This window comes from Malania oleifera, chromosome 2, assembly GCF_029873635.1.
Source record: "Malania oleifera isolate guangnan ecotype guangnan chromosome 2, ASM2987363v1, whole genome shotgun sequence".
Classification (NCBI taxonomy): domain Eukaryota; kingdom Viridiplantae; phylum Streptophyta; class Magnoliopsida; order Santalales; family Ximeniaceae; genus Malania; species Malania oleifera.
The window spans coordinates 96,795,305-96,867,393 of NC_080418.1; the positions used below are offsets into that span (position 1 = coordinate 96,795,305).

The following is a 72,089-nucleotide window of genomic DNA, read 5'->3' on the forward strand; positions in this document are numbered from 1 at the left end:
GGTGCCATTCTATACGGCGCCTTCGAAATCGGCACTGTCCTCAGAACCAGATCAATAACAAACTCTGCCTCACGATCAGGAGGTAGTCCCAGCAAATCCTCTGGAAATATATGAGGAAAATCTCTCACCACTGGGATATCCTCCACCCTCAGTTCCCCTTCTGATACAGCCTTCACATAGGCTAAATATCCCTGACAACCTTCTGATAGCAATCTACACACCTGAATAGCAGATAATAACTGAGGTGGGATGCGCACACGTGATCCCACGAATCTGTACTCCTGTCCCTCTGGAGGTCTAAACACTACCACTCTCTGATGGCAATCAATGCTAGCATAGTGGGCAGCTAGCCAATCCATGCCCAAGATTACCTCAAACCCATGCATATCTAAAACCACCAGATTAGCTAACAAAGACCTCCCTTGAATATCCACTGGACAGTCCCTGAGTACCTTTCCACATACCCCTACGGTCCTAGTCGGCGTAACAACAGACAAACTAATTTCTAACTGCTGAGGCTCAAACCCACATAATTTAACATAATCCCGGGCAATAAATGAATGTGTCGCCCCAGAATCAAACAAAACAGTAGCTTTAAATGACAGTATTGAAACAGTACCTGTCACCACATCTCCTGCTGCCTCAGCATCTCGTGGCGTCAAAGTGAAAACTCTAGCTGGGGCCGTATTCCTCTGCTGGCCTCCTTGTGGTGCCTAGTAACCTCCTCGTGCAGGTCTAGGAGCAGTACTAGTCTGTGTCGGACACTCCCTCATCATATGTCCTGGCTCCCCGCACCTGTAGCAGACACCTCGCCCAGCACGACACTCTCCCAGGTGTCTCTTCCCGCAAGATGGGCAAGCGGGAGATGGCTGCATACCCTGGAAACCATGATTCCCGGTCTTTTGTATCTGGTTCCTATAATAGCCACCTCTCTTCCACTTCCACGCGGCACGGCCAACTCCCTGCTGGAAACCAGAAGGTGTAGACCTCTTCTTCTGCCTCTGCTCCTCAGCCTCCAACCGATCACTAATTTCTGCTATAGTGGCTCAGTCAACCAGCTCGGTGAAGTCTTGCAACTTCAAAATCGATACTTGCTTATAAATTTCTCTCCTTAAGCCTCTTTCAAACTGTCGTACCTTCTTCATCTCATCTGGAATAATGTACGGGACGAAGCGAGATAGCTCGATGAACCTCGCCGCGTACTGCTGTACTGACAGCTGTCCCTGCTTCAGATTCAGGAATTCCGTAATCTTAGCCTCCTTGGAAGAGGCTGGAAAATACCTGTCAAAGAATATCTCTCTAAATCGCTCCCAAGTCATCTCTACAGGTATAGTCCTCTGCTGTTCTAACAATCTCACTGCTGACCACCATCTCTCGGCCTCTCCAGTCAGTCTATAGGTGGCAAACAATACCTTCTGCTCCTCTGAACACTGCAGTACTGCAAATATCTTCTCCATCTCCTGCACCCAATTCAGCGACTACAGGATCTGTCCCACCTGAGAAAACTGGAGGACTCATCTTTATGAACTTCTCTATCGAGCTACTGTGGCCTCCAGATGGACCAACCTATTCCTTCGAACTTCTAGAAATCTCTGCCATCACTTGCTGTGCTACGCTGCGTAAAACGGCATCTGAATCACTACCCGCAATGCCTGAGGGTCCAGCACCCTCACTCCCACTGGCGTGGGCACTATTGCCACCAGGGTCCATCTTGAAAAACATGCAATTTAACTCAAAACCTCATTCTCTATACATATCACTCAAGTCATATGGTATATTTTCCTAATTAACTCGTCACTCTTGATCTTAATTCAAGGTTCAATCCTGCAACCTAGATACCCAACCCGACGATAGTTTACAGTGAATTCCTGAAATCGTCACCCTAGGAAAATCATACAAACCACCACGGAAGTCCTGCATCTAGACTACAAAACTAGACCTCAAATCCTCTTATCCTATACTTTGGTATTATTACTGCTGCACTCTAGAGTCTACAGAACCTTGTAACCTAGGCTCTGATACCAAATGTAATGTCCCTCAATTTCTTAACATAAAATATCACATAATAAATAAAATGGTCAACCCAAACCCATGGGTAGCGGGGACACCTGGTAAACACAACGAAAAACCTAGCAGCAGTAAATATTAAATCTCAAACATCCAATCATAAAACATAATACCAGAGCATTCTATAACATTATAAAATTGTACTTCTATACATCCTCATATACATCAAAATATCTCTAGGGTCAAACACAAAATAATTCTGACCCTATTACAAAATCTTACCCTTCTCACAAGGTAACCTCACTAGCTCAACGGCGGCCCTGACCCGCCGGTCTCTCAAGGACTCCTGAACAATTAATTAAGCTTGGGGGTGAGACACTTCTCAGTAAGGGAAAATAAACTAAATACAGCTGTGTGGCAACATGAATATTTAATGCATTTATACGTATATAGTACATTTCATACTTCTATAAACATCATCATATCGTACTGAGTAAACATATATTTTCACATCTGTTAATAAATCATAACATACATAAAATTATTTGTTATAACTGTAGTACTGAAAACAAACCCAGGATGAATAGCTAGTTGGTGTCATGTATTACCCCCCATGATGGGTTGTGCAGCCCGAAGGCGGGACCCGACAATGGCTGGCCGACCACTGCCGAATCAAATATGTCTGTAAGTACGATGAGCCCGCCATACCCTGGTCCGGACTGCCAGGTGGACGTCCACACTCTACTGAAAGCCACATCAAATATTCATTTCCCATCCCCTCATGGGATGGTTAGCACTAATCTGACGTAGATATCTGATCTACACATATAGCTAAGGTACCGAGCCCCTGAACTGAACTAAACTAACATCCTGGTGGTGATAACATATAATACATGATCATATATATAACATCATTACGGCCTCGTGCCAAAAATATAGTAATTACGGCCTCGTACCGAAAACATAAATATATGGCCTCGCGCCAATAACATAAATACGGCCTCGTGCCGATAACATAAATACATGGCCTCGCGCCAATAACATAAATACAGCCTCGTGCCGATAACATAAATATATGGCCTCGCGCCAAAAACATAAATACGGCCTCGTGCCGATAACATAAATATATGGCCTCGCGCTAAAATTGTTTTAGGTATAAATATTCTGAAAATACATCATTTATCACATAATCATCAAAACCATCACAACATAACTCATATTTTCATAATACCTGAAATCATGCTTTGTTCGTAAAATATTTCACATCATAATACATTTCACATAAAATAATATTCATGCCACACATATGCTGTTAAAAGTCATACTTCATATTCTAAAATCGTGAATTCCTTACATCTCATACATACATATACATTTTAATCATCATAGCAGTATTTTCCCAATCGTACATTTCATTCGTAATACACAATATAACATATGCTTTTCTGAAAATAAATTTACTCATAATCAATAATAATTTGCATGGAAAATTACTATTTTAGTTTATTCCCTTACCTGACTATTGGGAAATTCCTTAGGACCCAAAATTTCATGCCCTTGGCGCTCGAAATTTAATTCCTGCAATTTACATTTTTCCCCAGATTAATTAAGCTATTTCTCCAAAATAATACTCATCTAGCCTTCCTTAGGCTCCATATACCTCAAATTAATATTTAAACTATTATTTAACATCCTTATTTAATTTTTTTCAAATTTTGCCTGCGGGTCCCAAAATTACACCCGTGGCACTCACCCGGGCCATAAATTTTAGAAATCCTACTTCAGTCCCAGATGCTTAACATTTTAACATTTCTAAATTAATGCTAATTAATTAAAAATAAGCCCTTTAATAATCGTCGCACCCCAAATTTGGGATTTTGGCCCGACACCCCCACGAGAATTCCATCCCACTAGACTTGTAGAGAATCATCCCTAGATTCTCGTGGTGGTATCCGTTCGTCAATTGGGCTTATATTTTGCAAGAAATTAAAGAAAAATGAAAAAATGACTTACCCCAGGTAATACGCTTACGCCGCTCCTACCACCGATCCGCTTCGGTAGAAATGACAGCAGCGGCGAATGGAGTCCAGTGGTATTTTTGGATTTTTGATCGGGCGAAAATCCATCACGAAATCGAGGAGAGAGGGAGAGAGAACGTGAGGAGAAAGAGAGATTGCAGAGAAAAGAAAAGAAAAGAAAAGAAAAGAAGAAAGGTGGGGGGGGTGGCTGCAGAGAAGAAACAAATTTTTTATTAAAAAAAAATTTCATCCTGAAGCTCCTTAGATTTATAATAATAATAATAATAATAATAATAATAAATATATATTTAATTAATATTAATAATAATATATTTTATTAATAAAATAAAAATAAATTTTAATTAATTTTTTTTCTTTTTCTTTTAAATCTGATTAATTAATTAATTAATTTTTTTTTTTTTTGGAAATCAATCCACTAATCTTTTATATCTCTTTTTGGGGTTTTTACAATAGCTTTATGGTACTTGTGATCTTGGACTTTCATTTCTTTGAACCTTTTGAACTTTGTCATACTAGATTTCCTGAAATATTATCACTTAAACAAAAACTTGTTAAATTAACCTTTATTTGTTATCATCAAAACAAGACTCGAAAGCCATGTTAGGCCAACACTACCCTGTTGCGTGCTGAACATGATATCATAATTACAAGTACCCCGTAAGTATTTGAACATTTAACGGCTTCCTAATGTTGTCTACCCGAATTCGAAAGAAACTTACTAATCACACTTACTACATGTGCCAGGTCTGGTCTTATATATACCATGACATATATTAAACACCCTACAACACTAGCATAGGGGACCTTTGACATGTCCCGGATATCATCTTTCGTACTTGGGCATTCAATAGTAAACAATTTAAAATGATTCACTAAAGGTGTACATACCGGTTTTGCATAAGCCATGGTAAACCTTTCCAACGCCTTTTCTACATAACCCGCCCTGAGATAACCACAATCTCCTTACAGTTCGAGAATCTCCATCCCAAGTATCTTCTTGGTTACACCTAGATCCTTCATGTCAAACTCTTTATGCAATAGAGTCTTCAACTGATTTACCTCATTTATGTCTTTTGTAGCAATTAGTATGTCATCAACATACATCAATAAGAAAAAAAGAGAATCATCATCAAGATCTTTCACATACATGTAGCAATCATACTCACACCTCCTATAACTTATCCGGATCATATATGAATCAAATCATTTGTATCATCACCTCAGAAACTATTTTACCCTATAAAGAGACTTCTTTAGTTTGCAAACTAAATGCTCCTTCCCGGATTGACTAAATCCCTTTAGTTGTACCATATAGATCTACTCCTCCAAGTCACCATGGATAAATGTTGTCTTCACGTCCATTTGCTTCAAATCTAAGTCGCAATGAGCCACTAATCCCAACACTACTCTGATGGAAGTGTGTCTGATCACCATAGGTGAGAAGATTTCATCATAATCTACTCCCTTCTTTTGTGAGTACCCCTTTTCCACTAATCACGTCTTAAATTTCTCTCCTTCCTTTTCTGAAATTGCCTCCTTCTTCCTATATGTCCATTTGCAATCTATCACTCTCTTCCCATCTGGAAGATCCACCAAATTCCAAGTCTGATTCTTATGCAATGACTCCATTTCCTCCATCATAGCACACATCCACTTACTTTTCTCCTAGCCGTGCACTATCTTTTGAAAAGTAGTTGGATCCTTGCAACTAGTAATGAAAGCATTAGATAGCAGATCATCAAATCCATACCTGGGCGGTGGTCTGATAGTGTGTCTAGGTCTCCGTATAAGAACACTATCAACTTGCTGATTTCCCGAGCTAGAACTCCATGAAATTAGGGGACCAAGATCATTGCTTTGAGTTTCTAACTCCACTGGTATAACATGCTCATCTCTGCTCTAGTTTTCTGGCACACGTTTCTCTTCATCATCTTCTTGAGTACGATTTTCCATAACTTTCTCATCGAAAACTACATCTCTACTGATCACCTCCTTGTTTGCCATTGGATCCCATATCTTGAACCCCTTCACACCTTTCTGATACCCTAGAAAAATGCACCGTCTAGATTTTGCGTCAAACTTTTATCTCTCCTCACTATATATGTGCATATAGGAGGGACAACCGAATACCCTCAAACCGGAGTAGTCTACTGCATTTTCTATCCATACCTACTCTATGACTTTCCCCTTTAGTGATGCCCTTGGTTATCAATTTACTAAGAAACAAGTCATATTAACTACCTCGACCCATAAGTTCTTAACTAGTTTTGCATTTAACTTGAGACACCGAGCTCTCTTAACCACAGTTCGGTTCATTCTTTCAGCCACACTATTTTGTTGTGGCGTTTGACGAACAGTGAAATGTATCCTTATACCCTTTTGCTCACAAAACTCCATGAATCTCAAATCAGCATACTCATACCCATTATTTGACCCAAGGTATTTAATTCTCCTCCTGGTCTAATTTTCCACCTCAGCTTTCCATAACTTAAACCTAGAAAACGTATCTGACTCTTGCCGCATGAAGTATACTCAGACATTACAAGAGTAATCATTAATGAAACTCATAAAATACACATGTCCTCCCTGTGATGCTACTCTTATTGGCCCCCAAACATCAAAATGAATGTAATCAAGAATAACTTCCGTTTTGTGTATATCTATTTTGAGCTACACCATGTTTTGCTTCCTAAGAACACAAAACTTGTAGATGTTTAGCTTGCATGTTTTAATACCCTTCAAGAGTTTCCTCTTATGAAGTTCCTTCATCCCGTGCTCCCTCATATGCTCTAACCGCATATGCATAAGACGATGTCATCAAATTCATAATGTACGGCTGCAACTCCACCTACAACTGTAGTGCCCGGTAGTGCATAGATGTTTCCTTCTAACTTTTGTCCTTTCTTCACCATTAAAGCGCCTTTACATAACTTCATAATTCCATTTTCGGACTTGTAACTGAATCCATTACAATCCAAAGTGCCTAATGAAATTAACTCTTTCATAGGTTCGATATGTGTCTTAGATCACCTAAGGTTCTTACAGCACTATCAAACATTTTAATTCTTACATTTTCTATTCCAATGATTTTACATGAAATATCATTACTCATAAGTACTGAACCTGAATTAACCAACTTCTAATGATGAACCACTCCTTATTTGGAGTCATGTGGTAAGAACACGTCGAGTTTAGGATCCAAGAGTCCATAAGGCGATCCGACCCTTACGAAACTAAAAGTATATCACAATCATTGCATTCTGAATTTCCTTCTTAAACTACATTTGCTAATTTTGAAGTGTCTTCTTGCTTTTCACCATTCTCTTTCTTCTATTCTAGACACTCCGATTTTATGTACCCCATTTTACCGCACTCAAAACACCAGATATCTTTTTTCTTCTTGGATTGAGATCAGGACTTATTTTGATTCGATCCATTTCTGAATTTTCCTCTCCCATGTTTATGATTACCCTTCACCACAAGCCCTTCACCGTGTGAAATTTCATCGCTGACTTTCTTTCTTTGATGAAAGCCTAGCAACGTGCTTGTTACCTCTTCCAAATTCATGGTTTCTTTACCCAATGTAAGAGTCGTAACCAAGTTTTCATACGTGTGAGACGCTGGCAGGGAATTCAGTAGTATTAGCGTCTTGTCATCTTCCTCGAATTTCACATCAACCCAGATTAAATCACTTACAATTTGATTGAATGCGTTGATGTGTTGGTTCAAATCCGAACCTTCCACCATCTTAAGCCAATATAACTTTTTCATAAGAAAAAGTTTAATTGTAAGAGACTTAGACATGAATCGGCTTTCAAGCTTTTGCCAAACAGCTATAGGAGAATCTTCTTCCATAACATGATACAAAATGTCATCAACCAAACACAATCTGATAGTAGTCACAGCCTTTGCCTCCAATTCCTTCCAATTTGCCTCATCCATGCCTTCCAGTTGAAATCCATATAAGACCTTCACCATCCCTTGCTACATGAGCAAATCTTTCACCCTTCTCTGCCATAAATTGAAATTCCCGGTTCCATCAAACTTGACTACGTCAAATTTCACAGACGAAGTACGTGAAGCCATTACAACAATGCTTTGATACCAATTCATTGTATAAATTGTATTGCACAACGAAATATTGAATCAACGCAATGCAGCAATCAATGATAAAATTATAGAACAACACAACCATGTAGTATGTGTGAAAGTAATAACAAGAGACACAAAAGATTACATGGTTCGACAATGCCTATAGTCATGGGAGCAATCAACAAACTTTCTTATTATTTGGTGTCAAAGACACTAACATTGTTTACAAATACATCACCAATGACATATAAATAGAGTTTCCGAAGGCTTTCCCTCCAAACCCTAACCAACTTAACGTCTATCTTTTAATATTAAAAAATCTGCGCTCAGTTCCCGAGCCAAATCGTCGACGGTTTATAACATACCATCGATAGTTTCAGATTTAATGTAAATTGTTTAAAATTAGGTGCCAAACCATCGACGGTTATGGTGAATACGTCGACGGTTTCCTTTGCTGCTCCCAACACTTTGATTTTCCATCATGTTCTCTCTTTATACATGCATCGTATTCAGTATATGAGCCCAATATCGTAACAATATTACTTTTAGATAAATACTTTTTCAAATGAGTACATTTTCAAAAAGTGCTTTTCTGCAAGTGGTTCTAAATAATCCCCAAGTACATGAAAATTCTTAATCAGATTAGCATTTACATAGATTCAATTCCATGTTTATGCATAAAAAACATTCTCATTATTTTCAGAATTGTGATATATAATTTACAAAAAAGTTGTAATGTATGGCTGTTTGGTGGTATAAAAGAATTATTTAAGGGCATTTTTGTCCAAAAAGTAGCACTTTTATTTTATCATTTTGACCTCCATCAAGAAAACTAATAGTATTATAACTGTTTATAGTTTTGGAAACAACAAAGGGATAGTAAATTAAACCATTGGGAGGATTTATGTAATTTTTTTCAAAATATTAATTATAATCATCCTTAGGCTTGTAATAAGAGAATTCGATTGAGAAAAATACAAATATCCTGAGATGATTTTAGTTTATTTTTATTTAACGATTTTTACTATAGGGATCCTTTGTAACTAAATAGTTACTTTTACTATAACTAAATAGATAAGTCAAGTTTTGGTCTCACTTCTAAAAATTATGGGATAATTATAGCATTACATATGGCCAATGGAGTGAATATATTTTTTCCATTCTTTTAATACTATTTTCTTATTGTCAAATAATCGTCAAGTTAAATTTCCTACTAAATATGTCAATAATCAAAACTTGAGAGTTGAGACTATGAAATGTTTCCCGACCCACCATGAGCTCCCAATTGACGCTAGAAAAAAAATAAAAAAAAATAAAAATGAAAAAAGAAATGACATGCAAAAAAGGTTGCTGTGAATAATTTCAAAGAAGGTGGAGTGTGTGATTTCATCTGGCCCTGCAATCAACGGGCAAGAGAATTCACCGGAATCAGTAAGCTACTGCCTAAAAACCACAAAATCCAACGGCCACATATGAAGCAACGGAAAGGTGGTGGTTGAGTTCGTTTGTCGTTAACCCTGACCGTGTATGGTCCAAACTCCAGACGTTAGAAGCGAGGACACGCTATTGCCACCGGTGCACGACACTCTTTACCCTTCCACTCTCAATGTCTTCCCACCTTCAATCTCTTTCGCAAAAAATCAATGATTTTCTCAATAATTTCCTTGCCAGTTGAAAACCCCTTTAAATCTCCACCTGACCTCGCTGCTTTCTGCCTGCAGATTCAATATTACTGTGCAGTCATCCTGCAGACACTGAATGACCCAATTGTATTCGATTCTGAATCTTAAAACCCAAGTATCCTTCACTCCCTCCACCCCATCATTTCGAGCTAATTGTTTTGCTGCATTGAATTTCTGTGTACCCATTAATTAGTTTAATTTTTCACAGATTTCTCAGTTTTCCTTTTGTGATTTTGTTTATGCAAACACACACACACACACACACACACCCACATATACATCTTTCATTCGTGTCTCCTTCCAAGGGTGGTCTATATTGGATCTGTATAAATATCAATAATTTCCTAATTGATGGTCTGTTTAGTTATGCCAAAAGAACTAGAAATAGAAAAAAGAGAGGGAATAATAATTAAAAAGTTTTCACTATTTCCATCATGTTCCCTATTATGTTGCTTTTTGTTGGAGATTGGAAAGAAATAGTATCAGAACTGTTTTGGTTGCCGCAGCAGTTTTTTTCTTCTCTTTCTGTTGTTCAAGCTTCATATGTTTTATTTCTTGTTTGGAATTGTTCGTCTTGCTATTGATATTCACAGACAATTATACAGGTATCTTTACTATAAATGGCAGCAACACTAGCTCACTGCAGCAGTTACTGCCACAAGGTAGATTTGATGAATCAAGGAAGGGCAGTTGAGAATCTGAGCTTTTCAAGCTCAATTTGTTCCCAAAAATTTCTTAAGCCCAAGAGGCAGGTGTTTTATCTGCACATTACCAATAAAATTCTCAGGCTTCGAGTGGAAGTCCAACAGACTAGATCATCTCCAAGATTAGGTACTAATGGACGAGCTAGGAAAATGGTACCTGCAGGTGAAGTGGTGAAAAAGAAAAACCCATCAGTTAGCAAAGTGGAGATAATAAATGGCTCAAAGAGGGTTGTTAATGGAGCTACCCTGACTACGATGACTACTGCTCCTGCCTTGATTAAGACCTCAGGGATAAAAGACACTAAAGAGCTTTCTCTGATGGAGGAGCTTAAAGTTCTGCCTTCAGATGAAGGTTTCAGTTGGGCCAATGACAATTATAGTTCTTTGCAGAGGACTATAGATGTTTGGTCTTTTATTATTTCTCTACGTGTCCGTGTGCTGTTGGATAATGCAAAATGGGCATATTTGGGTCAATTCACTGAAGAAAAGCAGGTGAATTATTGCCATTATCTAATGCTCCCAGGATAACTCAGGCTACATGCTTTGTATGTAGGAATGGAATGGGGAATCAAGTTTTTCACTTATTTTCTACATGTTCCTCATTCATCTTTTTATTACGTTTCATTGCCATCCCATTCCATTCTGTGGTCCAAACATGGCATGTATTTCAATTATGAAATAGAAACTTATAATTCATTGCTATCTATGCCATGTTGAGCAAGCCTTTGTTAGTTCGACAGTGTCTTTTATTTTGCTTCTATAAATCCTTTCTCAGAAGAAAAGAAGGAAAATAACTGCATCGTGGTTACGGGAACGTGTACTGCAACTTGGTCCAACTTTCATTAAACTTGGGCAGTTATCTTCAACAAGGTCAGATCTGTTTCCACGCGAGTTTGTGGATGAGCTAGTTAAGTTGCAGGTACTTCTTGATATCCTTGTGTTGACAGCCTTTATGCTCACCTTCTTATGCTTTGGAATATGGATCTCCAAGCATTTGTGTGTCTTCTCTAAATCATAAATGAATTGTCTGAACTCTCTGATATTTTCTTCTACAAATTACGACACAGGATAGGGTACCTGCCTTCTCACCAAAGAAAGCTAGAGAATTCATCAAGAGTGAACTGGGAGCATCTGTAGACATATTGTTTAAGGAATTCGAAGACCAGCCTATTGCTGCAGCTAGTCTTGGTCAGGTGTTTGCTCCATGTTAATCTATTATTCTCTTTTTTGTCCTGATTGATTTTTTTTTTTTTTTAAATTGATGTTAGGGTGCTTTAATATCCACTTCAAACAACTTGGTAGCATACAGGTCCCTTCAAAAAAACAAAAGGATGAATGGACTGATAAATTAAAATTTCTTCATCAGTTTACGAGACAATTGCTTATCTTTACATAACCTTGACATCTCAAGGATTCAATGTTTAGACAACTATTATCCCTTTTTTCAAAATTTAATAAACATGAATCCTTTAAATTTGTATAGATGGAATCCTTTAATCAAATAGAGGCAGCACCAACCAAAAGAGGACAGGATGGGTGAAGAGGACAGGATGGGTGAAGTTGTCTAGGTTTGTTAGGCCATGTAAATACAAACTAAATATTGCATTGGTAAGAATGATCAACTTGGTTCAAGTTGAAGGTTGTACAAAAACAAGTTGAGGGATTAAAAAGGAGCATTGAAGGGCAAGGAATTGACAGATATTGTTTTGATGGAAGACTTGATAGTGGATAGATTTGGAAGTTAAAAATGGATCTCCACTTCAATTCCAAGTGGTTGGAATATAAGATTTTGTGAATCTGATATTTGCATTCTGTAGAAGGGGGGGGGGGGGGGGGGGTTGCAGTGTTCTTGAATGGGGAGGAGAGCTTCATTTTACACTAGTAATGGCCATTCAGGATAGGGCTCAAAAAAGGAGAACTAAGTAGCCTTAAGAAGCTCAAGGGTGAGGGTTGGCAGGTGAAGGGATTTGATGGCTGGAGAGATTCCAATACTAGGGGAATTTCTGGGATGGTGAGAAAGAAAGAAAGAGCTCAATGGCCTTAAGTACCAAAAGATCCCAACAATATCATGATTGAGGATATTTAAGAGAGAGAGGCAAACATGTGATGATGTCATCCTCTAATGAGAGAATGCCACGTTAGCTCACAAGCAATGAAAAAAAGAGATAGATTTTTGGTCCAATGGAGTGGCAACACATGGTCAAGGTGAGAGAGAAGAAAAGGGTACACATGGTCATAACTCATAAATGACCCATGACCAAGCTAGAGCAGCCTATGAAAAGGATAAGGAGTTTGAACTCCCTGTAAGGAACTTCAATTCAATCTTCCCATCCCAAGAATCTCTGGAAAATCTCAAGATTGGAATTGGTAGGGAGATCCTGCCATGTGTCTCCATGGCCTATCTTGGGCACAAGTATTGCCAGTCTGACCTCTTGCAAATATGAAACATTAGATAATTAACAATTAGTTCATAATTGTGTTCATGCTAGTTCAATGTGAAACAATCTCGTAGTCTGGGGCAAAACAGTTGTTTTATGCATTCTGCATTCTAAAATTACCAAGTAGTAGTATAGAGATAGATCAGCATCAGATTTTGTTTCTACTGCTTGAATATTTTGGATATATTTTTAATGGTCCTACCCCCATGCTAGTATAAGTGATGAATGATGAAGTTAATGCATCAATGGCTAAAACAGGTTGATGTTTATCATTAGTTATTTATTTATTTCTTTCGGATTGATCCTTTCTCTGATTTAAATTCTGCGGAGCACTGTTTTTAGGTACATCGGGCTGTCCTGCATAATGGAGAAAAGGTAGTTGTGAAAGTTCAGCGGCCTGGTCTCAAGAAACTTTTTGACATTGATTTACGTAAGCAATGCACATTCATTTGACATCCTTTCCATTGTTCTTTTGCGCTTTTCTGGCTTTGTAGCTTGAACATCACTTGTTTAGTATGTTGTTCCAGTATATGGCACCCAAGAAGAGGGAAGGGGGGGGGGGGTGAATTAGGTGTTTAAATTTTTACCAAATTTTAACAGTCAAATTAATGTTGCAATAGAATAAAATAAAACAAACACAATATAGAGAGACAAACAATTTATAGTGGTTTGGTCAACCTTGACCTACATCCATTCCCCAAACAACTTGCTTGAGATTTCAGTATCAGTCAATATATCAATTACAATGTGCTAACAAGCACTTTGGACTACCTTTCCTCACTAAGGGTAATCCCACTTGGCTAGAAAGCCAACAACTTCGTGCTAAAAAGCACTTGAAGGCAACCTGTCATTACTCTGGTAAACTACCCAGAATCAGTTACATGAAAATGTAAAGATAATAACAAAATATCAATGACTCACACACACTCAGGCTCTTCTCGTGTTCGCCCAAAAATAAATATATTAGAGACTTGATGAACTAAGAGAAATTTTAAAACTTTCAACCTATTTGAGAGAAGCATAAAAAATTTACCAGTTACAACACAAGTCAGCAGAGCACAATGTAGAATTGTAGAATGCAAGAGCCTTTTGAATAACAAGCTTCAAAATTTGAAACATCTTGAGTTGCTTAAGCAATTATCACACAATAGAACTTTGGGTTCTAGCTTACAATGACTCTTTCTAGCTGAGGATGTTCTTAAGCTTTCTCACAATCAGTATTCAGTGTCCTCTCCTTGAAGTGAGCAGTGAGTTTGATTTATAGAAGAGCTTCAAGCACTAGCTGTTTTAACCTCCAACTAACTGCATTAAATTTCCTTAAAGACAAATTTGAATATTAGCATAAGGAAGATCAAAAGACAGCATAGAGCACAGATACTTTGCCTAATTTTTGTTCTAACAAGATATATTTCGTTCCCAAGATAATTTTAAGCTTATAGTCAACATAAATAAATAAAATTTTAGATAAGCGTTCAGCAGAGTGTGTGCAGCAAACCATTTGAAGTTGATTACAAAATTATTCGATTGATAATCAAGAATATTATCTCAAAATATCTTAGCCAAATTAATCACCATTCTATGCTTCAAGCTTAATTAAATTGCATTAGAAATTATGATTTATAAAATATGCATTAACAGAAGAAATTAATCATCAACTAATTCAAGTTTATTTTCTAGCCTAGAGATCTACTAATTTGATTTTCTGATTTTGTGGCCTTCCTAATTTGGTGGTCTTCCTTTACTATTTATCTTGTAATTGTGTCTCTTGAAATTCCATACGAATGGTTATTCTTCTTCTAAAAAATCCTTCATGGTATCAGAGCCTCGTGCTCTTTTTCTATTTTGTTCTTTCTTCTGATGATGTCGTATAAGTCGGTGATGACTGGCGCCCAAAGAAGTCCTACTGGCTCTTCCGGTACTTCCGAAATCATTCCGCCTAATCCCACTATTCCTCACAAGTTTGTATCTGCTGATTACTATTCCCAAAATTCAGCCCTTTATCTCACGGTTACAAAACTCAATGGGTGTAAGAAACCATGGTTCGAGCATAGCAAAAAACCGTGGCATACGAAGGAGACATGTTGGAAGATTCATGGTAAACCAGCAAATTGGAAGCCAAAATCCAAACGTGACAGTCACGCCTACCAAGCCATTGCTGAAGAGACTCAGGAGCCTTCTACCAACTCGGATGCAGCCCCTTTTACCAAGGAACAATTAGAGCACCTGTACAAATTGTTTCAATCTCCAAAACTGTCCTTAACTCCATCTTGTTCTTTGGTACAGAAGGGTAACTCTCTTGCTACTGCATTTTTAGGTGTTATTCCTAATTCTGTTCATTCTTGGATAATTGATTCTGGCGCAACTGATCATATGACTGGTTGCTCCAAATTGTTCTCATCCTATAGTCTGTGTGCAGGCAATAAAAAGTTTAAATTTCAGATGGTTCACTTTTGGTAATTGCTGGGATAGGAACTATCAAACTCACTTCGTTGTTAACTCTCCATGATGTGCTCTACGTTCCAAATTTTTCTTGCAATTCGTTATCCATCAGTAAAATTACCTCTGGTCATCAATGTCAAGCTAATTTCTACTCTTCTTATTGTGAGTTTCAGGAATTGACCACGGGGAGGATGATTGGCAGTGCTAAGGAAAAAAAAGGACTATTATTTTGATGATGGACCTAACTCTAGTAGACAATGTCAAAGTACTTGCTTAAATCCTGTTTTTGTTTTCAAAGATAATGATATCATGTTGTGGCATTATAGGTTAGGCCATCCTAGTATTCAATATTTAAAATACTTGTTTCCCAATTTATTTTGGAATAAAAGTCCATCTTCTTTTCAATGTGAAGTTTTTCAGTTTTCTAAACATCATCGTGCATCCTTTTCCACCCAACCCTACAAACCAACTACACCATTTACTGTGATTCATAGTGATATTTGGGGCCCATGTAGAACATCTACGTATTCTGGAAAAAAATGGTTTGTGACCTTTATTGATGATCACATGAGATTAAGTTGGGTTTATTTGATAAAGGAAAAATTTAAAGTGGAAACAATTTTCAAAAGTTTTTACACCATGGTACAAACACAATTACAAAAATATATTCAAATATTGCGGGGTGATAATGGTCGAAAATATTTCAAAAACATTTTGGGCCAATTTTTTTAATGAAAAAGGAATTGTTCATCAAAGCTCTTGTGTCAACACTCCGCAACAAAAATGGTTTGGCTGAAAGAAAAAACAAACACTTATTGGAAGTAGCTCGGGCATTGCTTTTTACCAATTAGGTACCTAAATATCTTTGGGGTGAAGCCTTTCTTACTGCTACATATCTCATAAATAGAATGCCTAATAAGGTTTCTTTTGATGGTTTTCATAAGTTTTATCCAAAAAATCGGCTGTCTTCTTCTTTACCACTCAAGATATTTGGTTGTACCGCTTTTGTTCATATTCATAGTCATAATCAAGGAAAACTTGAACCCCGAGCCACAAAATGTGTGTTTGTTGGTTATGCTCCCGCTCAAAAAGGGTATAAATGTTTTGAACCCATTTCCAAAAAAATGTTTGTTACCCTGGATGTTACATTCTTTGAATTACATCCCTATTTTACGCCTCATCTTCAGGGGGGAAACCAAAACAAATATTCGGCCGTGTTTCATGATTTTTTCCAAACTGAAGACTTGCAAAATGGTCCTTCCCCAACTTAGATTATTCAACCTGAAAACCCAAGCTTTATTATTCAACTTGAAAACCCAAGTTTTATTATACCAGGAGAAAGTGAGTCAAGTTTTTTAGACACTGAAAAGGCATGTCTTCTGGCAGTGCCATCTCATGATGTTCATGATCCTATAATGACTAACAAAGGAGAAACAAAAAAAAAAAAAAAAAAACACCATAGCATTGGTACCATTTGACATTGTCTACTTGCAACAAAGGACAACTTGAAAGAAAGGGTCTTCCAATCCTTTACACTATCCATAATCCGTAGACCCTCTAGGTAATGTCCTCATCGAGCCTTTACCTCATGTTCAGTCCATTTCATCTTTGAGTTCTGAGTCCTTTAGTTTTGAACCCGAGTCTGGGTCCAATCCTAAGTTTGATGATTCTGAACTTCCCATTGCTGTCCGGAAGAGTGTGAGGTCTTGCACCCAACATCCATTGTCCAATTATGTGTCATGTGAAAATCTCTTACATGTTTTTCGTGCTTTTGCCTCACAATTGTCTTGTATGGAGATTCCTAATACTGTGCAGGATGCTCTAAAAGTTCTTGAGCGGAAGGAGGTTGTTTTCGAGGAGATGAAAGCTCTTGAAAAAAATGGCACGTGAGAGTTAGTTGATCTACCAAGAGGAAAGACAACTGTAGGGTGCAAATGGGTGTTTATAGTCAAGTATAAATCTGATGGTTCTCTAAAACGGTATAAAGCTCGATTGGTCGCCAAGGGATTCACTCAGACCTATGGCATTGATTACTTGGATACATTTGCCCCAGTTGCAAAGCTAAACTCTGTAAGAGTTCTTTTGTCACTTGTAGCTAATCTTAACTGGCCTCTATAACAGTTGGATGTAAAAGATGCATTTCTTAATAGAGACCTGAAGGAAGAAGTGTACATGGATGCACCTCTAGGATTTGGTGAAAAGTATGGCACAAAGGTGTGTAAACCGAAGAAGTCCTTATATGGGTTAAAATAGTCACCAAGAGCCTAGTTTGAGAAATTCACTCAGTTTGTTAAAAGTCAGGGGTATACTCAAGGGCAAGGCGATCATACGATGTTTATAAGACATTCACAGGATGGGAAGATAGCGATATTGATTGTGTATGTAGACAATATAATTCTCACTAAAGATGACGTACTTGAGATGAATCGATTGAAGACTTCCCTCTTATTAACATTTGAGATCAAGGACTTAGGATCTCTGAGGTATTTCCTTGGAATGGAGGTTGCTCTGTCGAAGAAAGGGATTGTTGTCTCCCAACGGAAGTATGTCCTTGACCTCCTTAAGGAGATTGGAATGAGCGGTTGTAGGCCAGCTGACACTCCAATAGATCCCAATCAGAAACTTGGAGATGATAAGGAAGGTGATCTAGTGAATACAACTTGGTATCAAAAGTTGGTGGGAAAGTTAATTTACTTATCACATACACAACCTGATATTGCTTTTGCTGTGAGTTTGGTAAGTCAATTTATGCATTCACCCCACGAGAAACCTCTTGAAGCAGTTTATTGGATTCTCAGATACTTGAAAAGTACACCAGGCAAGGGTTTACTCTTCCAGAAGGCCACACAGCAAAACATAGAGGTATACACTGATGCAGATTGGGTAGGCTCAATTATTGACAGGAGATCCACGTCAAGATACTGTACTTATGTTTGGGGAAATATGGTCACATGGCGAAGCAAGAAACAGAATGTGGTTGCAAGGAGCAGTGCCGAGGCAGAATATAAGGCTATGTCTAACGGAGTTTGTGAGATGCTATGGTTGAAGAGAATTCTTGAAGAGCTGCGGATGCCGGTGAACATGGCGATGAAGTTGTATTGTGACAACAAAGCTGCTATAAGTATTGCTCAAAATCCAGTACAACATGATCGCATGATGCATGTAGAGATTAACAGACACTTCATAAAAGAGAAGATTGATAGTGGAGCTGTTTGCATGCCTTTTGTTCCTACTACTCAACAAATAGCCGATATCTTCACCAAAGGACTTTTCAAACCCAATTCTGAGCTCTTGTAAGCAAGTTGGTCATGATAGATATCTACGCTCCAACTTGAGGCAGGGTGTCGGATTTCTAGGGAATAAATTAGGAAATTCTATTTTTTGAATAAAATTTGAAATTACTATTTCAAATTCTAGTAGTTTCAGTTTCCTATTTTCTAGCCTAGAGATTTGCTGATTTGATTTGCTAATTTTGTGGTGATTTGATTTGCTGATTTTGTGGCCTTCCTAATTTCATGGTCTTCCTTTACTATTTATCTTGTAATCGTGTCTCTTGAAATTCAATAAGAATGGTTATTCTTCTTCTAAACATTCCTCCAGTTGTGTATTGTCAATAGTATTTTTTTTTAATCCAATTTGAAGGATTTTTGAGAAGAAGAGTAACCATTCTTATTAAATTTCAAGAGACACGATTACAAGATAAATAGTAGAGGAAGGCCACCAAATTAGGAAGGCCACAAAATCAGCAAATCAAATCACCACAAAATCAGCAAATCAAATCAGCAAATCTCTAGGCTAGAAAACAAGAAACTGAAACTACTAGAAGAAAGCACTTTGCCTAACCCTACCGAAGGAGATGAGGAATCAGAACCATCATAGAAGCTTTTGAGAATATTGGAGCATGAGGATAAACAAATTAAGCCATATGCAAAGGGGGTGAAGATTGTGAATTTCGGAAGGGAAGATGCTTCATAAGAGGTGAAAATTGGTACTTTGATGAATTCAAAAGTGAGACAAGAAGTGGAGTTATAAGGATATATTTTTCGGGTCCTATTAGGATATGCCTAGGTTGTATAAACTATAAAGACATCGTGGCTCATCCGATATTAGTATTGCCTAACTGCAAAACTATGAAATAGAAACTCAGAAAAATGTACTAGATTGGCAAGTGAAAATAAAGGAAGAGGCCAAGGAAAAAATTGATGCAGGATTCTTAGAAGTGCGTAACTGTCTGCAAGAGGCAGTTAACATTGTTCTAATTCCCAAGAAGGTGGACAAAGTAAGAACATGTGTTGATTATTGTAATCTAAACAAGGCTAGCTCAAACGATGAATTTTCATTAACCCACATTGACATGTTGGTGGAAAATATAGGAGGGCATAAACTATTTCATTCATGGATGGTTTCTTTGGGTATAATCAAATAAAGATGGCAGGATAGGATAAAGCGAACCACATTCATTACTCAATAGGGCACGTTTTGCTACAAAGGGATGCCTTTTGGGTTAAAAAATGTTGGTGCAACTTATCAAAGAGCAATGGTGACATTATTCCATAACATGATGCATAAAGGATTGAAGTATATGTGGATGACATGATTGCCAAATCCAAGAATAAAGAAGAACATCCCCAAGTTTTGAAAAAAGTTGTTTGAAACACTAAGAAAGTACAAGTTAAGGTTGAATCTAGCTAAATGTACCTTCGGGACAACATCTAGAAAATTGTTGGTATTTGTTGTTACCCAAAGAGGAATTGAGGTAAATCCCACTAAAATTTCAGCCATAGAGAAGCTGAAACCTCCTTCCACTCAAAAACAAGTATGAGGATTCTTGGGAAGACTAAATTACATTGCTCGGTTTTTATCTCAATTAACTGCTAGATGTGAGTTTATTTTCATATTGTTGAAGAAAGATAATCCTTGTATTTTGAATGATGAATGCCAATAAGCCTTTGATAAGATTAAATTATATCTGAAGAATACACCGGTGTTGACGGCTCTAATTCTTGGAAAGCTTTTGATTCTATACTTAACAGTATTAAAGGAATCTATGGGGTGCATGTTGTGCTAGAACTTGAAGAATTGTCATTTGCTTCCTCTGCTTCTACATCTCACCAATGTCGGCGGTTATAGGTTGCACAAAGTTTAGCTTCTCATAAATATGTTTCATCTCTCCAAAGCAATTTGCAATACTTTTGTCTCCTTGTTGTATTTGAAAGTACTCCTGGGATAAATCATACGTACGTGTAATGTTGCTAGAGTATAGAAGCTTCATATGATCCTAAATATTTTTGCACATATCTAGATGTATGCACGTCCATGCAATATGGGGCTCCATTGAATTCCACAAGAAAGAAAAAATTGAGGCATCTTGCTGAATCCACACTTCTTTTCTCCCCTCATCAGATGGATCAGATTGGAGCAAGTGGTTAGATTTTTCTAATCCGGCTAAATAAACCCGAATAACCTTTGATCATCGAACATAATTCTTTCAATCCAACTTTTGAGTTGTTATCTGTGGCAACGATGAAGGAAACATGTTTTTGGGATTCAGACTCCATTCCAACATTGACAAACCCATAGCCATGCCAATATCAAATGAGGACAATAATCAAAACTGATTGGGACAACCACAAATAATCTGAAGCACAAAAACAACGACGAATGAGGTGAACCACTTACCAACTGATATACAATGTGACAGCCTCACAACTCAACTTACGAACACTACCATTGCTCCAAGAACTCACAAAAGAGCCTTTACCAAGACCGAACATATGGATTACCATGAGAGCATGGTTGAAACAGATTGGATATTTGAGCAAAAAACATGCCCAATAGCTTGATAATATGGTCTAGGGAAGGAATCAGATCATGGTGGGGGGAAAACAATAGACAAGGTGGCCGGAATCTCTCACACACACTAGTGTGTGAGGTCGGGACTGCCAGTAGTTGCAGACGTGTGGGGGCGCGTGAGGTACTTTCCGACGATGGGGTTTTGTAGGGTTAGGCTTCGGAGGGTTTTGCTTTTAGCTATATTGTTGGTTTTATGAAATAATGAAGGGTGGAGGTGGATTTGAGAAGGGTAGTGATGGGAAGTTGTTTTCCAGCGATGGCCGAGTGTTATAGGGTTTAGGTTGGATCACTTTCTGATATCATTTTGACATTTTTTTAAATGAATGACCTAACTTGAGGATAGGTCTCTCCCTCTATTTATAATACAAATCAAATACATTCTAATGACCATAATACCCTTACTAACTCCCACTAATTAACATACTAACACACTTAATAATAATACTAAAAGACTTAAATAACCTTTAAAAATTTTAATCAAAATATAGATTTTTCAACCAAGATTTCAAGTGTTTTCAAAATCACCAAATTGTTTTTCAATTAAAAATGTCTTGAGTGAACTAAATATGGTTTGATTCCTCTTTTAAGGATATGTAGGCAGTGTACTTTGTAGATTCAGCCATAACAACTAAAAAAACCAAAAATCCTTTCGTTTTCTATTCTTTTTCTTTTAATGTTTTGTGTATTGTTTGACAATTTGCAAGGGCATAATAGTAAGGTCTCTATGAGGTTAAGTCCTTTACATAGGCCTTATGAAAGCCTTTTCGAAGGGGCTCTGGGTGAATAACATTTTCTAGAATGAAAATTAGGGGAGGTAATTGTCTTTTGCCTATAGTCGACCAGCCTGGTTCGAGAGCAACACAAATTGATTGGCCTCTCGGGGGTGGTCGATTGGTCCTTGCTTCCTCCATTTTTTCATGATTTCTACTATGTTTTATTTTGTAAAAATCACACATACACAAAGTAAGAATGGTAACCATTCATGAAATGGGTTTTTTAGTGTGCTAATGACTTAAGTCCACTTGAAAGGAATTAAGAAATTACCTTTCCTATACACAATTGTGCTTCTGAACCTACAACTCTTAAAAAAAGGATTTTCTTTATTTTGTCTTTTCAAAAACTAATGTAAAGTGGCTACTCCATTTTCTAAAATAAAAGGGTGGGTTAGATAACCAATGGTTTGCTTATCTATACTTATTTTCAAAATGGTCACCAAGCTTGTTGGCAACCAAACGGGCCACCCAAGTCTAGTCTAGGCACTACTAAAAGTATTTACGTGCAGTATTTTATGTACTATCCTAGTCTGTTCTGCATATATAGACTTCATTGCACCTTTTTCCAGTGGTTGTATCTATTGGGTAGATTTAATTCCGTACCATCGGATTTGGCAGTTTATTTTTAACATTCCTGATTATACCGATGTGTATGTGTGAAGTGTGAAATCTGCCATCAAACACCATGTTGTGCAGCATGTACTCGTGTGACGTGTGCATGTGAATAGTCATTGTGGAATTGCACCTAATGAGGCCCTCCTTTATCTAATGAAAAATATTTGTAAATGCTTGTGTATGGAGGCATTGAAGTGCAACTTAAAATTTTCTTCTTGCCTTCTTCTTCATTCTTTCTTTGAAAACCAAAGCCTTCAAAAATTGCCAACCATTTTTCAAAGTAAATTGTTAGGTCCAAGGGAGTCTTTATGGGCGGGCTTGATATACATGGATTAGCACCAACTTTTCCCAAAATTTTAAGACTATGGATTTTGGGCCCAACCATGTATATAAGCACCCATCCTTCACTCTATTTTTTCAATGCAGGACAAATTCACAAGTGAAATTCACAAGTGGAATTCTTTACAATATCCCCCTCACTAGTGAATTTCAACCACTCTCCCTTGAATGGAAGCCATTTTTGATCACCCAATGTCATGCAATCGACTGGGAGTCATTAGTCAACATGGGAAAAGGCACAAAACGATGAGAGTCCACTCATTGGCACTCCTCTTTTGAGTCTCTACATTGGTAGGAACACATACATGAAAACTTGAGCCCAATTTGAACTTCCCCCTTTAGCGGAAACCATCTCCCTCCTAGGACCAAAGCCCATATGCTTCAACAGTTGCTCAAATGGGCCTTACCTCTGCACCTTATGTGCCTTGAATTGCATTTCATATGCCTCCAAACCAATCCTACCTCTCATGTCTTTGCCCTATTCGTATCCATCTACCAAGCCTAGATGATCCTTATTGGTCTCGGTCACATAGTTGATCCTTTAATTATTAGCACGTTAGGAGAATTGCTTCACATCTCTACTTTACAATGTCAGTTGCCTAAAGTTGTGAACCATCAGCTCTATCACCATTTGTTAGTACTGAGGGAGTCTTCATGAGCAGGCTTGATATACATGGGTAAGTACATACTTGACCCAAAAGCTTAAGCTTATTTGGGTCTTGGGCTAAATCATGCATATAAACACCCATCATTCACTCTATTTTTCCAACATGAGACAAACTCACAAGTGGAATTCTCAACATAAATAAAAAACAATTTAATGTTGAAAATTATATTCTAAAAGAGACATTAGAGCAATATTGCAAGCACTTTGTATGCCTGAAGGAATGTCATGAGTTGAACCTTCAATTAGCAGGAACACATTAAGCTTTGTTAAAATTGCATAATAGACAAATCTTTGAATTGGAAAGTTTTGACTAATTGGATTTGTCCAAAACAGAGCCCTTTATCTATTTATTCTACTAACTAGATATGTCCAACACAAAGTCCTTCCACTACATGACACCATTAATATCCTTTAATGAATGTTTATAGTTAAAGCCCTTTTTAAACTCTTGAAAATAGACCATTTCCATGGTCACATTGGTAGACTTATCAAAGTACTCTTGTAAGTAAGATCCTAGACATAAAGAAGTCTTCGTTGGAGAGATATTAAGACCATCCTCAGGGTCTCACCTAATAAGTTTAAGCTTTTAGGTGAACTAGTGCCTTCGGTGATTTCACTATATTGAGCCTCTATGACCAAAAGTTCTAGAGTTCAAACCTCAGCCCCATTCTTCTAATTAAATTAAAAAACTATAGACAAGGTGTGATGGGCCTGTGCTTTATCCACTCTTGAAGCTCAATGGTCTTTGTAGTGTGTGGGCGTGTTAGAGAGATATTAAAACCATTTTTGTGACCTCACCTAACAAGCTTAAGCTAGGTGAATTGATTCCTTGACAGCTTTAGGCCTATTAAAAGCATATAGCTCACCTTAATTTTTCATTATGGTTACAAAATACCTCACATCAGGATGGCATTCATTATGATGTGTGCATCCAATCACGTGATATCAGATATACTACCACTTATTGAACTCAAAGAATGAAGTTTTCATGCATTAAATTGAAGTTCTATTGGATATCGATTATAGTCCCATCCTTATAGTGGGATTAAGGCTATTTTTCTTGATATTTCTTTTCTTAGTAGATCATCCAAATTTTTTCCCATTGAATAAATAAACTCTTGTAACATATTTGTTTTTCCTTAAAGAGTACAGTTGAAAAATGGCTTGACATAGAAACATAAAAGAATATATTACACACCTTTCTTATATCTTGGTCTACTCATGAAACATTGAAATTTACGGTTTCCAATTATGTTATTTTGTTGGTTTACTGAAATTTTCTGCATCTATCCAGGAAATTTAAAGTTAATTGCAGAGTATTTTCAAAATAGTGAAACTCTTGGAGGTCCAACAAAGGATTGGGTTGGCATATATGAAGAATGTGCTACGTAAGCATTGTATAATTTGAATTTGTTCTGTTCATTCAGTTTCTATTTCAAATTTCATAGAATTATAAATATATTAAATCTAATATCTGTTTGAGGGCTCACCAACTTTCGCTTCTGGATCTTTATTTTACAATTTTTTTCTTTCTTCCAAAATTCATAACAAAATCGAGTGGCAGCCTGAAATGATTAAATCTAAAAATTCATAACAAAATCAAGGTTGATTTGTTTCTTTCTTCCAAGTACATCCTCTTCATGTAATCTATGAAGGGAGATTGAGCTAACAGATGTTATGTTAAAGCAGATAAACCTAGAAAATGGCTTTTTGAGATAATTTTTTTTTTATTTGATTGAATTGACAGTTACGTAAGTATTTGAGAATTCCCTCATATTGTCCGAAAAATTTGCATTTTTTCACTGAGAGAATTACCCAACTAGCTGTCCTCTTGTTTATCACTCTTCTTCTCTAATGCAAAGGACAAATGATCTATTGAAAAACTAATAGTAGCCAAGACTCCCATCCAAAACTGTATTTGGACTATCCTATTCAAAAAGTGGAAGTTGTTTGGTAGGTAGCATGTTTTTGGAAGCATCTGATCTCATTTAATTTTTCTTTCTCTTCACTTGCCCTCTACAGCTCAAACAATTTGAAAATGGGGCAACAATGCATATGGAAGCAAACCACCCCAACCCCATTCCCATCCAAAGTGCAACCTTGAAAAATAAGTTCTATTGTGTGAGGAGTTGTGAAAGGAGAGTCAACTAACATGTTTTTGTTTATTTAATACTACTACCTATGTAACTGTTAGTGAGGGTTTACGGTCATTGCGAGATAACTGACATACGTTATAAATAAAGAGGGAGACTTATAGCTATGGTTATGCTTTCCAATTGATCCAACACTTTTAACCTGATAGTGTGAGAGCATGGTCCTAAGACGGCAAGACCTAAACCCTAACACTTCGTTTGGATTGAGTGATTTGGGGAGAAAAGAAAAGAAGCCTCTCTAAATCACTTGTTTGATTTGCATTTTATAAAAATAAATGAAGGGAAAGGGAGAGAATTGGAAGGAGACTAAAATCCCCTCATAACCTTCTTTTTGAATGTCTTCGATAGTGGAGAGATTTGGAGAGAAGGATACTTATTATACTTTTTCAGAATATCAAAATACCTCAAGAGAAACGAAAAAAATTACCGTCGTAGTTAAGAAAAAAATGTTTAATTTAGTAAAATATTAAATCTTTTCTTTTGTTTTAAAATATTCAAACTACATAGGAGAGCTGCTAGCATCTGCTGGCTTGAAAACCAACCCAGCAGCGGCTAGAAGAAGTAACTGTCACCGGAAATTTCATGGACAATTCCACACATTCAGGAAACAAAAAACATCTTGAGATCTTGCAAAACCATATCCATTGCCACCCATAGACACTGTCAATCTACGAAGCCCTGAAATTCCATTGCCTGATCCTCCCTCATGCACCCTCATGTGCTGGTTGAAGGCTGGCAGCATCAACTCCACGTGCTGGCATGTGAGGCTTCATACAGTTTTTGTTTTTTCTCTGAAGTCTGAACTAATCCCATATAGTTTGAATCCCTCTATAAATCATATTATCAATTTCTTGGTGATGGATTTTCATCCAAAGATCCAATAATTTAGTTCATGCGTGGAACCCTGGCAATGATCATATTGTACTGTTGGAGGCTGTTTGTTAGTCGCAGGACTCACAGCTGAGTTTATTGGGGCCTAAAACAGTGTTATTTTTTTCTCTGTTCGTGATTTATTCAAGTTGTTTATCTTGTTCATCTGTGGTCTCAGTTGTGTGTGTTGAGATGGAATCCATGAATCCCAATATTATATGTTTCCTTCTTTGTTGCCACATGCTACAATTGATAAGTTGAATGGAAGTAACTACATATGGTGGTCTAAGGCTGTCAAGATCTACAAGCTTTAGTAAGTCCAAACATTTGTTTCGGACTAGTTTGGACCCAATGATGACAAACACAGAAGTACGAGTGCATCCTGTGCAGGAAGACACATTGCTTCTCTACTTATTGGAAATCAATGGAACCCGGGTTGCATGGAGTATGCATCCGGGCATATGCATGAAAACTTGGGACAATGTTAAACTCCTATACTCCTGTAACATAACCTGATGTACAATCTCTCTTGTGAGTACTTTCAACTTGGGCTATGGGAGTGTTAGTGTGTCACTGAGTACTTTGCAAAGATATTGCAACCTAAAACATTATAATCGAAGTGAGCTGATGGCATTCCTTTTGAGTTATAGCAGATTTGAAACCAAAATTCAAACTGGTCCATTCCCAGATTCTTGGTTGTGTAGAGTTGCCATGCATTGCTCACATCTCTAAAGTGCCAACAATTCAACAAGGGGGGAATTTCAAACATTGACACTTCTCCAACATGGGCTTGATGCGCATTGAACACTTCTCAGGCATTTTGGGACTATTTTTATTTCAAGACACGAGTGGATGAAAAAGCTGAAGTGCCCAACACAGACCTGAGAGGACGTATTAGTACAAGGAAAAAAATTAAAATTGTAGGGACCATGTTGCAATATAATCAATTTTTTTGTTACATTATTTATTTATTTATATTTTAGTATATTTGTCTAAATTAGGCGAAGTTGTAACTTGCATTGGTCACATGACCAAAACAAAGAACTTGCATCAATTGAAGAGTCCGAAAGTTAGAGGGGTGACATTTATCATGCAAAATCAATGATGCTTGAATACTTTCTAAATATACTAAAAAAAAGTGTTATTATGACAATCATTTATGAATATATATGTTTGTTTCTCTTATCTTAGTCTCCTTGATGTATTATTTCTTGAACTTTTAAGATTTGACATGTCAGTCATGTATTGTGTTAGACACCCATTTCCATGTCCGTGCTTTATAGGCTGGTGTTTATTCTCACATACTTCGTGCTGCTTCTGATACTCATTCCTCAATTCTTGGTGTTTCAAGAAGAATGCATTTGTCATGCAACACAATTTTCATCAAATGGGTAATAGTAGAAGTCCTCAAGGTGGCTTGAGTAGTTGTGGAGCAGGAAACGGATGTGGTAGAGGGCTCCTACACAAGTTTACTGATTGTGGATTAGGGGGTCATACTATTGAGTGGTGTTGGGATCTTTATGGGAAGCCACCATGCACTGCCGATACAGCCACCCACGTCCACTTTAACTGGATTAGCTATTGGGAGGAACAATACTATGCTTGTTTTCACAAATACTTGAAGTACCTACAGTATTAGACGGCTGACCAAGCATCTTTTCCCATTGCATATCTTGCTCAGATAGGTTATCCTGTAGATTGCTTAATGTCTAGTATCTCGCCCACTTGTTCTTGGGTTATAGGTTCAGCTGCTAATGACCATATGATGTGCATAACCAACTTTTCTGCCCTCCAATATTCTCATAACTTACCTTATAATCTTATATTACCTTTGCTAATAGGTCTACTACTACAATAAAAGGAAGAGGGACAGTAAATCTGCTCTCTATATCACCCTCTATTCTGTTGTACTTATTCTTAAATTTCCATTTAACTTCAAGTCAGTTAGCAAGATTACTGTTAGATTACCACTTTACCTAAAAGCTTAGGTTATTAGCTTGTGGGCCAACATGTATATCAAGCTTTAACACTCCCTGCACGTGCAGCCCGACAGCACATGGAGAGATAAATAGTTGATAAATAACACATGTTATAGGAAATACAATAGTTTTTAAATACCATGCAATAAACACGGGCAAGAAGACTGTAACCCGGAACCTCCTTGCAACCAGCTCTGATACCATATTAGATTACCACTTTATCTAAAAGCTTAAGCTCATAGGTTGTGGGCGAACAACGTATATCAAGCTTAGCTATTACCGAATCCATGAATTATTCCATAACATTTTGTTGTTATTTTCTTATAGATTTGAAGATAAAAGTCAATTGGTGAAGGAATTGAGGTGGGTGGACTTTATTGCTTTTGAGTCACTATCTCCCTCTAATTCCTACACTATTAATTCTACACCACTTCAAATCTACTCTTGCCTTGGTCATTCTAGATGTTTCCTACTTTGAGTCGTAATCTCCCTCTATTGCCTACACTGTTGTCGCTACACCACCTCAAATCTATTCTTGCCTTGGTCATTCTAGATATGTCCTACTTCGAGTTCTATGTCCAGACTTGAGTGTGAGTCTTGTCATTTGGGAAAGCAACATCGTATTCCATTTGCTTCTCGAGCTAACTAATGGGCAGTCAACCTTTGAATGCTACTTTTTTTTTTAGTGTTTAGGGTCCTACTTGTGTTGTCTCAAGTTGGTGCAAGATATTTGTCAATGTCATTGGTGAATACTCAATGATTTGGCTTTATTTAATAAAAGATTGCTTTGAGTTATAATCACATTTTTTATGTTTTTTTTTTAACAAAATAAAAACTTAATTTCATTCACTTGTCCGAAACTCCGGATATTTATTGCTGTGGAGTTCTTTAGTACCCAATTCACTTCCTATGAAACTTACTTTTATGTGATTCATCAGTCATCTTGTGCACATGCTTTGCAATAAAATGGAATCACAGTGAGGAAAGATGGGCAAATCCTTGAAGTCACTAGTACCTTGTTGTATCGTATGAATGTCCCAAAAGTATTTTGGAGTCATGTTGTGCTCATTGCTTCCTCTCTTATTAGTAGAATGCTGTCCTCCGCCCTTGGTGATATAATGCCTTATTTTGGTCTATTTTCAAATGATCCTTTGTTCTCACTACCTCCTTGTATATTTGGGCGTGTGTTCTTTGTCCATCCTTTTATTTCCAGAAGTGGATAAGTTGGATCCTTGTGCTATCATATGTATTTTTATAGGCTACTCTTGTAGTCAAAAGGGATATCATTGTCTCTGTTGATGTTACTTTCTTTGATTTTTTGCCTTTCCTAAGCCTTGCTGATCTTAATAGGTCCTTTCCTTTATGCAGACTTTTGGACTCTGGATAATTGATATCTGTGAATGAAACGTTCCTTCATTTCTTTCCTTTTCAATGAATTGGAGTTTCAATAAATCACTTTAAAGTGCAATGAGTATTTTGTTCTTTTTGTATTTGGTTCTATGGAAAACAAAAATGAAGGTTTTTTAAATACTTAATCTGAAACCTTTTTATTTGTATAGTGTCTGTAGAAATCTCGAGTATCTTGGAGTGATTTAGGGAATATTTATGTAGAGGATTGTATATTATTGAGAGAGATTATTTTAGGAGTTTGTTTCCATATTTAGAATACCCGATTGTATCATAAGTATTGTGTATTGGCTTGTACAAAATTTATTCAAGAAATACAGAAAACCTATTCTGATTTCATGGTATCAGAGCTAGGGTTTCTATAATCCTAGTTAACGATGGCAGAAGGAGCCGTCAACGGAAGAGGGTTGAACATCTCTGAAGCTCTTGATGGTGAGACTGAAGCCACCTCCACCTTTAGTTCGATGGGCTAGACAGCTCATCCTTTCCACTCTCGGTGGAGAGACTGAACAAAAAAAATTTCTGTGAATGGGCTCAGTCAATCAAACTTGTGATTGAGAGGTAAAGGAAAGTTAGGCTACCTTACTGGCGAGAGGAAGAAGTCTGCCTTAACCGATGCTGCAGCTCTGTAGAAGTGGAAGTTCGAGAGCTCCATGGTGACTGCGTGGCTGGTGAACTCCATGAAACCTTCAATCGGCAAGACCTATTTGTTCCTACCAACATTGAAGGATGTTTGGGATGTTGTCCGAGAGACATACTCAAATGTTGAAAGCTACTCCCAAATTTCGAGATTAAGACTCGGCTGTGGCAGATGCGGCAAGGAGAGAGAGACGTCACCAACTACTATATGGAGATGATGAATCTCTGGCAAGAACTCGACCTGTGCATTGAAGAAGAATGGGAATGCCTTGGAGACAGTACCCGATACAAGAGAAGACTCGAGAATGAACGAGTCTTTGAATTTTTGGCCGGACTCAACCGAGACTTGGACGAGGTTTGTGGGAGGATTCTCGGCCGACGTCCACTGCCTTCAACTTGGGAAGTCTTCGCGGAGGTGAGGCTAGAGGAGAATCATCGCAAGGTAATGTTGAAGGAGCCAATAAGAAATAATGGGCCTAAGATGTCTGCTCTAATTTCCAGAACTACTGCAAGTACAAGTCAAAAGGCGCAGAAAGGGAGACCCTGGCGTGAGCACTGCTACAAGCTGGGCCACTCAAAAGATAATTGCTGGGAAATACAAGGGAAACCCGTAGATTGGAAGCCGAGACAAAATAAAAAAAAAAAAATCGTGGCTACCAAGCTGCTATTGATAACCTAGCTGAGAAATCACAAGGTGAGAAAAATAACAATTCCACTTGAAGTGGCATATTCAATCCAGAACAGTTGGAGCAACTCTATAAAATGTTCTCTAACATTCAAGCATCGGGTCAGTCTTCCACAAGTATTCGTTCTGGTTCTTTAGCCCACTGAGGTAATTTTTTGACCGCCTTAAATACCATCTCTCATTACAAATCACCATGGATAATTGATTTTGGTGCCTCTGATCATATGATTGATTCTTATCATCTGTTCTCATCCTATTCACCTTGTGTTGGAAATTTGAAAGTTAAAATTGTAGATGGATCACTCTCATTTGTTGCAGGCAAAGGGTGCCAAAAACAAAGAATAGGGAGAATCTCATACCTAAGGCACCAAGAGAGTTGGAACCGGTGATAGCTCTGAGCAACCATGAGTCCACACCTAATCCCGATTAGGTAATAGATGGCAATGAGGTTCCTTCTGATAAGTCTGCACTTGATAACATCAATTTACCTATTGCAGATAGAAAACAAACTAGGTCATGTACTCTATATCCCTGGTAAAAATACATGTCTTATAAAACTTTGTCTACAGGGTGTCGTGCTTTTACTTCTAACCTTGACAGGATAAAAATTCCAAAGAATATCTAAGAAGCCTTGGAGATTCCTAAATGGAGGGAAGTTGTCATGGAGGAAATGTGGGCCTTAGAAAAGAATGGAATTTGGCACATTATAAATTTGCGAGAGGGAAGAAGTCAGTAGGCTGCAAATGGGTCTTCACAGTGAAATATAGAGCTGATGGGACAGTTGAATGGTATAAAGCCCGACTTGTTGCAAAATGGTTTACACAAACCTATGACATTGACTACACGGAGACGTTTGCACCAGTGGCAAAATTGAATGTAGTTTGGGTCATCCTGTCCTTGGCAGCCAACTTGGATTGAACACTACTGCAACTCGACATTAAGAATGCATTTCTAAATGGTGAGTTAGAAGAAGAAGTCTACATGGCGATACCACTAGGTTTCAGTAAGAAAGGTGAAGAAAACAAAGTATGTAAACTCAAGAAGTCCATGTATGGACTCAAGCAATCTCTTAGAGCATGGTTTGATAGATTTGTGAAGGTGATAAAGAACCAAGGATATTGACAAGGGCAATCAGTTCACACTATGTTTTTCCAATAGTCTGAAAGTGGTAAGAAGACAATTTTGATTGTGTATGTTGATGATATAATCCTAACTGGAGATGATACAGTGGAGATGGAAAGATTGAAGAAAGTCCTAGCTGCTGAGTTTGAAGTTAAAGACCTGGGACGAATGTGGTACTTCTTGGGAATGGAAGCTGCTAGATCAAAAAAGGGTATCAGTGTCTCTCAGCGAAAGTATATCCTTTATCTCCTAACCAAAACTGGCATACTTGGATGCAAACCTAGTGAAACCTCCATTGAAGCAGTAAAGAGAGTTGGAGACTGCGGAATATCAGTTGAAAAGGAGAGGTATCAGAGGTTGGTTGGTAAACTAATCTATCTATCACATACCATACTCGACATTGCATTTGCAGTAAGTGTGGTAAGCCAACACATGCATTCACCAAAAAAGACTCACCTAGATGTTGTGTACAAGATCCTCAGGTACCTCAAGGGCTCTCTGGGCAAAGGACTCTTCTTCAAGAAGTGTGAAAGCAAGGAAGTAGAAGTTTTCACAGATAAGGATTGGGCAGGATCAACGGAAGATAGAAGGTCTATGAGAAATTTGGTGACTTGGAGGAGGAAAAAATAGAATGTAGTGGCTCGAAGTAGTGCTAAAGCTGAATTCAGGGCAGTTGCACAAGGGATATGTGAGGGACCGTGGTTACGGAAACTCTTGAAGGAATTACAAATCTTGGTGAAATTCCCTATCAAACTCTACTGTGATAACAAAGCAGCCATCAGTATCTCTCTCAATTCAGTTCAACATAACAGGACTAAGCATATAGAAGTGGACCGACACTTTATCAAAGAGATGGTTGAAGAAGGAACCATTTGTATGATTTATGTACATACCAAGGAACAAACAGTAGACATCTTTACCAAAGGGTTAGCCCGACAAAGTTTTGATGATTTCATCGGCAAGTTGGATATGATCAATATCTATGATCCAACTTGAGGGGGAGTGTAGAAATTCTGAGTATCTTCGAGTGATTTAGGGAATATTTTCGTAGAGGATTGTATATTATTGAGAGAGATTATTTAAGGAGATTGTTTCCATATTTAGAATACCTGTTTATATTATAAGTATTGTGTATTGGCTTGTACAAAATTTATTCAAGAAATACAGAAAACCTATTCTGATTCAGTGTCCTAAATACAGGTTCAATAAATTGTAAACGGTCATATATGGTCTTGATATCACTTTTTCTATTCAATAAATATTTAATTTTCATGCCTGAAACCTTCAGGATACTTCTCCTCACTAATAGTTTCTTGTTTAGCATGCTGGGCATTGGTTGGCATTGTATGCAAATGGAAAAAATTCACTAACATATGTATCTTGCTTCTCAAATTGGTAAAGCATGTCCACCATCCATTCTTTAACGGGATAAAAATTAAAACGAATTGGGTGTACCAGTTATTGTGTCCATAGTAAACGTTGATCGGATTTTTATTTTTTGAATTGTTTCATGAATTATTATGATTTCACATGCAAGGAGAATGTTATTTACCTAGATTACTGTACAGAAAAACCATACGTTGCATAAAGCACGTATAAAATGGAAAATATGTCCAAAAACTGTTATGGCTGGTTTCCTGCATGTCCGTTTCACACTTTCACTGCAAGCATTAGTTGTCATAGTGATTAACATTGTGTGGACTAGTGTTTGGCAGTTACAGTTAACATGTGTACACTTTGGAATTCTACTGCAGCTCTTTTAGTGAAGATGGTATACATTATCACCTTATTGCTTCATGTGAATTGTGAGGATCCATTTATGTATGTGCTGGTCAGTCTTGCTTTCATTTGGTTTCAGGATTTTGTATCAAGAAATTGATTATATAAATGAAGGGAAGAATGCTGATAGATTTCGCCGGGATTTTCGAAATGTAAAGTGGGTTCGAGTGCCTGTATGTTTCTTTCTACAAGGCTCAATGATCATTAATGTCTTGATAGTGAAAATAAATGTTGTCTTGCTTGGTCACATTCTGACTTCACCACTGCCCACTCTCTTTGTAGCTGGTGTTTTGGGATTATACTGCATTGAAGGTGTTGACCTTGGAGTATGTTCCAGGTTTCAGTCTAAACTATCAATTTGATTTGGATGAATAAACTATGTAAACCATTGAAGCATATATCTTAACTTTGATTGGCTCCAGCACTAATCTTTTTATGGATAAGATGATTTAATGCAGTTACTTCTCTTAACAGGCATTAAGATAAATCAGGTCAATTTAATAAATGCTCGGGGTTATAGTAGTTCGAGAATTTCATCATGTGCTATTGAAGCATATTTAATTCAGGTTTAAAACTTGCTTATATAATTTTAATCAACTTTCTTTAGATAAGTAATTGCAGCATTTCACATGAGATTATCTGAAAATGGAAAATATCTTTTTAAAGTCTTATACATTTAGATCTTTTGGTTGTTCTTCTCCTATGGTTGAAATATTTTTCAATGGATTTTGCTAATTCAGATACTGAAGACTGGTTTCTTTCATGCTGATCCTCATCCTGGAAATCTTGCTATTGACACTGATGAAGCACTTATCTATTATGATTTTGGCATGATGGGTGAGATCAAAACTTTCACACGCAAGAGATTGCTCGACCTTTTCTATGCAGTTTATGAAAAAGATGCTAATAAGGTCTGCTATAGTTCTCTCAATGCCGCTGCTTTCACATTTTTCAGCACAGTTGATAATTAAATTGGGAAAAAATTCCAAAGACAGCTTTGATTTCGAAAGGAGGCTATTGTTCTTGTTGTTATTATTATTAATATTGTTAATATTATTCTTATTATAGAAAAAAAAAACTCTATGAAGTAAAGAAAGAATATATGAGGAGGACCAGAAACTCTCCTGAACAACATAGAAAATCATTCTTAAGTCTCCTAGATGCCAAATACTCCAAAACAGTACCAAAATCCTCCAAATTATCTATGTCATCTATCTCATTTAAAATAGTGGACTCGCTAATCTTCTCTCCTCCAAGTACCTATGTCCTCCAATTCTTCAAGGCTAGCTTAAGAAGTTTCGACTTCTTTATAAACTTAAAACCCTCCCGCTCCTCAAAGTAACAGTTCCTCCAAAACTCCTCGATAAAAAAGAAAAAAAAGATGAGTATAACATTCTCAAAATGAAATGGAGTGGCACTCTGCCTTACTTTAGAGGAATCGAATATGAGAGGGAAATTTGTGGGGCCCGATGCATTGATTATGGGTGAATTTTAATTGGGTTTGTTGGCTTCCCAGTGGAAGCATATCTGGAGCATTCTTTTTAAAAATCCAGAGCAGCTTCACGCTTGCAGCAGCTGAAGCCACGCGTAGCAATAGCCGGCTGCCCCTTCATCTCCTTTCTCCATTTTCTTGCAGAGCTCAAGTCTTCACGGATAGTAGTCTGCAGCCCCCTTTGTTTTTATTTCTCTATTTGGATTTTTCACTCACCCACCTCCTCATGCCAGAGCCGTCTTCTCAGTTGCAGCAACCTGCTGCTACTTGTCTCTCCTACGTGTGACTCTGGCTGCGTACTACTATCAGCATTTTGGGAGCTTCTGGTTGTGCTTATTTGGTTGGTTCTTTTTTTGGAGCTTTGTTCATAATATTGGTGAGGCCTTTCCATCTTGCTACACTTGTTTATACACTCGTGTATTTGTAAGGCTCGTGCCTTTTGTATCCACTTTGTACAACATTTTGGTGATAGTGGCTTTGGACCGCTATGCCCTGTGGACGTACCTCAACATTTGAGGGAACCACGTTAAATTTCGTGTGTCTCATTTTTATTTATTATTTGCATTACTCCATTGATTTACTTGTGGGAATTGTTCGCATATATAATTTTTTTCCAACAAAATGATCCGAGACCAACCTAACAAGAACCTTATGACAAATATAGTAAAAGCATCTTCCCTCTTGGTAGAGCACAAGAATCTATCTATACAAATAGAAATGAGAGCTATTACAGGCTATTATTGGTTTTACATTAGACGTGTTTCTTAATGTCTGAACTTTTCTGTGTATATGGAAAAGATGCCAAAAATTTATGCTGTGACTCTTTTAATGCTATTGATTTTGCATTTTGCAACACTATTGATCATTGAAACCAATAATAATATCTTCTAGAAAATTTTTAATGTCTTTCACATGCAAATGCTTGCTATAGTTTCTCAAATTGAGCTCTTTAGTATCAGCCACTTATATATTACATGGTAGAGTGGATCACTTTAGAAAGCTCAGGCTTATATCTGCTATACTTGGAAAGCCTTAAAATCATGGTGTAATCAACTGTAATTTCAGAATGATATGATAAATCAATCACAGGTTTGCCTAGTTTCCATTTTTAAGTTTACCTAATAGGGAGTTAAATCTGGAACATTGAAAATTTGTGTGGAATAGCTAAAACATGATAAATAGACTAAACAAAGATATTGGAAATACACATTTAAGTAAAAAAAAAATTTCTCTTGTGAAAACATTGGATTTGTCTTACTATCTGTCCTCATGCAGAGCACATAGATTGACCCCTGGTACCGAGTTATAGCTTGTAAATCAGAATTATCCCCTTATCTTCTGACTTATTTTTTTTTTTCATTTTTAAAATTTCTGTCTGTTAAAATGCTACTTGTAATTTTTGCATGTCTTCCGAGGATCATATTTTTATTTCTTAGCACCTAGATTAGTTGAACACATGTCCTCTCACATACAGTGGCAGTTGATTATAGCTTGTAAATCAAAATTATCCCCTTATCTTCTGACTTATTTTTTTCCCTTTTTAAAATTTTTGTGACTGTTAAAATGTTACTTGTAATTTTTGCATGTCTTCCGAGGATCATATTTTTATTTCTTAGCACCTAGATTAGTTGAACACATGTCCTCTCGCATACAGTGGCAGTTAATTTTCATTGAATGCATTTCATTTTCCTTGTTGAATTTTCACTGACAAGCTGCTACAATGCAGGTTATGAAAAGCCTTATAGATCTTGGAGCACTCCAGCCCACAGGAGACATGTCGTCGGTATGCATGCTGTCTAAATGAGAACTTTTTGCTATATTTTGTGGTGTGCTAATATGACTGAATTATTTTTCTACACTTGGCATTGTTTTCCTCAAAATGTTTCACATTTCATTTCTAGGTCAGGAGATCTGTGCAGTTTTTCTTGGACAATTTGTTAGGTCAGACACCAGATCAGCAGCAGACTTTGGCTGCAATTGGTGAGGTATGCAGAATCATTAAAGCCTCAATTTGAGAAATCTAACTTGTTTTTGTATATAAAAAGAGAAGAACACTCAATAACCTTCAAGAGTGGGTATAATAAAAGTCAATTAGATTTCTTCTTAACTAAGAACAGAGATCATCTATCTTGCAAGGATTGTAAAGTTAGTTTAGGTGAAAGTTTAGCTACTCAGCATAGAGTCTTAGTATTAGGTATACATATTAAAAATTGGAAGAGAAGGAGTAGCATAAATGCAAGAGAACTAGATTGTGGAACTTGAAGGGAGATAATATAGTAAAATTCAAAGATAAAATGAAGAAAGAGTGTAATTAGATAGTAGGGGATAAAGTTGATGTAGTTTGGAATAAAATGGAAAATCCTATTATGAGGATAGCAAAAGAGATTTTAAGTTAGTCCAAAGGAGGATACTTGGTTAATAAAGAAACTTGGTGGTGGGATCAAGAAGTCCAAAAAGTTGTTAAGACAAACAAAAATTGGTATAAAATATGGAAAAATTGGAGAAATATAGAAAATCTTGAAAAATAAAAAGAAACAAGAAAAAAAATGCAAAAATGATTGTTAGTGAAGTTAAACATAGGGTTCATGATAATCTATATACTGAAATAGATACAAAAGAAGGAGAAAAAGACATTTATAAACTTGCTAGAGCTAGAGAAAGAAAGTGCAAAGATTTAGGTGAAATAAAATGCATAAAAGACAAGAATGTTAATGTCTTAATTAGAGAAGAAGACATAAAAGAGAGGTGGCAGAGATACTTTCATAAGTTATTTAATGAAAACCAAAATGAAAGATTAAACTTAGAAATGACAAATGAGGAGAAGACTAAAAATAGGAGATTTATTCACAAAATTAGAGTCCTTGAAGTTAAGATGATATTAAGAAAGATGAAAATTGGGTAATCTATAGGACTAGATAAAATACCAATTGATGTATGGAAATTTTTAGGGGATAAAAGAATTATTTGATTAATAAATCTATTCAGCTCTATTATAAAAACAAAGAAAATGTCAAAAGAATGGAGAAAAAGAACGTTAATGCCTTTGTACAAAAACAAAGGTGATATTCAAAACTGTAATAACTATCGTGGAATTATGATTATGAGTCATATGATGAAATTATGGGAAAGTGTAATTGAACATAGAATAAGATTAGAAATGAAGATTTCGGAAAATCAATTTGGTTTTATGTCTGTGAGATCAACAACAAAATCTATTTATCTTTTAAGAAATTTAATGGAAAAGTTTAAGGAAAAGAAGAGGGATTTGCATGCGGTCTTTATTGACCTAGAGAAAGCTTATGATAGAATATCTAGTGAAGTTCTTTGGTGGGTCTTAGAAAGGAAGAGAGTTTGTAGTAGATATACAGAGGTCATTAAGGATATGTATGATAGAGTAGTGACTTGCATTAGAAGAATCTAGAGATTTTCCAATCACGGTAGGTGTACATCAAGGTTCTACTTTGAGTCCTTATCTTTTTAGCTTAGTAACTGATGAACAAACTAAAAATATCCAAATGAGATTCCTTAGTGTATGTTGTTTGCAGATGATATTGTGTTGATTGTTGATAGTAGGAGTCGAGTGGAATCTAAGTTAGAACTTTGGAAAGCCATTAGAGTCTAAAGGGTTTAGGATAAGTAGGAATAATACAAAATATATAAAATGTAATTTCAGTATGTAAGGTGCAAAAATAAGAGAAAATCAAACTTGATAATCAAGATATTAATGGCACTGATAGATTTATATATCTTGGATCTATTGTGCAAGCTGAAGGGGAAATTGAAGAAGATATAGTACATAGAATGAAAACAGGTTGGGTAAAATGGAGAAGTGCATTAGGTGTGTTGTGTGATCATAGAATACCCTTAAAATTGAATGGAAAGTTTTATACGACGACTATAAAGCCAACTATGCTTTGTGGTTCACAATGTTAGACAACTAAGAAGCAACATGTACAAAAGATAAAAGTTGTTTAGATGCGAATGTTAAGGTGGGTGAGTGATTTAATATTAAAAGAGAAAGTAAGAAATGAGCATATCCATAATAATTGAGGCATAGCATCGATTGAAAACAAGATAAGGGAGAGGCGGCTTAGATGGTTTGAGCATTTGAAATGCAAGCCTAGTAGAGCACTTGTGAGGTGGAGTGAGTTAGTTATTGTTTCTAGCACCTAAAATAACTCGGAATGAGGTAGTGAGGAAGGGTTTAACAGTCTTTAATCTAATAGAGGAAAATGCTTTTGATCAAGTGAATTGGCAGAAAATAATTCATGTAGTTGGCCCCACCTAGTGGGACTTAAGGCTTCTTCTTCTTCTTGTTGTATATAAAACAAGACTATATGACTATCATCTTTTTTAAAATGTGTCCTGTTTGACTAAATTGCTAAATGTCAATAAATAGTGGTTATCCTATAGGATCATAGAAAATTAATGTGGCTGAATGGGCTTTGAAAGGAATGAAATAAATACATTTCAGCCTAGATTTGATTAAAATAAGCAGAAATTTCAAAATCATTCATATAAGGCCAATTAAATCCATTGACTTTGGTCCTTATGCAGTTACGTTGAATAAATAAATGATATATTTGTTTATTCTCTCTTCGTGCATCAAGGTATGCATGAGATAGTGGGATGTCGAGAGATCATGTTGGTGTCACTGTGGGCTGTCTCTGTTTTTTCTTTTAGGTAAAGTAATTTGCATTCCTTAACAATGGTAATGAAGTGTCTTAAAAGACTCAGAATTCCCCATATTTTCAGCATAACACACAATCTACTTTAAGCCACCTATCACATTGCAGTTGCACATGGGCAACTAGGGATGATAATTTTTATCCCTGTCATTTTAAATGGTCTGTTCATTCTATAGCTTATCAAGTTCCTTTTTAATATTCTATTTTTCTATTTTCTTGCAGGATTTATTTGCAATAGCAACTGATCAACCATTCCGGTTTCCATCCACCTTCACATTTGTTACGAGGGCATTTTCGACACTTGAAGGTTCTCTGTCTCTCTCTCTCTGGGGCATACACAAGCAACCCCCCCTCATTATTTGTTCGTGTGTTTTTGTGCATAGTGCATGGTAAGGGTGTTAACCATATTGACAATTCATGAAACTACTTGACCATTTTTACAGGGTGGGAATCTCAAGTGCAGGTAGGTTCCATGACCTGCCTGACCAAATGAAATTAATCCGCATGATTGACTGCTAAAATGTTAGAGCAGTTCCTATGACAATAGAAAATATGTCTTAAAGAAGTCATAGGAAATTATGCTAGTAATGAATGGGAGTCATTCTTCCTTGAAGTTCCATGAGTGCACTAGCTTGCCTTGTATTGTAACACATTTCAAGGAAACATTCAATGGAAAGGTAAAGGGGAAAAAAATTCAATGGAAAGATAATGGAACTCAGTTTTTACAATTGTTTTTATGGGTCTCATGGGTTGTGCATGCGAAGATGTGGCAGTTAGACATTAATTGATCATATATATCTTCCCTTACAGGTATTGGCTACACACTCGATCCTAATTTTTCCTTTGTGAAGATTGCTGCGCCATATGCACAGGTTCCATAGGTTTTCTTAGATACTTTCAATGTTTACTATTCTTTGACTTCTATTGATTTATTTAAGCTTATGTAAAATTAATTGAATAGTTCATTCTATGTACCTACAGGAGCTTTTAGACATACGACAGAAGCAGCAAAGTGGAACACAAATTGTTGAGGAGATAACAAAACGAGCCAATGATGTACTGCCCTTCATTTTCCCTTGAAACAAAAATATTTATTTTGCCTGATGTTATCTTCAATTCTTCAATGTTTCACAAGTAACATATAGAAATGTTGAATCTCCATCGGTATGTAGGCCCCTTTTGAGCAACCAATGTGAATGTTTCAGGCCAGAACCTACACAATATCAATGCCATACAGAATCCAGCGGATAGAGGAGTTTGTAAAACAACTTGAGGCTGGAGATTTAAAACTGCGTGTCCGGGTTCTTGAGGTAGTTTTTTTTTTTTTTTGTAAATATAGCAAGAGATATAAATAGTAATTCTCAGTTCTGGCTTGTGCGAAGATTATATATGGCTGTTATTTAAGTGAACTTCCAATGGCTGAAAGTTACAATGCTTGTTAAATGCCCTTATGCCCCAAAAAACAGAAACTATTTCATTGTTTTTGTTAGGTTACCACTTTACCTAAAAGCTTAAGCTGTTAGGTTGTGGGCCAACAATGTATATCAAGGTTTGACACTCCCCTGCATGTGCAGCCCAACAGCACATGCAGAGATATACACACGCTAGATAACACCCATTACAGGGAATACAATAAATTTATAAAACACCACATAATGAACACAGGCAATGAGACTAGAACCTAGGACATTCTTGTAAAATGGAAGACCTAATCACAATGATAAGCCTCTCCTTCCATTTGTAATATATGTCAAAGTACATGTCAATGGCCATAGAATACCCTTACTAACTCTCACTCGTTAACATAACACTAACACACTAATAATCCTAAATGACTCAGATAACCTTCAACACTCCCCCTTAATTTGGAGCATATATATCATACGCTCCTTTCTTGTTATGAACGAAGTTAACATGAGCGCTCCCCAAGGCTTTAGTAAATAAATAAGCAAGCTACAAATCAGACTTCACATGAGTGGTGGTAATGAGCTTCTGCACAAGTTTCTCCCAACCAAAGTGGCAATCAACTTCAATGCATTTTGTCTGCTCATGGAAGGCCGGGTTGGAGGCAATATGAATGATAGCTTGATTATCACACATTAGCTCCATAGACTGAGAATTTGAAAAACTCAATTCTTCCAACATCTTCTTCAGCCAAACAAGTTCACATCTAGTGTGAACCATGACACTATACTCTTTTAAGTACCTGATCTGTCCACCTCAGTTTGTTTCTTGCTCCTACAAGAAACCGAATTTCTACCAACAAAGATACAGTACCCGGTTGGGATCTTTTGCCGGAAGGTGACCCAGCCCAATCTGCATCAATTTATCCTAGAATATGAGTATGACCTTAATCCTAATATAAGAGACCTCTGCACCTTTGAACAACATACTCTTGGAGAATCAAGAAACTGACTAACAAGTCACAACACTTGTTGCGAAAGATATATCCGGCCGAGTGACCATGATATTCAGCTTTGCAACAAGTCTTCGATGTCAGCTTGGGTTGGGCAACAAATCTTCCATATCTGGCACTAGCTTACTATTAGGACCTGTAAGTGTATCAACGGGTTTGGGATCCCAAAAGTCCAGTCTCGTTTAAAAGATCAAGAACATACTTCCTTGTGACAGTTATAGTATGTTGTTTGCTTGAACAAGTAACTGACGAGGGAGACAAACTTTTGGGATTTGGGAACTCAATCCCAACACACAAACCACCTTGATAGAGCAGCAGACAAAAAATACACAGAAAAAAACATATTTTTCGAATTCATCATCTTCATCCCAACACACACAACCTTTGACAAATGATGCAAATGACAAGAACACAACATATGAATAAAAAACACAGCATATACCACTGTTTCAGGCCTAATAAATTCAATAACCATTGACAAGAGCTTCAGGAAGCATCAAACAACCATTCCTTTGGTGCCGCACATGAGCAATTAAAAAAGGTGAGACTTTTGGACAAAAAAACACACAAAAAACTTCACTAATATGTTTGTAGAGGGATTCGAGCTCTGGTGGATGAGTTCAGGCCAGAAACATGACTGAAATTGGCTCCATGCACCGGTGCATGGGGTTGGCCTTGGCAGCCTTCAAACAGCGCGCGAGGGCGCATGGGGAACTGTCTGGGTATGGGATTTCAGTGGGGGGAGAGGCAGATCGGCAGTGTCTGTGGGTGACTATGATGTTGTTCTTGCAAAATCTATAGTAGATTTTGTGTTCCTGAACTGGCAGCGTCACCCAGGAAATTTCCAGCGACTGCTCTAACTTCCAGCAGCTGCTGGCTGTTTTTTTAGGGATATAGTGTTGCTGGAAATTCTTCTATGATGGTAGACATGCAGCGGATTTAGGATTTTAGGCTGTGACAACTTGGGTTTATGTCTAAGATCATGCTCTGATACCAAGTTAGTACCATTATACTTAAAAGTTTAAGCTGTTAGGTTGTGAGTCAACAATGTATTTCAAGATTTATTAGTATTAGCCAACTGTAAAGTAAGAGTTCCAACACATGCAACATGTTGATTTTCAAATCATGGTTTTTAAAACCTGAACCAGACTGGCCAGTCCAGGTGATATCAAGAAACCAGAATTGAGGTGGACTCGGGCCAACCCAGCTGAAAACGGGCAAGTTGGCCTGAATCAGCCAGACCCAATGGTTCTGACTGGTCCAGCTCCTCATACAAAAAATATGTGTGAAATGTTAGAGAGCTTGAACCTTGTACCACTTCGAAGGAAAGGCAGAAACTTCTCACTGCATCCACCTATGCCTTGTGCCATAAATTCCTCGAGAACATATAAATATATGTATATTTGTGCGAAATATATACATACATTTAGTTCAATCAAAAAATTTTTTTTTCTTGTTGTAATAAAATGTTATTACTGTTGTCATAAGTGTGTGTGTTTGTGTTACCACTTCTACAACTGGGTTGATCCCCCCGATTTGATCTGCCTAACCAATGTGATGGCTTTATTGGGTTGGTCACTGGTTTGGTTTTACCAATGACCAGGTTGGTCACTGGTCCAGTCACCAGGATGGGTAGAATTCCCTAAGTTGAGATTGGAGCTGCTGGCATGCTTAAGGATTCAATTCTTTCTTCCTGACATTTTTTTCAACTAATTTTATTTTGATTCTAAATTGTAAAAAAACTAACTTTAATTTGGTTTGAAATTGTGAAAAAATACATTCTCAGTCTGAAAGAGCAGCTCGAAAGGCAACCATATTGCAGATGGCTACCATGTATACAGTTTTGGGAGGAACTTTGCTGAACCTTGGGGTCACCTTCAGCTCTCAAGGCAGTTCAGTCTTCGCAAATGGATCTTTTATTAGTGCTGGTACGTACCCATCTTCAATCCTCAGTTTCCAATTATGACAACGGGGATCAGGATGGTGATAAATATATAATATATATTCTTTTAAATACATACATATATATATGCATGTTCAAAATATCATCAGGCTGACAGCTAGGTATTTTGTGAAAATGCAGGCGTTTTCTTTACCCTGTTTATCAGGTCCATGCAAAGGGCAAAGAAGCTTGATAAATTTGAGAAAATGATATGATTATTATTAGCTTAAATGATCATTTATATGTCTTATATTTATGTTAAATCTCATTCAGATTTCTGTTTATTTGTTCTATTTTTTCCCACATCCATGGGTTAATTGTAGGAATATTCAGTGAATAAGCATGTCTCATTTGGCAAATGAAAAAATAAAAAATCTTTAGTTTTAGCATTTTCATTCATTCACTGCTCAATGAAATGAGCAACCCAATCAAGCCCATAGAACTGTACTAGAAATTCTTTGTGTACCTTGTTAATAATGGTAAATTACAAAATCTAAACTGAGCCTAGGTCTCCCTCTCTATTTATAATGTGCCATGCACATCCCATTGATCATCATACCTAAACTAATCTACACTTACTAACACAATATTAAATAGCTGAAACTAAATAACAGTGGCTCCTCAAACTCAAGCCAAGATTATTAGGGTTGTTGGGTGTTAGAGGCACAAATTAAAAAAAATTATGTGGTTTTGAGGAATGAGTGATTCATTATTTTTACAGTGATCTTTGCCTTTGTTCAAATGCGAATTATTTTCAGAATAAAATAAAAGCACTAGGAATTTGCTGGTTACAATTTTTTTTTTGGATATGAAAGTTATAGAAGATGGAAAGTAAAAATTTTTTGATGATGAATTATGTTACTAGTGATGTCCTTCTGGTCAAACAATTGTTTATTTGAACATTTGCTGATAATTTTCATTCAATCTGACACATTCATTTGTTGAGGAGTTGTTAAGGACATCCTTTCAAATAGTCATATAGGTTTAATTGAAATTTCTTAATAATATTATTTCAAAGGTACACAACTGTTTAATTGAAGGGTTATTAATAACACATTGTCTAACACAATATTTAACCAAAGGGTTGTTTAATTAATACCAACATTTCAAATAGACACAATTGTTTAATTCAAGAAATATTAACAATAATGTTTTAATCGAAGAGCTATTAATCAGACATTTTTTAATAACCGTGATTATTAATTTCAAATTTAAATTGGCAATTAACTTTTGGTAGTAATTGTCAAATTACGTGAAATCTAATTAGTAGTTCTCTTAAAAAATAAATTCAAACAACTTAATTTCACATACAAGGTCTTTATTTTACATGTGACATGCCAAATGCTAAGTGCCAAGTGATTACACACATACACATGTATATACATTATAGTTCACTTATGTGGTGAGGAAGACCACAAATCAAGGAGCAAACATAAGACCCCAATTACGTGATATTTCCATTTGAGAAAAGTTAGCAAATCTCCTTATTATAGAAAGGAGCGTGAAAATTAATTTAGGATTAATTTTGTATTTATTCCATTGTTCCCCAATTACAAGTATAAATAGGGGTTGTAAAAAAATATAATTTTGAACAGATTTTCTTATATATATATATATATATATATATATATATATATATATATATATATTCTTCTTCCTTTAATTTTTCACATGGTATCAAAGTTGGTTCATTGAACCTTTGCTCCGATTGTTCGGTGAGCTCACCACTAGCTCTACCATCGACGAGAACGAAGGAACCGTTACTCCTTCGCTGCCTATCTAATCTTCGTCTCTGCCATCAACAACCTCCGACGTCATTGTCTTTATTGTTGTTCTTCGATGAAATCTTTGACATTGTCATCAGCGTCTCCATCAACTTTCCGACATTGTCTTCCTCGATCAGCTTGTTGCTCTTTTATATCTGCGCCTTCGCAAATCTGCCATCCTATTTGACATCATCTCTTAATCGTCTACGTTGTCGTCTTCAACAAAGTAGAGAACACGCTGATTCGTCTGAATCAGAGGTTGAAGACGACCTCCTTTTCACAGCTACAAATATGCACCCAGCCAACCCACGTCAAAAGTGGGCTTTGAATCCCACCATTACTTCCACTCACTAACAGCTTTATGGATCAAGGCAAATCAATATTTAAATATTTAAAATACTCAACTGAGTGTAAAATCAATTCTTGCAAAGGATCAAGGCAAATCAATATTTTAAATATTCAACTGAGTGGAGAATCAATTCTTTCAAAAAATAAAAATAAAAAATCTCTTGGCTATTCTCAACAATTCCACCCCTCCGCAATCCATGGCACACCAAGTAGGTAGTGTCGACTCTTCCTTGGCAGGTACGCCCAATAGTGATCATCTTTGGATTCTTGACAGTGGTGCAACGAACCATATGGTTTACACACTCACTAATCTGGCCCAATCTTTTCCAGTCCATGGTCGGACAATTCAATTATCGGATGGCTCCCATGCCACCGTTACTCATATTAGATCAGTTCGATTCTCTCCTACTCTCACTTTAAATAATGTTCTTTGTGTCCCAACCTTTCATTTCAACTTAATTTCCGTTTGTAAGTTATGCAAAATACACCATTGTCTCATTATCTTTTCTTCTGATTTATGTTTTATTCAGGACCTTCGCTCAATGAAGATGATTGGGATGGGAACTGAGTGGGATGACCTCTACCACTTTGCAAACCCAAGAAAGGCTTGTTGTCAGGAGGCCACCTCCACTTCGACTTCTCATATTTGGCATCAACGTTTAGGACATTTGTCCAATAAAAATTTGTCTTTACTTTCCAATTAAGAACTAGAAATTTATAATTCTAATTTGCAATCGTGTTTAATTTGCCCATTGGTTAAACACACTCATGCTCCATTTCCAACTAGTTCTATTTCTTCCCATAAACCCTTTGAATTACTACATGTTGACATTTAGGGGGCTTATTGCACCCCTTCTATTATTGGTGCACATTATTTTCTCACTATTGTCGACGATTTTACCTGTAGTACTTGGGTTTATTTAATGCACCACAAATCTAACACCTGTTCTCTCTTGCAATCTTTCATTCATCTCATTGAAAACCAATTCTCTACCACCATCAAAATCATACGAAGTGATAATAGGCCAGAGTTTCACATGCCCACATTTTATACACCCAATGGTATTGTCCACCAAACTAGTTGTGTCTCCACTCCTCAACAAAATGGAGTGGTTGAACGCAAACATCATCATCTCCTCAATGTTGCCCACTCCTTACTCTTTCAAGCACATATGCCTACACACTTTTGGGGGTATGCTATTCTTACTGCTACCTATCTCATTAACTGCACACATTCTCCTGTTTTGGGTGGTTTATCTCCTTATGAAAAATTTTATGGTGTTAAACCCATATATACTCACTTGAAAGTATTTGGATGCTTGTGTTTTGATTCTACTCACTCTTAGAACCCACCCAAATTCAACCCACGAGCCATCCAATGTTTCTTCCTTGGTTACCCATATGGTTAAAAGGGGTACCGACTCTATAATCTTTGCACACACAAAGTCTTTGTTTCTCGAGATGTCACTTTTCATGAAGATATTTTTCCTTTTGCCTCTTCTAAACCTGAACCTATAGAACATGTCCTACCTTGTCCTGTATTTTCCCTTCACCATATTCTAGATGACCCGCCTCCTATTCCGTCACCATCACCATCACGATCTCCTATTCCATCACTATCACCATCACCATCAACATCTCCTTCTTTAGTGCCCCGACGATCTAGTCGTCCCACTAAGCCACCAACATACTTGAAGGATTTTCATGTGGAACAGGTTCTACCATCTCGATCGCCCACTCAATCATCTGACTCTATGTTGGTCCGTTCTTTAGGTACTCCTTATCTTCTCACTGATTACCTTTCTTATTCCCATTTGTCTCCTATTCACCGTGCCTTCACCACGACTATCTCTCTTGCCAAAGAACCACAATCTTTCTTGCAGGCCATGACCAATCCAAACTGGCGTACTTCTATACGTGTTGAGATTGATGCTCTCGAGCTCAACAATACCTGGATCCTCACTCCTCTCCCTCCAGCTAAGAAGCCTATTGGATGTAAATGGGTCTATAAGATCAAATACAATCTAGATGGATCCATCGAACGATACAAGGCTCGCCTCGTTGCCAAGGGTTACTGTTGGCCTAGTTAGGCTTACAAACTCTTGGTTTTGATGATAATAAAGTAAAGTTATTTAATGAATTTTCAAGTGATAATATTTCACACACAGACGATTTGCTCAACTTACATATACCCTGACATGAAATCTTACAAGGATCAAGGAACAAGGAAAGTCACATGTGAATACCAAAGATCCATAATGAAAGCTCATAGAAGTCTGAAAGATTGAAGAGCAGCATTGAAAGGACTCGAAGCAAAGAAAGCGTCAAATCAGCTTAGGACAAAGTCTTTGTAAGTACTTCTAAGTGTATTCAAATATGAATTTTTCATTTTGAAGCTCATTAGGCAAAGACACTTAGAAATCTTAGTCTTAAAAATCTTGGAACATGTTTTTCAAAAGTTAAAACAAATTAAAATTCCAAGGTTAATTAAACAAAAGAGAGAGAAATAAAAAATGTCAAACAACCAGTTGACAGACGACTGTCTGTCTAGTGATAGACGACTGGCATGTTTTTGAAGTATTTTTAACACAAGTCAGAAGACTGACAGACGACTGTCAAGTAATGGACAGACAACTGCTAGTGACCAGTAAGCCGTTTATGAGTGTTCTGCTAGCCGACTGCCAACCTTCTGTGTATATTGAAAAACTGATTTGTTCATGGACAGACGACTGTCACCATATGGACAGATGACTGCCACCCTACTGAGTTATTTTAAAACTAAATTATTTTGGTGACAGACGACTGCCACCTCTCTATCTATGAATTTATAGTTATAATATATGGATAGACGACTGCCAGGACTTCACAGTCGTCTAGCTCATGGCAGTTTTTAAATTTCCAACAGATATATTTTTTGAAATTTAAATTATTTGAAGCTTAAATAAATTTAAAACTTGGAAACTACTCTAAGTAAACTTGGGGAACAAGCAAGAAGTCTTTCTACCTCTATAAATACCCTCAAGGATCATTGTTACAATCAAGAAATCAATTCATCTCTCATAATCTCTCAAAGTCTACTGAAATTCTGAAAGTGTGCTATTGCTCTCATCACTCTCAAAAATCTCTAAAAGTCTTGTTGAATTTCTTACTGTGGTTCAGCATTGATTGTTGATTCTTTCATCCATTGAAAGATACATACGGTGATAAGTTTCTAAGAGCTTCACTCTGAAATTCATCTTCTGAATTTACTAAAGTACATAGTGTTTAAATTTGTACTAATCTGCTCCTTGAGGAGCAAGTTCTTGTACGTCTTATTTTTATATCTTTGTAACAGATTGATTAACGGTTTGAGTGCTGGATCGTTGGACCGAATGAGGGGACATCATTTGGAGAAGGCGGACTCTAGCCTTACCCAAGGAGTGTTGTAACTGGTATTGTTCCACCTGCCAAAGGAACGTGATAGTGAATCCTTTGGTGGTTTTTCCAAGGGCAAGGATGTAAGCTGTGTCCAAGCCGAACCTCGTAAAAAACCCTGTGTTCTTATTTCTCTTTCCTACTCTTTATTTTTCAGCAAAAGATATAATATGCATGGTTGCTTTAAAATTCAATTGTGAATGTTTGGTTGTTAAATAGACTGGTAGGTAATTTGTTTCGGATTGATCAGCATTGATTGCGGAAATCGAATGGGACTATGTTGGTTGATCATCCTTGATTTATTAATTTGAAAGTTTATTTAAAAGCAGGACATTAGGAAGAAAAATAATTTTGATACAGTGCCTATAATAAGTTCATCAAATTTTCATATTGATACATGACTATTGTTACAAGGATTAAGTGATTGATTATATTGTTTTTATAGTGATTACTCTAGACAAATTTTGTGATTTTGTTTAAGTTTTGATTACTATTATAACTCAAAAGAACTAAGACTCAAGGGAATAAAATTTTTAAATCCCAATTCACCCCCCTCTTGGGAAGTTATTCCAAATTTAATTGGTATCAGAGCATAGTTATAGTAATTCCTAACAAGAAACTATAGAAAGATCAAATGACAAATATAGGAGTAGCACCCTTTGGTGAAGGCTAATTCTCAACCCGTCCACCAATCTTTTGTGGACATAATTATACATTTTTGGAAAAAGAGAATGCAAATCTATCTCCGATAGGTGGATTGGAAAGCATGGGAAGTAATTATGGATGGAGACCTTATTCCCACTAAAATAGTAGATGGAAAACAAATTCCAAAAGAGAAAAAGGATATGACCGATTCAGATTATGAAATGTTTCAAATCAATTCAAGCACTATAAATGCTTTGTGCTGTGCCTTAGATGCTAACGAATTTAATAAGGTCATGGCCTGCAAGACGGCTAAAAAAATATGGGACAAATTAGAAGTGACATATGAAGGAACTATAGATGTTAGAGACAATAGGATAGATATGTTGACAAGCGAATATGAAGCATTCAAGATGAATTCAGATGAAACAATATCAAGCATGTACACCAGATTTACCCACATAGTCAATTCCTTAAGTGCCTTAGGAAAAACTTATACTACCTACGAAACGATTAGAAAAATTCTAAGAGGCCTTCCCTCTATATGGGAACCAAAGGCTATAGCTATCACAGAAGGTAGAAACCTTAAGAACACCTCTCTAGATGAACTCATTGGTTCACTACTCACTTAAGAGATGACTCTAAAGGAAAGGAATCCTAACCCAAACATAAAAAATCCATTGCATTAAAAGCCTCTAGTAACAACTCAAGTGAAGAGGAAAGTGAATCGAGCGACTTAGATCAAGATGAATTAGCATTCATCACTAAGAGATTAGGCAAGTTCTATAGGAAAAATAAGAGGTTTCCTAGAAAATTGAACAAAAAGAAATCTGAAAAAATGAGAGATAAGTAGAAAAGAAAATAAAGGTAAGAATGAACCTCCTATATGCTATCAATGCAAGAAACCAGTGCATATCAAGTCGGATTGCTCGTTGCTCAAGAAAGACAAGAAGAAAAAGAAGGAAGCTATGAAGGCCTCGTGGGATGATTCAAGCTCCAACGAGATGGAGAATGAATCAAGTGGACAAGAGATGACAAATATATGCTTCATGGCTAATGATGAAGAGGTAAACTCCTACTATTTCTCTACAGAATCTTACAATGAGTCGTGTGATGAGTCATGTGACAGCATGCCTTCCTATAAGGAATTGCAAGCTGAGTTGTTTTCCTTACATAAAAGATTCATAAAAATTTCTAAGAGAAATATAACTCTGAAAGATCAAAATAAAGAATTAATGAAGCAACTTGAATCCTTCAAAACTATTGAAAAGGAAAATGACTCTTATATTAAAAAGTTAGAAGAGGAAGTAAATGAAATAACTCAAGAGTTAGGCAAAACTCATGTAGATGATTTGAATAAAAAGAATTTTGAGATAAATGAACTTCAGAAATCAGTAGAGGATAAGGAGAAAATTATATATAACTTCACTAAAGGAAAAGAAAATTTTGAAAAAATGATTGGACAACAAAAACTACATGGAAATAAAGAAGGATTAGGTTATAATGGTAAAACAAACAAAAAGAGTAAAAAATTATACATAGGATACTTTGTCAAAGAAGCCAAGCACTATGCTAGTACTTCTTCAAACAACAAACATGAACACACCACTTGCTACATGTGCAAGGCTAAAGGTCATGTAATGTTCAACTGCCCTCTAAAAAGAAAGTATGTTAAAGTTCAAGGAGAATGGAAAGTCAATAATGGAACTAAAAACAACACAAAGAAAATTAAAAGAATTTGGATTCCAATGACTAACACAATGAATCCCTCATTGTAGGTATGCTTTAGGACTACACCGTGATAAATGGTACTTGGATAGCGAATGTTCAAGGCACATAACCGGTGATAGGACCAAGTTTACTACATTGAAACAAAAGTATGGGGGATATGTCACCTTCGGCAACATGTCAAAGGTAAAATGATTGGCATCGGGAAAATAGGTAAAAAACCTTCTCTTACCATTGATAATGGGTTATTGGTAGAAGGATTAAAACACAACCTTTTAAGCATAAGCCAATTAAGCGACAAATTGTTCGAAATAACTTTTAAGAAAGAAAAATGTGTTATCCAAAATCCTAAGAACAATGAAACCTTGTTTATAGCCCATAGGATAGATAATGTTTATTGTATAAACCTTGAGAATCTAGTAAATCAAAACGTAACTTGTTTGACAGCAATGAATGAAATAAGTTGGCTATGATATAGGAAATTAGGACATGCTAGCATGGACCTTTTATCCAAATTATTTAAGAAAAATATTATAAAAGGATTACCAAATACTAAATTCATAAAAGACAATATGTGTGATGCATGCCAAAAGGGAAAGCAAGTTAAAACAAGTTTCAAAAAGAAAAAATACCTATCTACTAAAAGACCCCTAGAACTACTGCACCTAGACTTATTTGGTCCAACTAGATCCTTAAGCCTAGGAGGTAAACAATATGCTTTTGTAATAGTGGATGATTATTCAAGATTCACTTGGGTATTATTTTTAACAAACAAAGATGAAGCTTGTGACATGCTAATCACATTATGTAAGAAATTACAAAATGAAAAGGACTATAATGTAACAAACTTTAGAAGTGATCAAGGTAGAGAGTTTAAAAATAAAAATGTTGATAAATTCTGTAACGAACATGGAATAAACCATAATTTTTCAACACCTAAGACTCCACAACAAAATGGAGTTGTAGAAAGAAAAAATAGTACCCTACAAGAAATGGCAAGAACCATGTTAAACGAAAATAATCTACCTATATATTTTTTAGCAGAAGCTGTGAATACAGCTTGTTACATTATAAATAGAGTATCCATAAGATCTAGTATAACAAAACACCATATGAATTATGGAAAGGAAGAAAACCCAATATTTCCTACTTTCATGTATTCGGATGCAAATGCTTTATCCTTAATACTAAAGAAGATCTAGGAAAGTTCAATGAAAAACCTGATGAAGGAACTTTCTTAGGTTACTCAACAAATAGTAAAACTTATAGGGTTTACAATAAAAAAACTCTTACAATTATTGAGTCAATACACATAACGTTTGATGAATCAAATGATCATGACAACAAAATTAAGATTGATGAAAAAGAAGATATTTCACGAAAAGTAGAAGAACCTAAAATAAAAGAAGAAAATAATAATGAAGCTTCAAATGAAAATGTCATAGAAAATCTAGAACTACCTAAAGAATGGAGATATGCTAAAAGTCACCAAAAAGACCAAATTCTTGGTGAACCATCAAAAGGAATAACCACTAGAGTCTCATTAAAAAATATTTGTAACCATTATGCTTTCTTGTCTCAAGATGAACCCAAGAATATAGAAGAAGTCTTAAAAGATGATTCTTAGATTGTAACTATACAGGAGGAACTAAATCAATTTGAAAGAAGTCAAGTATGGGAACTTATACCTAAACCTAAAGATAAGTCAATCATAAGAACTAAATAGGTGTTTAGAAATAAAAAGGATGAAACTGGGGTAGTTGTAAGAAATAAAGTTAGGTTAGTAGCACAAGGTTATAATCAAGAAAAAGGCATCGATTATGAAGAAACCTTTGCTCCTGTAGCAAGGATGGAAACAATAAGGATGCTTCTTGCTTATGCAGCTAATAAAGACTTTAAATTATATCAAATGGATGTAAAAAGTGCATTCCTAAATGGTTATATAAATGAAGAAGTTTACGTTAAACAACCTCCAGCCTTTGAAGACTCTAAAAACCCAAATCATGTATTCAAGCTAACTAAAGCCTTATATGGATTGAAACAAGCTCCTAGAGCTTGGTATGATAGGCTAGGCAAATTCCTACTTCAAAACAATTTTTCAAGAGGAAAGATAGATAGCACTTTATTTATAAAAACTAAAAATAATGATATGCTTATAGTGCAAATTTATGTTGATGATATTATATTTGGAGCAACTCATGAAGACTTGTGTAATGAATTTGCTACAACTATGCAAAGAGAGTTTGAAATGAGCATGATGGGAGAGTTAAATTACTTTCTAGGATTACAAATCAAACAAGCTAAAAATGGAACTTTCATAAATCAAACTAAGTATATTAAAGACATGTTAAAGAAGTTTGATATGGAAGAAAGTAAACCTATATGAACTCCCATGAGCACCTCAACTAGTCTTGACAAGGATGAAAAAGGGAAATAAGTAAATACCAAGCATTACCAAGGCATGATAGGAAGCTTACTTTATTTAACAGTAAGTAAACCGGATATCATGTTTAGTGTTTGTATGTGTGCTAGGTTTCAATCAGCTCCTAAGAAATCACATCAGATCACAGTTAAACAAATTCTTAGATATTTGATAGGCACACTAGATCTAGGATTATGCTATCCAAAAGGAACTGATTTCGATATGATAAATTATTCAAATGTAGATTATGTGGGATGCAAAATAGATAGAAAAAGTACTAGTAGGACTTGTCACTTCCTAGGACACTCACTAGTTTCTTGGTTCTCAAAGAAACAAAATTCCATAACATTATCTACAGTTGAAGTAGAATACATAACAGCTGGGAGCTGTTGTGCTCAAACTTTATACATGAAACAACAATTAAAGGACTTCAAAATTCAATACCAAACAATCTCTATAAAATGTGATAATACAAGCGCGATAAATATTTCAAAGAATCCAGTATCACATTCAAGAACTAAACATACTGATATACGTCATAATTTTTTAAAAGATAATGTGGATAAGAAAGAAATAATACTTGAATTTGTTAACACCCACAATCAATTGGCTGATATTTTTAACTAAACCATTAGCTGAGGATCAATTTGTATTTATCCGACGAGAATTAGGCATGTTACATATAAGATAAGTTAACTAAAAAAGAAAAAGAACAGTTGTTCAGGGCAGACGATTGCCAGATATCTGGCAGGCGACTGGCAAGCTACTGTCTATATGGAAAGACAGTAGACAGACGACTATCAACTTAGTGATAGATGACTATCTCGGAGTGGGTCGAATTCATTTAACATAAAAACATTCTTTTTTAAACCCTCAGATGCCTGTCCATTCGTCTCCCCTTCTCTAAATCAACTCCTCTTCATTCTCTTTAAAGTTCCTTCTCTCATAAACTCCTCCCAACGACCATCTGTCATAACCCTAATCCATACATATCTAGGGTTTTCTGAACTTCAACTTTATCAAAATGGTTCGTTCCAAAACCGTAGGAAGAAAGGACAAAGCCTCCTCATCTTCTTCAAAGCCTACAAGCAACGACGACATAGAAAAATGGCTGGTTTCATCGCATGCAAAAGCATTGTATCAAAATCACATCTCAGCAATCTATCCAATGTTCTGTAAGGTATTAGATGTCACTTTCTTTGAAGAAAACTTTTTTGAAATTCTTGAAATGTTCAAAAATATAGGATGGGATAAGTTCATTCTTCACCAAGTTAAGGGGTATTACTCATATCAGATTAAGATTTTTTTACTCAAACTTGGTAAAGAAAGAAGTTGGAATTTCTACTGAAATTTATGGCCAGAAGATAACACTTGCCCCAGACTCTTTACCAAAATATCTTCGTATCAAACATGGAGATTTTGAGTGTACTCCAGTAGAAAAACAGTGGACTATGGAGTAAGGTTTTTCACCACAAGAATTTTTGCCTCTTGTGATGAACGATGCACCCTTTTATTTTGGACATCCTCCACCATACAAACAGCTCAATCTACAAGTTCAAATCCTTCACAAGATCATCACTTATAATATAATTCCGAGGTCTGGATCCTTTGATCATGTGTTTTTCTTCGATTGCTTTGTGATGTGGTGCTTATTAAAAGGGAAGAAACTAGATTTAGCTAGCATCATACTAAAATGGGTGGTTATGAAGCTCGGATCTCCTAGGATTGGGCTTCCATATGGCGGCATTCTGTCATTGGTCTTTGCTCATTTTCAAGTCCTCACTCCATCTTCAAAGATAGTGAAGCGAACCCATTATCATGTCTTTTCCTCTACTACACTTAAAAGAATGGGTTACAAAAAGTATACCGATGGATAGATGTTTAGGGGCAATAGATCAACAAGACCAACACAAGAAGAAAGGAATCTAGCTCCTGAAGAAGCTGATATGCCACCTTGGTTTGTTCCATTTTATTATAATTATACCAGCTTTAGTTCTGAAATGCAGGAAAATTTTGCTTCTCTTCAGGATAAGATCTCAAACATTGATGACAAATACACTTTGCTGGATAATCGCATTGCCAAAATAGAACACCATGTCACACAAAATAAAGAGAGCAATGAAAATGATGATGAAGAAGAAGCTGCAAGTGAAGAAGAAGAAGATGAAGGAGAGGCTGAAGAAGAAGGGGAAGATGTAGGAGATGATGAAGAAGAAATTGAAGAAGAAGAAGAAGAAGAAGAAGAAGGCTCACAGCAATCCAAAAGCAAAGGAATTGTTGCAAATAGTGACACTGATTCTGAGACATAGACTTTTGATGTTGTTTTTGTATGCTACACATACTTCGTTTCTAATTGTATGACTTTTTGTTGATGTAAAAAGGGGGAGTATGTGTGTGTGAGCAAAGTCTATGAACTTATGTATGTATTTGCTTATGTATTTCCAGGTATTTTTAGTTCTAAAATTTGAACATGTGTTTGTATTTCACTCTATGAAGAGTTTTATGAAATATATAGCCTTAATCCTGGACCTTTCAAATCTTTTGAACTTATGTCTTAATGTGTCTTAATGAGATTATTTTACACCTATGCTTATTGACAGGGGGAGCAATAAGTTTACATTTATATCTTTGCTCGTTCTTTGTCATCATCAAAAAGGGGGAGATTGTTAGCCTAGTTAGACTTACAAACTCTTGGTTTTGATGATAACAAGGTAAAGTTATTTAATGAATTTTCAAGTGATAATATTTCACGCACAGATGATTTGCTCAAATTACATATACCCTGACATGAAAGCTTACAAGGATCAAGGAACAAGGAAAGTCACATGTGAATACCAAAGATCCATAATGAAAGCTCATAGAAGTCTGAAAGATTGAAGAGCAGAATTGAAAAGACTCGAAGAAAAGAAAGTGTCAAATCAGCTTAGGACAAAGTATTTGTAAGTACTTCTAAGTGTATTCAAATATGAATTTTTCATTTTGAAGCTCATTAGGCAAAGACACTTAGAAAACTTAGTCTTAAAAATCTTGGAACATGTTTTCCAAAAGTTAAAACAAATTAAAATTCCAAGGTTAATTAAATAAAAGACAGAGAAATAAAAAATGTCAAACAACCAGCTGACAGATGACTGTCTGTCTAGTGACAGACGACTGGCATGTTTTTGAAGTGTTTTTAACACAAATCAGAAGACTGACAGACAATTGTCAAGTAATGAACAGATGACTGCCAGTGACCAGTGAGCCGTCTGTGAGTGTTCTGCTAGTCAACTGCCAACCTTCTATGTATATTGAAAAACTAATTTGTTCATGGACAGACGATTGTCACCATATGGATAGACAACTGCCACCCTACTGAGTTATTTTAAAACTAAATTATCCTGGTGGCAAACGACTGCCAATTTAAGGATAGACGATTGTCACCTCTCTGCCTATGAATTTTATAGTTATGATATATGGACATACAACTGCCAGGACTTCACAGTCGTCTGGCTTGCGGAAATTTTAAATTTCCAACCAATATATTTTTTGAAATTTAAATTATTTGAAGCTTAAATAATTTAAAACTTGGAAACTACTCTAAGTAAACTTGGAGAACAAGCAAGAAGTCTTTCTACCTCTATAAATACCCTCAAGGATCATTGTTTTACACAACCAAGAAATCAATTCAACTCTCATAATCTCTCAAAATCTACTGAAATTCTGAAAGTGTGTTATTGCTCTCATCACTCTCGAAAATCTCTGAAAGTCTAGCTGAGTTTCTTACTATAGTTGAGCATTGATTGTCGATTCTTTCATCCATTGAAAGATACACACGGTGATAAGTTTCTAAGAGCTTCGCTCTGAAATTCATGTTCTGAATTTACTGAAATACATAATGTTTAAATTTGTACTAATCAGTTCCTTGAGGAGCAAGTTCTTGTACGTCTTGTTTTTATATCTTTGTAACAGATTGATTAACAGTTCGAGTGCTGAATCGTTGGACCGAACGAGGGGACATTATTTAGAGAAGGCAGACTCTAGCCTTACCCAAGGAGTGTTGTAACTGGTATTGTTCCGCCTGGCAAAGGAACGTGATAATGAATCCTTTGGTGGTTTTGCCATGGGCGAGGACGTAAGTTGTGTTGAAGCCGAACCTCGTAAAAAACCCTGTGTTCTTCTTTCTCTTTCCTACTCTTTATTTTTCAGCAAAAGATATAATATGCATGGTTGCTGTAAAATTCAATTCTGAATGTTAGGTTGTTAAATAGATCGGAAGGTAATTTGTTTTGGGTTGATCAGCATTGATTGCGGAAATCGAAAGGGACTACATTGGTTGATCATCCTTGACTTATTAATTTGAAAGTTTATTTAAAAGCTAAACATTAGGAAGAAGAATAATTGTGATACAGGACCTATAACAAGTTCAATAAATTTTCATATTGATACAGGGCTATTGTTACAAGGATTGAGTGATTGATTATATTGTTTTGATTGTGATTAATCTAGATAAACTTTGTGATTGTGTTTAAGTTTTGATTACTGTTATAACTCAAAAGAACTAAAACTAAAAGGAGTAAAATTTTTAAATCCCAATTCACCCCCTCTTAGGAAGTTATTCCAATTTTAATTGTTATGAGAGCCTAGTTATAGTAATTCCTAACAAGAAACTATAGAAAGATCAAATGGCAAATATAGGAGTAGCACCCTTCGGTGAAGGCCAATTCTCAACCCATCCACTAATCTTTTGTGACATAATTATACATTTTGGAAAAAGAGAATGCAAATCTATCTCCAACACATGGATTGGAAAGCATGCGAAGTAGTTATGGATGAAGACCTTATTCCCACTAAAATAGTAGATGGAAAACATATTCCAAAAGAGAAAAAAGATAGGACCGATTCAGAATATAAAATGCTTCAAATCAATTCAAGCACTATAAATGTTTTGGTATTACCAATATAAATATAAATATAAATATTATTGTTGTTAATATTATTAAAAAAATAGAAAAAATTTATTTATTATTATTATTATTGTAATTGTTGTTTTGGGTATTTCACCTTTTGTTATTATTATTATTATTATTATTATTATTATTATTATTATTATTATTATGTTGGCTCTGTCAAAAATCCTAAAAAATGATTGTGTTTTTCATCACTATCATTATCATGTTTGTGTTTATCATATCATGCAAAAAAAGCCAAAAAGATTTATTATTTTCGTTATAATTTTTTTAAAAAAATGTATTTGCTATTTTTTTAATGTCATGATTTTTATTTTGTCAATGTTGTTGTTTTTGTATTTATTATCATTGTATCATGAATCCGACAAAAAAGGCTTAATCTAGGTTTTAAAAACTTCTATAAATAAATAAGGGGTTCAGTTTATAGTTAGAAAGATATTTGGTTTGCAACATCAAAAAGATTTTTATGAAATGATATTTCCAAAAATCTCTTCCCAAAAATGGGATGCTTGTCTCATGGAAAGATTTTTATTTAGTTTGCATTATAATATTCCTAGTAGTGTATAAGGTGTTTAAATATAATAAAGATTTTTTATTTTTAACTAAATCCATGTCCTAAAATTTTCAATAATCATAAATTAAGAAAATTCAACACTTATAGTAATCCACTTAACCAGTGTTTAAATATTATTTATTATATTATATTATTATAACGCAATAATAATTTTACTTTCATTTACTAATAATTTATTATTTTAAATATAATAACAAAGTATAGTAATATTATATTAGAAGAGCACTGTCATCTCAATTTGGTATAAAAAAATAAGATTCCTATGGAAATACGATTCCTAAGATACTTACATGTGGAAAGATGTGAATGGAATGTCTATGTTTTAGGAGAGTCTTTCGTTGTTAGGATTGTTAAGATGCCCACCGTGTAGGATCTCAATGTTCAAATCGAGAATATTAAAAGATGTCACAAACGAAATGCCCCCAAGACTTATGTTGTACACATCGTGTAATTCACACAATGTCTTTACTTTTGACATATTTTACATATATGTACAACTTGTTAGCCCCAAGGTTTCATTGACCTAATTTTAATAATAACAAACTATTTGGTACCAATGACTTTGTGCTTAAACTATTGCTTTGACAGGATTAAACCATTAAAGTTGAAAATTTGAGAAAAAATTTGAAGACTCTATTTGCTTTATTTGTACTAATTACTTTCAAATTGTAATGTGTTTTATCTTGTACATCTCTAAGAATATGAAGGTTATGGCTTAAGACACTTAAACATGGGAAAATACACAAAATGAAAAGACTATCTCGAGTTGTCTTGCCAGGTGGCACGGTCGAATGGCCCCTAAAGGGTGGTTGATCGAGCAAGGAAGAGCTTGGAGCTAGGGTGCATGGTTGATCGGTTTGGCTTTTTAGTTGCTTCAACGGTCAATTTTTCTCTCTAATGGTTATTGCTCGATCAACCAGTCTATACGGTAGACTAATTTTAATTGGTAAAAAATGACTACTTTTATTTTGAACTCTCTCTCTATACACACACACTCACACACAAACATACCCTCTAAAGCCTAGGGAATGTAAAATAACATGTCTCTATTGAGTTTCCTAGTGCTCAAACTCTCTATTCTCTCTTAATCTCTCTTATGCCTTAAATTGCTCACTTTTTGAGAGAAACATCAAAACTTTTGTGTCATAATCTTGGATGTACTTTGAGAGTTATTTGTTATACTTTCAATGTGTAAATCATTCCTCGTGAGGAAATTTGTTTTGTAAACATTTTTGTATTTGTTTTTCTTGCCTTCGTAGAAAGAAAAGAGGTTATAATTGGTTTCCTTAGTGTGCAAAAAATAAGGGATATAATGGAACCTTTGGTTTGTCTTGAGAGAGTGAACGCAGGTCGGTTTCCAATTGCCTTGTTCAATTAAATTGTTTTAAATTTGATATGAAGCACATTAATTCTTATTAAGTCCAATTCATCTCCCTCTTGTGTTGCCTGTTGGAATAAAAATTGTTATTAGAGTAAGAGCTCTAATTTTTGACTTAATCATCCTTGAGTGATCCATGGCAACCATTAATATTGAAGTTAAGAGATTCTCTACTATTTCACATCCATTCCTTAATAGAAAAAAATTTTCCTTTAGGAAAAATAGAGTGATCATTTTTCTAAACTCTCTTGTTTTGAAATTTGGGATGTTATTGAAGATGAATACACTCCCCTAACCATTGTGGAGGATGGTGAAACCAAACCAAAACCTAGAAATAGGTGGAGTGATAATGAATAACACTTGCACCAAATAAATTCTAAAGCTATGAACATTTTTGCATTGTGCACTAGACTGCAAAGAATTTAATCTTATCATTGGATGTACTTTCGTTAAACAAATTTGAGACACATTTTACCGAGAACAAATATGCTTGTTATAGAATATGAAATATTTGAAATGCATCAAAATGAGAACCTTAATGATATGTTTACAAGGTTCACTAATATCATTAATGTTTTAAAATCTCTTGGTAAGAATTACACTTTCTTTGAACTTGTGTAAAGAATTCTTAGGTGTTTATCAAAGGAATAAGAGGCTAAGAAGATGGCCATCGAAGAATCAAGAGAGTTAGAAGCACTTCCATTGAAAGAATTGCTTAAGTGTATGGATACCAAGAAGACAAAGGATCCAAGAGATAAGAAGAAGACACTAGCACTAGCCCCAATGAACAAAAAGGAAGAAGTCGAAGATAGTGATAAAGAAATTATACTCATCACCAAAAAGTTTCTCTTAAAATGAAGAAAGATGAAAAGAATGAAAATGAGTAAATAAAAAAGAGAATCACATGCTATAAGTGGAAGAAGTCAGGGCACCTTCAACCCAAATGCCCAAATCTCAAAAAGGACAAAAGCAGGTTGAGGCTTTCAATGTCATTTGGGAAGATAGTGACTTTGATTCATATTCCAACAAAGAAATGACCAATCTTTACCTCATGACTATTGAAGAAAAAGATGAGGTAGGCCCCTTCTCCTCAAATGAAAATTTTCATAACTCTTAAATTTTGAACTTAAGTGAAAGTGGTCTTCTTTGGAAAATGAAACCATTTGTACATTTCCATACTTGTTATTTTTCAAACTAATTGTTTGTGCCCAAGGTTTTTCTTACATAAGGGAAACCCTTTTTTTTTTTAAACTTATGTTTCATTTTCCCCTTAAAATGATTTTTAATTGATATTTTATCATCATTTGATATTTAGAATGAAATTTGTGATTATTTGTAAAAAATTGTTAGCTTAATTGAAAAATCTCTTATGTTGAAATGATTTTTGTTAAACCATGCCAAAATTTTGAGTATATATATGCATTACTTTAGGGAAAGATTGCTATTGAACTTATAATGTCTAAATGAATATTGCATTGTGAATATTGAGCATATTGAATACCATTTTTAAAATATCGATTATGCATATAGAATATAGTGATAATCCTTGTGGAATTTAAATATTTTGGATGATTTTGATCATAGTGGAAATTAAGCTTATTGAATATTTTGTTAGTGATATTGAAAATATTTGAATGATAATCATCTTAAAATATGAATATGCTGTTAAGAAATTAAGCATGATGAGTTGAGCACATTGAATATTTTATTGTGGATATTAAGTTTATTGGAAATTGAGCATCTTATTATTGAAATTGAACTTGATTGTATATTATTTTCTAAAAATCGATCATATTGAATATCTTGATAGTTCTTGAGAAAATTAAAAATTTATTTAGGTGGATTTGATTTCTTGTGACCTTCTCCCTCCTAGAATTCCTTTTGAAATTTATGAAGGATGAGCACTCTAAATGGATATCATGGAATTGTTGTGTAACGACCTACCTAATTTACCATATATATTTTTTTCCACATAAAACTAATATTAATAATTCTAACATCCAACTAAACTTTCACAATCATGATCAACCTGGACCCATGGGTAGCAGAGATATACCTGTTATACAATTCTGACACCTAAGCAGCGAAAAACATAAAATCACATACATGCCATAAAACACCAGAAATCATACCAGAGTTCTACTAAATCTGTTATATATATATATATATATACAGTCATCCACAAAAAGACCAAAATTTATTCCTAGGGTCTTAATCCAAAAACTCATCTGACCTTAACTCACCCACTTACCCTACTAACAGGGTAACTCAGTTCACTTCTATTGCTGTGGGGCTCTATCTGCCCTTCTACCTGGATTTCCTAAAATGTTTATAATGCTGGGGTGAGACACTTCTCAGTAAGGGAGATAAATTAATATCAGTACGTGGCAACATGAGTATTTTTTGTGATATACTTATAAACAGTACATAATTTATAACAGGTATAAACAATTATATCATATTTGAATAAAACATTATTTAACATAACATAGTTTAACTTACTAAATTCCTATACTGGAAAATCATCTTATATAAACATATCATACTTAAATTGTTACCCAAGATAGATAGATAGTTAGCTATCGTCATGTCTTACCTCTCAGATGACAGGGTTGTGCAGCCCGAAGGCAGGACCTGGCAATGGCTGGCTAACCATGCTAAGTCAAAATCGGTTACAGTGTAAGTACGATTGGCCTGTTCCACCTGTGCTGGACTACTAGGGGAACTATGAAACTCCCATAAAGCCACATCGACTGTCATCTCCCACACTCTACATAAGAAATAAACATACATTCTTGCACTATTTATTCGACGAGGGTGTGCTTTGTCGATGAGAAGATACTGAGAGGGTGTTATGGGAAACTCTGAATTTTCTCGATGAAGGGGAGAGTTCGTCGACGAATTGTCTCTCAACCTCGTCGATGAGGTGACGTGGCTCGTCGACGAGGGCCAGTGTTTAAATAGCCCTAAACACGATTTTTCACCTATTTAACGCATAGAAACCCTCTCCTTTCTCTCCTCTTCATCTCTTCTCCCTTCTCTCTAAGTTTCTGGGCGGGATTTACGCCGGTTCGACGATCTAAAGCCACCACAACACTCCTGGAGAAGTTATCTGCATATCTGCCAGAGTGGATCCTCGGTGGAGCTACTTTGGAATTCTTCCCTGGTTTAAGGTAAGGTTTTTTATTCAAAATTTGGTCTTTCCATAGTAATAGGAAATGTTGTACATGGAGAAATACTGAAGTTTAGTTCTGGAAGTTGTCGTTTTCAGGGTATTAATTGGGGAACCCTACGGGGGTTGGACCAGAGAATTTTTAGGGGGGTTTCTTTTCAGAAATCAGGTAAGGGAATAAACTAAAACAGTTATTTTCCATGCAAATTATTATTATTTATCAACAAATTAATTTTCAGAAAGCATGTATTATATATTATCATAACCCAAATGATAGTTCAGTTCAATTACAAGAGCACGGTACCGTAGCTATACAGATCATATTATTATGTTTAGACTTGTACTAACCGCCCCTACTAGTAGAGGGGGTGGGAGATGAATAGTCAATGTGGCTTTCAGTGTAGAGTTGTACACATCCACCAAACAGTCTGTACCAAGGTGTGGTGGGTCCATCATACTTACAGACATTTTTGACTCAGCAGTGGTCGGCCAGCTATCGTCGGGTCCCGCCTTCAGGCTACACAACCTGTCATGGGGGGTAATACATGACATCATCTAGCTATACATCCTAAGTAAATTTCTGTATTATCAGATATATCAGATATTTCATGATCAGTATGAATTATTAGAAATTATGAAAGTTTATGATTATTCAGATATGTTATCATGAATGTTTTCCAGAATATGAAATGTACTGTATATGTATTATAGCATCAAATATTCATGTTGTCACAGAGTTGTATTTAGTTTATCTTCCCTTACTAAGAGGTGTCTCACCCTCAGCATTAAATAATTTTCAGGAAACCCAAAAAGACTGGCGGATTGAGGTCGCCATTGAGATAGTGTTATAATACCCTGCTTGGAGGGTAAGTTTTGTTTTAGGGAGAGGAAATTTTTGTTGTGGGTTCCTAGACATGTAACTATTTTTGTATTTTTGGAGATTGTATATAAACATAGTATTTTGGGATTGTAGTTGGCTCTGGTGTTATGTATTTTGTGGCTATGAGAATGTGATTTATAATTACTGCTGCTTAGGTTTCTGCTGTGTATGTTAGGTATACCCCACTACCCACAGGTTTGGGTGATATCATTATTAAATATGTTTTAATATGTGATAAGATAAGCAGGTCGTTACAGTTTGGTATAAGAGCCTAGGATACTAGGTTCTGTAGACTCTAGAATGCAGTATTAAAAATACTAGAGTATAGGATAAAGGAATTTGAGGTTTGGTTTTGTAATCTAGATACAAGACTTCCGTGGTGGTTTGTGTGATTTTCCTGGGGTGACGATTTCAGGAAAGCCATGTTAAACTATCATCGGGTTGGGTATCTAGGTTGTAGGATTGAATCTTGAATTAAAATTAGGAGTGATGAATTAACTAAGGAAATATTGTACTAGTTGGATGATATGTTATGGTGATAGGATTCTAAGTTAAGTTATTTGTTTTTTCGGATGGACCCTGGAAGCAGTAGTGCCCATGCTAGTGGGAATGAGAGAGCTGGGCCCTCAGGCACTGTGGGGAGTGATTCAGATGCAATTTTACACAGTGTGGCACAACAAGTTAAGACTGAAATTGCTTGGAATTATAGGAAGTTGGGTGGTTCGTCAGCAGGCCATGACAGCTCGATAGATAAATTTATTAAGATAAATCCTCCGGCTTTCTCAGGAGGAACTAATCCTGCAGTCACTAAAAACTGGGTGCAGGATATTGAGAAAATGTTTGCAGTGCTACAGTGTACGGAGGAGCAAAGGGTGTTGTTTGCTACCTATAGATTGAATGGAGAGGTTGAGAAATGGTGGACGACAGTGAAACTCTTAGAGCAGTAGAGGAAAGTACCTATGAAGATGACATGGGAGCGATTTAAGGAGATATTCTTCGATAGGCATTTTCCAGCCTCGTCTAGGGAAGCTAAGATTAAGGAGTTCCTGAATCTGAAGCAGGGACAGCAAACGGTGCAGTAGTACGCGGCGAGGTTCATCGAACTATCTCGCTTCGCTCCGTTCATTATTTCAAATGAGGCAAAAAAGGTATAGCAGTTTGAAAGAGGTCTGAGGAGAGAAATATATAAGCAGGTATCGATACTGAAGTTGTAGGATTTTTCTAAGCTGGTAGATAGGGCCACTATAACAGATATTGGAAAGCGGTTAGAGGTTGAGGAGCAAAGACAGAAGAAGAGGTCCACACCTTCTGGTTCCTAGTAGGGAGTTGGTCATGGTTCGTGGAAAAGAGATGACTACTAAAAAGACTGAAGGCAAGAGACAAGGAATCGTGGTTTCTAGGGTATGCAGCCATTTCCAGCTTGTCCGACTTATGGAAAGAGACACCCGAGGGAGTGTCGTGTCGGGCGAGGTATTTGCTACCGATGTGGGGGAGCCAGGACATGTGATCAGAGATTGTCAAGTTCAGATTGGTGCTGCTCTTGCTCCTAGACCTGCTCGAGGAGGTTATTAGGTCCCACGTGGAGGTCAGCAGAGGAATATGGCTCCAGCTAGGGTTTTCTCTCTAACGTCAGGTGATACCGAGACAACCGGTGATGTGGTGACAGGTACGGTTAATATGTTTTTATTTAAAGCTATTACACTATTTGACTCGAGGGCCACACACTCGTTTGTATCTGTGGGGTGTGTTAAATTGTGTGGGGCTGAAACATAGTTACTAGACGTTGAATTATTAGTGACTACACCGACCGGGTCCACGGTGAGGTGTAGTAGGATGCTTTGTGGTTGTCCAATTGACATTCAAGGGAGAATTTTATCTGCTGAATTGGTGGTGCTAGACATGCATGGGTTTGATATCATTTTCGACATGGATTGGCTAGCAGCTAACTCCGCCATTATAGACTGTCGTGCGAGAGAAGTCATATTTAGACCTCCAGGAATACCAGAATTCAGATTTATAGGGTCACGAGTGCAATCTCTACCTCAGTTAGTTTCGACTATTCCGGCGAGGAAACTACTTCAGAGTGGATGTTAGGGATTCATGGCTTTTTTGTGAAGAAATGTCAGGGAATGAAATGAAGCTTACTAGTATGCCAGTAATAAAAGAATTTACAGATGTATTTTCAGATGAATTACCATGTCGGCCACCTAATCGTGAGGTAGATTTCCCCATTGATCTACTTCCAAATACAACACCGATCTCTAAAGCACCATATCGAATAGCGCCAGCAGAGCTAGTAGAACTGAAGAATCAGTTGTAGGATTTACTTGATAAGGGTTTCATACGACCTAATGTATCTCTATGGGGAGCTCTAGTACTATTCGTGAAGAAGAAAGACGGGTCTATGAGGATGTGCATAGATTTTAGGGAGATTAATAAAGTGACCATCAAGAACAAGTATCCTCCACCCCGTATAGATGATTTATTTGACCAACTCCAGGGTACACCAGTGTATTTCAAGATTGACCTCAGATTAGGCTACCATCAAGTAAAGGTAAGAGTGGAAGATGTATCGAAGACGGCTTTCAGGACTAGATATAGGCATTACGAGTTCCTTGTGATGCCATTTGGTCTGACGAATGCTCCTACAATATTTATGGATTTGATGAATAGGATCTTCCATCCATATTTAGATCAGTTTGTTGTTGTTTTTTATTGATGATGTACTGGTCTATTCGAGGAGCTATGAGGAGCATGGGATCCATTTGAGGCAAGTTTTGCAAATGCTCAGGGAAAAGAAGTTGTACGCCAAGTTCAGTAAATGTGATTTCTGGCTCGAGAAGGCTGTGTGTTTAGGGCATATTATCTCAGGGAATGGAATTTCTGTGGATCCCAGTAAAATTGATGCTGTAGTGAATTGGGCTAGACTGAGGAACATCCAGGAGATTAGGAGTTTCTTGGGGTTAACTGGGTATTACCGTCGTTTTGTTGAGGGATTCTCAGCTTTATCAGGGCCTCTGATACGACTAACTAGGAAGAACGTCAAATTTGAATGGTATGACAGCTGTGAGCAAAGTTTTCAGGAATTAAAGTAGAGACTTGTCACAGAACCAATGTTGATCATCCCGTCAGGGGGTGAGGGTTATACTATCTACAGTGATGTGTCCTTGAAGGGACTTGGCTGTGTATTGATGCAACATGGCAGGATAGTGGCGTATGCTTCCAGGAAATTGAAAGAGTATGAGAAGAACTACCCTACCCATGATCTTAAATTGGCTGCAGTGGTACATGCATTGAAGATTTTGAGGCATTACCTATGCGGTGAGCAGTGTAAGATTTTCTCTAACCACAAGAGTTTAAAATACTTCTTCACTTAGAAAGAATTGAATATGAGGTAGAGAAGGTGGTTAGAGTTAATTAAGGATTTTAATTGTACTAACAGTTACCACCTAGGGAAAGCAAATGCGGTAGCTGATGCATTGAGTAGGAAGTTTGGGGAATCAGTGTTGGTAGTTATGGAGATCCAGTATCCGATCATGATGGATTTGGAGAGACTCGACATAGAGTTGGTGGAGAGTGATCCTTCAGTATGTATTGCCAGTTTAGTGGTACAGCCTACTTTGCAGGAAAGGATTAAAGCTGTTAAGAAGGAAGACCCAGAATTAGCAAAGGTAATGGTTAGGGTACAGACTGGTCAGGGAGAGGAATTATGCATTACAGATGATGGAGCCTTGCAGTTCCATTCCAGATTATGTGTTCCTACTAATCCTAACATCAGGAAGACTATTTTAGAATAGGCCACAAATCTTTGTATACAGTTCATCCCGACAGTACGAAAATGTACAGGGACCTACAAGAGTTTTACTGGTAGAGTGGTATAAAGAAGGAGAGTGTCGAGTATGTAGCGCAGTGCCTGACGTGCCAGTAGGTAAAAGCTGAGCACTAGAGACCGGCGGGTCAGTTGCAGCCGCTGTTTATCCCAGAGTGGAAGTGGGATCATATATCTATGGACTTTGTTTCAAGACTGCCATCAGCGTCGCATGGCCAGAATGCAATTTGGGTGATTGTAGACTGGTTGACTAAGACCGCCCATTTCCTTCCTATCAAGATCAACTACTCCCTTAATCGTTTGGCAGAGATTTACATTCAAGAGATAGTTCATTCTCATGGAGTGCCTGTGTCCATAGTGTCAGATCGAGACTCGTGTTTCACGTCATGTTTCTGGAAGAGTTTGCAAGAGGCTCTTGGATCTCAGTTGTCGTTTAACATGACATTCCATCCTCAGTTAGATGGGCAGACTGAGAGAACAATACAGATACTAGAAGATATGCTCCAAGCATGTGTATTAGATTTTGGGGGTTGTTGGACTCAGTTCATGCCGTTGGTAGAGTTCGTGTATAATAACAGTTATCAAGCCAGCATTGGTATGACACCATTTGAGGTTCTATATGGTAGGAGATGTCGTTCTCCTCTATATTGGGACGAGATGGGTGAGTGGCGAGTCATGGGACCAGAATTACTACAATAAGCATATGATAAGGTTCGGCTCATCAAGGATAGAATCAGTGCAGCTTAGAGCCGACGGAAGAGTTATGCCGATAATCGCTGTAGGAATTTGGAATTTGATGTTGGTGAACATGTATTTTTTAAGATAGCTCTGTTAAAAGGAGTTATGAAATTTGGAAGAAAGGGTAAACTTAGCCCTAGGTTTATCGGTCCATTTGATATTTTAGAGAAAGTAGGGTCGGTTGCCTATAGGTTAGCTTTTCCACCCGCGTTATCCCAAATACACGACGTATTCCACGTCTCTATGTTGAGGAAATACGTCTCAGACCCTTCTCATATAATTAGTTATGGTGAATTAGAGTTCAGTGATTCGCTAGTCTATGAAGAGGCACCAGTGCAAATTCTGGATAGAAGAGAACAAAAGTTATGTAATAAGAAGATTCCTCTAGTAAAGATTCTATGGAGATATCATGCAATAGAAGAGGCTTCTTGGGAGTTCGAGGAACAAATCAGACAGAAATACCCATAATTGTTCCAAGAAGTTCAAATGTAAATAGGAAATGTAAGTAAATATATAGTATTTCTTTGGCAGGTACATGTAATAGTTTAGTTATGAATGGATTTTTAGTTTTGAGAGAATTTTATTTTAATTTATATATGTAATCTCTCAGAACTTGAAATGTAACCATGGTATTCCTCCACCATAAGTTAGGGTAAGTAATAAAATAAGTAGACCATTTTGCCTTTAAGGGATGATGAGTTATATGAATAGTAAATTTCGAGGATGAAATTTTATAAGGAGGGGAGAATAATGGTATTTAAATAATAAAAAGAGAGGAAAATGGAAATAGTAAAGAGGCGGCAGCAGACTTTGTCAACGATGTGGCGCTTTGGGCTCGTCAACGAGGGTGTGCTTCATCGACAAGAAGATACCGAGAGGGTGTTATGGGCAACTCTGAATTTCATCGACGAAGGGGAGAGTTCATCGACGAATTGTCTCTTGACCTTGTCAACGAGGTGACGTGGCTCGTCGACGAGGGTCAGTGTATAAATAGCCCTAAAAGCGATTTTTCACCTGTTTAATGCGCAGAAACCCTCTCCTCTCTCTCCTCTTCTTCTCTTCTCCCTTCTTTTTAAGTTTCTAGGCCGGATTTACGCTGGTTCGACAATTTGAAGCTACCACGAGACTCTTGGGGAAGTTATCTGCATATCTACCAAAGTGGATCATCGGTGGAGCTACTTTGGAATTCATCCCTAGTTTAAGGTAAGGCTTTTTATTCAAAATTTGGTATTTCCATAGTTATAGGAAATGTTGTACATGGAGAAATACTGAAGTTTAGTTCTGAGAGTTATCATTTTTCAGGGTATTGATCGGGGAACCCTGCGAGGGCTGGACCAGAGAATTTTCAGGGGGGTTTCTTTTCAGAAATCAGGTAAGGGAATAAACTGAAGCAGTCATTTTCTATGCAAATTATTATTATTTATCAGCAAAT

The 72,089-nt window shown here is 36.3% G+C and overlaps 1 protein-coding gene across 8 annotated transcripts; it reads left to right on the forward strand.

Annotated features, from left to right (window-relative positions):
• The first annotated feature begins 9,483 nt into the window (after positions 1-9,483).
• LOC131149103 (protein ACTIVITY OF BC1 COMPLEX KINASE 7, chloroplastic) lies at positions 9,484-50,638 on the forward strand. Of its 8 annotated transcripts, none has more exons than XM_058099195.1 (19): positions 9,484-9,713; positions 9,860-9,935; positions 10,426-11,016; positions 11,300-11,443; positions 11,592-11,717; positions 13,305-13,392; positions 24,943-25,036; positions 34,362-34,455; positions 34,565-34,619; positions 34,757-34,848; positions 35,023-35,193; positions 37,501-37,557; positions 37,676-37,759; positions 40,685-40,769; positions 41,273-41,334; positions 41,444-41,518; positions 41,668-41,772; positions 44,665-44,806; positions 44,962-45,209. In XM_058099195.1, exons 3-19 carry the CDS (start codon positions 10,441-10,443, stop codon positions 45,033-45,035), a joined length of 2,124 nt encoding a protein of 707 aa, XP_057955178.1. In that variant the 5' UTR covers positions 9,484-9,713; positions 9,860-9,935; positions 10,426-10,440; the 3' UTR covers positions 45,036-45,209. The 8 variants fall into 8 exon arrangements, 7 of the variants coding, with proteins under 7 accessions (XP_057955178.1, XP_057955181.1, XP_057955183.1 ...); XM_058099196.1 differs by having other exon boundaries at positions 9,503-9,713; positions 10,414-11,016; XM_058099198.1 differs by lacking the exon at positions 44,962-45,209 and adding an exon at positions 50,269-50,638 and having other exon boundaries at positions 9,502-9,935.
• Positions 50,639-72,089: the final 21,451 nt, after the last annotated feature.

Coding starts and splice junctions, on each gene's coding strand:
- LOC131149103 (XM_058099195.1), top strand. CDS start 10,441: ATGGCAGCAACACTAGCTCACTGCAGCAGTTACTGCCACAAGGTAGAT. Junction 41,773..44,664: donor TGCGTGTCCGGGTTCTTGAG/GTAGTTTTTTTT, acceptor ATACATTCTCAG/TCTGAAAGAGCAGCTCGAAA. Junction 44,807..44,961: donor TGGATCTTTTATTAGTGCTG/GTACGTACCCAT, acceptor GTGAAAATGCAG/GCGTTTTCTTTACCCTGTTT.